Below are 57,947 nucleotides of genomic sequence, written 5' to 3'. Positions count from 1 at the left end.
AGGTGTTGCGAACTAGAGAGTAGATCAATGAGTGATCTAACTGTATACCGAGAGGTACGTCAGCGCCCTAGAGTTTTGGTGACTCATCGGTAACTTGTTGACCCTCTCAAACATCTACACTAAGCCCAACTACAAGACCAAGACTAAGAGCAACCACTACAAGCTCAAGAAAAATAATAATATTAAAGTGATTGCACATATGGTTGGAAGAAAGGATCAGGCGTGGAAACAACCCATTTGAGTGTCTAAAGAAATCATCACCAACATGAAGTGGCCCCGATCAAAGTCCACAAGTTAGCTCGGAAATTTAGAGATTTGGCTCACAAGATGAGGTGACAGTACAAGCAAAAAAACCAAATATACAAGATTGGACGCATTGATTAAAATCATGATCATCGTATACCCCTATCCAAAGGTAAACAAGGCAAATATACTAGATGTTAAATCCTATAAAATGAAGAATTCATTTGCCTTGTCTAGGACTGCATGCTCTCAATTCAATTTATTGCAATGTCTAGTGTAAGTTTTTATATGATAGTTTGTTTGTGTTTCTCTATTTTTTATTGTAGGTTCCTTACATGACATTAGTTTTATAATTGATATTATTTATGTGCCATAAACCAATCTATAGGGTACCCTCCTCGTTGTTATCAATAACAAGCGCATATCTCTCACAAGTATTCAAAACCTGTATGCACATATTTATAGAAGTATATCATATGAGTTGTGATTTTGAGATTAACATGTGTTTCAAGTAATATCTTCGTAGTCTTATGGAGTGATTAACAAGTCCTCGAATGTATGCAATGCTTAAAGACTTTAATTGGTATATTTGTGAGTTTATTTCTACATTTAAGCTATCTTCACGCATGATATGGCTTAAACTTTCTACCTCTACTTATTATCTAGTTGTGCATATATTTATTTCTCATTATATATATACACATATAGGAGGAGTTTAGATTATATCATGTGAGTTTCAGAAATTATGATCCTTATTTGTCTTTGTTAATTGATATCCATATCTCCTATACTTTTCAATTGGTTCAATTTCTCATAATTGTTCATAAGTAGTATCATTCATATTGGATCATGTTTTATAAAGATCTCTCCCAAATACTAAAATATTTTTCCTTAAGTTCAACATGTGCTTGTAACATTTTTGAGATTGTTAATAAAGGAGGAGAATTTTAAGTCCAAAGTAAGATGCAAGAGAAGCAAGCAAGATGCAAGAACTATCTTAGATTGATTGTTGACAAAAGAGGATGCATTTTGGGTTGACAAAGGTGAAAAACTCTTGCATGAGTCGATCAAGGGAGAAATTGATAATGGAGAAAAAGAAAAAACTATCTACATAGCAGCCACAACTAAAAGAGGGACATAATGTTGAGAGAGATATCATGTTGGTAAGAACATTTTTGTCCTTACAATTAGTATCATAATTTGTTCTTATCATGTATGCAAGCAAAGAGATATGATCTTATGAACTTTTAAAATCATATATTTTGTAATTAATATTATTTGTCTCTTGCTTTTATTGTGTTATCATCAATCACCCAAAAAGGGGGAGATTATAGCGAAAATGGCTTTATTAGATCATGATTGTAATTTTTGTGATTAATGATAATATAGTCATTAGGACTAACATGTTTGTCAAGAATATGTGTTAGTAGGTATAATGGAAGCAATACATGAAGAAGCTATCGAATCTGGGATAAAGTTTGGACCGAATTTGACAAGTCCCGTGAAAAATGATCTCACCGAATGGTTCGGTGCTCAGGACTCTCCACACATCGGAGTATTCCTCTCAGGTGTGTTATACTCACCGGATGGTCTGGTGATGCGAGCAAAAGCACACCGGAGTATTTAACAAAAGGGTTGATCTTCGAAGGAAATTGAAGTTAAGTACACCGGATGATTCGGTATTAGAAGAGCAAGTATACCGGAATATTTAAGAGAAGTTGTGAAAATGGTGAAAGAAAATATTTCAACACACCTGATAGTCTGGTGATGAAGAAGACAACACATCGGGGTGTTTTCCAAGAAAATATCAAAGCAGATGACGGTCAACACACTGAAAGGTATGATGAACAGAGAGTTTACACACCAGACTAATTGCACAGAGAAGAAGTGGCTCGGGTTGGCACAAGATAACTTATCGGATTATCCGGTGATGGAAGTGAAGGATACACCGGATAATCCAGTGTTCAGAATGTATTTGAGTGGGGTTCCAACAGCTAGTATCTACTAATGTACACACTGGATTGCCCGGTGCTTGTATTACTGTTGTCACCAGATCATCTGGTGTTCACAGTAAAGTTGAGATGTTGAAGCAATAGCTAGTTGGGGGGTTTGAGGCTATATATACCCACTCACTCGATCATTTGAAGGTGACGGAGTCCAGAGGAGTCTATATACACTTGAGAAGATATCCAAACCATCAAAATGCTAAAAATATTCATCTAAGGTGCTTAAACATACCATTAGAGAGTGATTAGTGCTTATAGGTTTAGAGAGAAGTGTTGCTAGGTGCTGCAACCTAGAGAGTGGATCAAGAAGTGATCCAACCGTGTACCAAGAGGTATATCGATGCCTTGGAGTCTTGGTGACTCACCGGTAACTTGTTGACCCTCTGACTTGGTGTCAAGCGGTGTTAAGAAGATTGTGCGGGGATGCAGAGGCTCTTGTCTTTATGACTAAAACTTCAAAGTGAAGATAACACATAAGTGATTGAAAGAGATATTAGTGGTTAGATCTCCCCTTGGTGATTTATCATGCTTGAGGCATTGTCTCGGTGACTTGGTATCTCATGAGCTGTGACCGGAAGAGACTTGACGATCAGAAGCATATCCTTTGTGGAGCAACAACATGGACTAGGGGTGGCTTGTATGCCACTAATACCATGGGATAAAAATCCATTATGCCGAGTTAATCTCTCTACTAGATTTATATTTTCGCATTTACATACTTGAAATTTACCTTGCTAGAATAGGTTGCGATCATCTTATATCAGTAGAGTAGACACACTAGATAAATCTAGAGCATATTTAGATAAAAATTAAGATAGATTTAACTTATGAAATTTTTTAGAGCTATTAGTTTCTAAGTGTCCTAATTCATCCCCCCTCTTAGGATGTCACCGTTCCTCATAGGCGTCCACCAATGGCCTCCCTCCACTTGCAAATGGCGGAGGGACCTACGTTGGAGTAACACAAAGTGGGGAAAAGTGTGAACGAGAGGAATGGGTGACACGGAGGGGGGGTGGGGGTGGCTAAGTTTCCCAACCCCGCTGTTACTGTCGACCGGCGTGGCAGCCGCTGGCCATCGTAGCCTTCTCCACTAGCGTCCTTCCATGGTCTCCTCTCCTCCTCTTACTAAGCTTTGCGCCAGGGGTTTGTCGCAAGAGGGAGCAACCAGTGGCCTCCGCTGCACTCTGGCGGCAGCCGCTGGCGCAGCTGGCCGTGCTCCTCGGGGTCCGGATCTGCCACTCCCTCTATCCATGTCAACTCCATCCACCACCTCGACCTCATCATCTCCATAGGCGGGTGTCACTGCGAACCCCTACCTCTTGAGCGCTGCTACCTAGATCACCACCTAGTGGTCTCCGTCGAAGCTAGATCCGCTAGATCTGCCCTAGGAGAACATCGCATCTACCAAATCTGTGCCAGCTCGGAGCTCATCGACGGCCTCCAAATTTGTGTGTCCCCATAACTCATTGGCGCCTCCAAAGCTCGGGTACATATCCGTCAGCTTCTACGACCTCCTCCACGCTGCTGGCCTGCCTCACGTTGACAACCTCCATGACTCGCATTGGCCTCGATGACCCCATCTTGTGACGATCCACACTTCAACAAGTTCCTTCCTGTCGATGATCTGTGCACAACCGATGGGGGTGCGCCTTCGTCTAGGCAAGGGGAGCAGTAGAAACAGTGTGCCTCTACCCATGAGCTGCGAGTTCTGCACCGGTGTTATGTAGGCAGCGAGGAAGGTCTCCTCCGTCGGATATCAATGCTGCTAGTCACAGTCCTGCCTCGGTTCTTTGGATCTTCATCAATGTTCTGCTCATTCATCACCTACCCTGCCTTGTAGCCAACATGTGAGGCGGGGTCATGATGCCTCCTCCGTCACTAGCCGTTGCTACTATGGGGGCCAGATGGACACTACGACTCACTCGTGCGAGGTGACATGGGTGTCAGTTGGCTCCACGGGCTGCCCTCATCATGGCCCGTCTTCACGCATCATCGAGAAACCATCATCAAAGTCGAAGCACGGCATGGGCTTCAAGAGGTGGGCTCATGGCAAGTGTTACCATTGCCTCGCACACGATCACCAAGTCAGCTCCTATCAAGATTCCTTCTGTTGTATCCGTTGTTGTCACCCTGGGCATCAGAAGCGACACTACCACCTTCGATCTCCATCTCCTACCCCGCTCTCTGTTCCCTCAACCTCACCATCCTCAGCAAGCACGAAGTTATGACATTGTGGCCATGTCTTTGTCCAGTGGTCATTGCTCTCCACTATCAACTTCGCCTAGCCCTATCGTCCTCAACTGCCACAACACAGGGCGGGGGGGGGGGGGGAAGCTATGTGCGGATGTCACTGCCAAACCTCTCTCAGGTCGGTCGCCATGGGCCATGAGTCTGTGCTTACACTGTTGATCGAATCTCTGCGTTCAGAGCTCCAACAAATGATCTTGACCCACTTGAAGGAAGTGTTGCACCCCTCAGGGATGAGGCCTCCACCATCAAACTGTGTCTGGCGCATATGGCTAACCACCTGAAGCACGCGAAGATGCCTAGTGAGGATCCCCTCATTGCCGATATGGTCAACCTCTTTGGCCCTTGTTCTCTAGTTCAGTGCTCACCAATCCCATCTTTACTCCCTTCACTTGCAGCTGCTTGCACGCCTTCCAAGGATCCCTTGCTGTGCGAGACAGTGGCCACGACTAATGTGGACACAGACGATCGAGTTTGTATCATCATCAATGAGGTGGATGCGGTGCCCCTAAGGACCCCTGCTGCACAAAAGTACCAGGAACCACTCTCAGAGTAGACGTTGCTGCAACGGAATATCCCTGTTGACCCTTGGTCACCACTGCAGATAGGGTTGCCTTGTCGAGTTCAGAGGAATTGTTAGGGCCCATGACTGACGTTGTGTTGCAGCCTCAAGCCCATACTTCTAGGGCGTAAGATGGGTTGTTTGAAACACCTATGGCTATTCCGTTGCTCCTTGCACTTGAGCTGGAGACTCTGGAATACTATTGTGACTACTCGAGGATTGACATTCATCAGTTGGAGGCAACGGCCATGATTTATGAGCAACCATCTGAAGCTTACCTTCTCTCGCTGGCGAACCACCCCACTGTGTTCGAGCCAAAGACTTTGGATTGCTACTTGGACTTTTCTGCTGCACCTATTCTAGACTCCTCTGAAGCGCCTAAAAGTTCACTTTTCATGAGGGTCGAGGCCCCTTTGCACTCCACTGGGATCCCTACCACCAGTGTCATCGATAACATACAAGCAAAGGACTTACGATAGATTGACGGTCTATCAAAGTACTCATCTTGCCTTGAAGTATCTGGCGAAGTTCGATGGATCATCACCCCTCCACCAGAAGTGCTCTCCCGGATCATTTTGGTCGTCGGCCTTTCAAGCCCACATGGGGCCTTGAGTCATTGATCTTGCTAGTTGCAAAGGGAGTGGCACAGTTGCATTTCTTCTGTTGCTTGTAGTTGATTTGATGTCGGCTATAGTTTCTAGTGTTGTTAACGCTATTGATGATGTTGTCTCTTTCTTTTTCTTCGTGTATGCAGCCTCCTAGGGTTACCTACTTGTATTTCCTCCTACTTTATTCAATGAAATTGGCACTGTCTCATGTTGGTTTGTTAAAAAAATAATTATCGATTTTTCCCGATGAATTAAGTCAAATGCAGCTCCCTCCCCACCCTGTGGCCGCATCCATGAGATACGCAGCCCAAGCCCAGCTCCAGTGTCCTTGGTGTCCTTGTTTGCCGGCATAGGTCGTTATGCAACCATCTGCAGCCTGTAGGTTGCGGCTTGCCTCATCGTTGACCTAACATCATGATATTTTGTGACGTAGTAACAAATCTATTGTATGATTTTTAAATTCCCTAACGAATCCTGTCAAATACAACTCCTCGTCCACTTACTGCCGCAACTGAGAGATGTGTCGCTAGCTTACGTGCCCTAACATGTCGACCCATGGTTTTTTGTCAATGCCCTATAGTCGTTGTTGGAGATCGTGGCTACACTGTTTGCAGGTTGTGGTCTGCACCTTACCTCGTCGCTTGTTTGACAATGCAACCTTGAGTGCTCATTCCAAGCTTGATATCTTCCCCTACCAATCTGATCATATGTCATGTCTTGCCAATCCATAGATTTGCTGATGTCCCTTTGTTACTACTAGATGTCATGATTTCTATCATCTGTAGCCTATGCGTTGTGCCTTGCCCTATTGTCTGCTTGACGCGATAACTTTGCGCTACGCGGTGCTTATGAATTCTTATAGAAATCATATTACTCACTTATTTATTTTTATTTTGATTTTTGCTAAGACTCTATTTGATGTAAACCCTTCTTTTTCCTATTTTAATCCCATTTTAATTATTATAAATTGTATTTTATATGAACTCTTTAATTAGATATTTTGCTTTCCAGTCCGTATAGAAATCAAACTAGTAATTTTTCATTATTTTTCATCCTGAATTTTAGCTATTGATAAATTGTATTTTATATAGACTGTTTATTTAGGTATTCTGCTTCTCAATTTGTGTAGAAATCAAACTACTGATTATTCCTAATATGTAATTCTAAATTTAGCTATTTATTAATTATATTGGATATGAACTGTTTGGTTTAATCAAGACTGTTACATTATCATAACAATCAATAGTGTACTCAGAAAGACTATGCTGAACAAGTCAATAGCTGTGTTTTAAGCGGTTTTGATAGTTTACGGTTAACTTTTGTGCGATTTTGGATTACAAGTTCAAGTTATAGCTGAATTGACTTTTTGGTATAAATTTTAGTTATGTTCTTTCTTCTCATAATGCAAGTCTGTATCTTTTCATCAAAGTCGTCAAATTAGTCCATTACATGCACCATTTATGTCATGGTAGGTAAGAGTCCATACTCACTACCAGAAGAATATATAATGCCCTCTACAATAGCCATAAAATTGGTTCGTTCAATTCGGAGCTAGCAAGAGTTCTTTCAAGTTGGGGGATTGGGGTTGCTGGAGGCATCATTAGTTTCCCTGACAAAGATCTGCAGGTCTAAGACCCAGCATCCCAGAATTAGAAACTTCTCTTCATTATGGCTCTACAGCTCGTTTGTGTTGCTTGTGCCAGTTGCTGCTCTCGTCAGCTTTTGATCTTGTTTGCTTTTGTCTCACCCCTGTCGTAGTAGTGGTGGTACCCCTTCAACTTCTGTTAACCTGCAGCTAGACTTGTACCCAGCTGAGCTGATAGCAACTGCTCTCTCTCTCTCTGTGTTGCTGTTGCAGCAGTTCAGGAACAGCACTCTTTGTGTGGCCACAGGGATGTTCCCCAATCCTCTCCCTGTCATACAAAACAAGAAACACTTGATGGCCTAACTGAAGTTTACACATGCTACCTTGCTGCATCACAGACATTCATTACATTCCCTCTCTCTGATGGAGAGCCGCTGCTGGGCAGACCTATGGAACAGGGATCGTATCCTCTCCAGTTGCTAGTGGTCACCAGGGTTCCGCTTACTGACCAGAGCTTGGTTATCGAGCTCCGACGGTAATCGAGTTATCGCGGTTACCATAGTTACCGGACGAAAATTCAAAAAAAAAATCGGATAAAATTAATTTGACAAAATTTGAAATTTAAGGAAAAAATCGTATTTTTGCCCGCTCGGTAAATCGAGCGGTTTGGTCGGTAACCGAGGGATCAAAAACCGTTCGAATTGATGCGATAACCGAACGATTTTGAGCTATACCGAGCGGTATGGACACATTATCAATAATTGTGTAGGAAAATCATAAGAAACAAAAAATTCACCAATAAATCAAGAAAAAAATAGTATAGTACTATAGTATGTTTTGTAATATCATATAAATTTTTGGCATGACCTTTGCTCTATTTTGGAAGTTTTGAAGGCAACAAACAGATAGTAATAGCAATTCGAGCAACGTTCGGCCGCTCTCGAGGCCAGCCGAACCACCCCTCCTTATTATATCTTAGGGACATCTCCCTCCCAGGAGTTTGGGGGATTTTTTTAGGTCTCTGGGCTCACTGTTTTGATATTTTACCTAAGCCCCATTGTATTATGAGAAATCATGTAACATGCATAAAAAAAAAACAGGCATTTCTTGGATCCGCGTTCACAGGGAGCCACGGGTTCAGGTTCAGGTTCAGGTCCGCAAACCTTGCGATTTCACGAGATCGCGGGTCGGTCCATGAGAAATGACGATTCTTGGTGCCGTTGTCACGAGCTGCCGCGGGTTGGTCCGGGTCCCCGAGGCCTGCGTAGGCCCGCCGGCTGCGCTGTATGCTGTATTTCACAGCCGAACTGCCATTTCTCACAGGTTTCGACCGACCACCATTCGGTCAGCCATCTAGGCCATGGATCGACCTTCCTTGCGCCGTTTTCATCCCTCTCGGATGCCCAGGACCCGCGCGGGCCCCTCTAGGCTGCTGGGTGGGCTCGTAGGTCCGTTTCGACGAGTCTTGGCCACGTCCGGGGCCGTCTCGAGGTCCCGGTGGCCTGGAGCTCATGTTTTTGGGACCCTTGCCACGCCCGGGCCGTGCCGGACGCCCAGTGGTGTTTTCGCACGTTCCGGTCGTACGGTGGCCTATAGCTCAAGTTTTGTAGCGTCCCCGCACGTTTTCATCTGTCTCGGCCTCCCGGAGCCGTTTTCGTCCGTCTTGGCCGTCCTGTGGCCTATAGCGCACGTTTTTGGTCGCCCTGCCATGCCTGAGCCGTTCGGTGGCCTCGGCCACACGTTTTCGGTCGTCCTCGCATGCCCAGACCCTTAATAAATATATATATCGAATTGTCCGTAGTAAAGTTAAAAACGCAATTACATCCCATCCTTTAGTACTTACGATGGTATCCACGTCACGTGCAACAGATAGCTCCAAACCGACGCATTCTTATCCACTGACCGTGGGCCGAAAACGGGCCGGTCTTTACTATACATTCGGCCCAATACACAAAACAGCCCATTTAAAGGATATCTGAACTTTGCCCGTCAATTTGGATGTCCAAACAAGATTTGTTTAAAATTTGGTTTTCACATATACTCTTAAAATTATCTCTAGTTTTTTATCAGATTTGTTTTTGGATTTGATTTTTTTTAATTCAAATTCGGTTACCGCTCACTTTTAAAACCGAACCGGACCGAGAAAATCGGTAACCACGATTGTTGTCAGTAATCGTTGCATTTTTGAACCCTGGTGGCCACTGCAGAGAGGTTATTGAGTTACACTCAAATGCATTAGACCCGATCGGAGTAGTTGATTTCATTATGGATATATCAGATCTAGGTTACAGTACTTTTACAGTACCAGAACACCTGCATAGTAAGCTTGCTACAGTGAACAATGCTCTAGTAATACATAGTACAGTGGCACTAAACTTATTTTACTGTACAAAATAATGATTCTCTCTATTAATTCATCATTACGTATAGGGGATACGGGTCCATGGAACAGGCCCTTAATAAGAAAGATCTAAGTTCTTTAGGGTCACGTACGGACAGGGAAGGAAGTGAAGAGAAGCACAAGTTTTTCTACAGAGCAATTATTCTCCTCGTTTTATTCTCTGGCTAGAGAGGGAGAGCAAAGTTGCATTATTGATAGGGATGGAAATTGATCTTTATATTGCTATTTATATTTTAATATAAATACATATTTTTATGGGTAGTTGTTTGATGTTATTGAGCTTAGTAACAAGTATATGATATTTCTTATTGCGTATATCCTTTGTACCAGCATTATTTTAATGAGACTATTCTAAATATCATGTGAATTGGTGAGAGAATAAATACGATTAAATGCATCAATATTTAAAAATAATAAAAGGATACTCTTTACCAATACATCTAATTACCTTTACTTGTTGGTGATATGAGGTCTCATCCCTTCCTCGATGACTCTCCAAATATCTAAACCCTTGGCTTGAAAAAAACAAGATATTAGAATTTTTCAATAAGAAAAATTTGTGACATCAAAAAGTGAAGTATTATGGTATCCATCCTAACCTCGAATGTCACAACTCTAAGATGTTAAACCTATAAAGAGCACAAGATTCTGATACCAATTATGAGAAAGGTGACGTTCTAAAAGAAGGGTGAATTAGAACACTTAGAAAACTAAAATAAATTGACTCCAAAAACTTTATAAGATAAACCTATATCAATATCTATCAAAATATGATCTAGGTTTATCAAGTGTGTCTACTCTACTGCTCAAGATGATTGTAACCTACTCTAGTAAGGTAAATTGCAAATATGTAAATGTAGAAAAGTAAATAAGTTAGAGAGACAAATATGGCACAAGTGATTTTTATCCCATTGTATCGATGACATGAATGTCATCCCTAATTTACGTTGGAGCTCCACAAATGATATACTCCCGGTCGTCAAGTCTCTTTCGATCACGACTCTTGAGCTACCAAGTCACCAAGACAAGTTCTCAAGCACAATGAGCCACCAAGACAGTAAGGCAAGGTCTCACCACTGCCTCTTTTTCAATCACTTATCGTCGTGATCACTTCGAAGCTTGAGCCACCAAGCTAAGGGTTTCTATATCCCCATACACGTGTCCTGCCACCGCTCCACACCAAGTTAGAGGGCTCAACAAGCTTGAGTCGCCAAGGTCCAAGATGCTGGTGAGTTACCAAGACTCCAAGACACCAACGTACCACTCGATACAAGATAGGATCACTACTTAATCCCTTCTTCAAGTTGCAGCACCTAGCTACAACTCACTTTAGGCCAATAAGCACTAAATACTATCTAATTTTGTGCTTAATTTCTTTAGATGATCACTTTAAGCATTTTGATGACTTATATGTCTTCTCAAATATATATGACCTTCCTCTAGACTCCAGCAGCATACCATATGTCAAATGACTAAGTGGAGGAGTATTTATAGCCTCAAACTCGTCAACTAGTTGTTTTCCCAACGGCTCAGAAAAGCTGTTAACATCGGATGATCCGGTGAGAACAGTAGTACTAACACTGAATTTTTTGATGAGTACTAGCTCAGAAACTAGACGTTGGACTTCAACTCAAAGTCTTTGTGAACACCGGACACTCTGATGTGCTTTCAAATCCATCACCGAATCTTCCGGTGAGTTATTTTGAGTCATCCGAGCCTTTGCAGTCTCTCTGTGTGAAATGCTACGGTGCATTCATCTCTGTGATCATCGGACTATCCGGTGAGTTAATCTTTATTCTTCAGCAATTGCAATCACCTCTGCAAGAAATGTTCCGGTGCTATACTCTGGTGTGCACAAATTAAACACCGGACCTTACGGTAGGTTGATTTTCAGTATTCTGCACTTGTATTTTCTCTGAAAAAATGCTCTGTTGTTACCTAGTGCAGATCACCGAACTATCCGGTGAGGTCATCGGCCTTCTCCCTCTTTGTCAAAAATACTCCGGTGACTTCAACACATAGAGCACTAAACTATCTGGTGAGGCTATTAGCTTCTATGCACAATGCTCCGACGATTACAAACTCCTCTACACGAACCTTTTGATAAGGTCAATTCTTTTAGAACTTCTCTAATTCAATCAAATTTTATCCTGATTACGGTGACTTCTTAATGTATTATATCTATGAGACCTACTAATATATATTCTTGATAAACATATTAGTCCTAATAAATATATTATCATTAATCATCAAAATCAGAATCATGATCTAATCGAGTTATTTTTACTACAATATAGATATTCATATTTATATTTTTATGAGTATAAATATCGGATAATTTAGATGTCTAATATATATTTTTCACCCCTAATTACTGAGAAGATATCACAAGAGGCCACCTGCACTGCATGTGTTCTATCTCCTGTGAGATGTAGCCACTGCAATGCATTTATCTATGAGTAAAATGCAATAACCGTCTTCAAACTTGTCTTACTGTATTATTCAGATTCATGAACTTTGAAAAAATATTTTATACCATTAACGGTTTAACATTAGTGTTGTCAAACCGTATCAGTCGTATCCATATCTTATACAGTGGATATATGCTATAAACAGATTAAATATCAGAAATTTTGCAAAATAATATGCACAACTTTTCAGAAATCCTCAGAAAAAATACCCCTTACTTTGATTTGAGTCTAGCTACCTGCATGCTTCTCTTGACTGACAAGATGTTTCCCATTCTGTTGAGGTTCTCCATTACATAGCAGCTAGTGTGACGTGGTGATATGCTCAAGGCTCAAGTTGGAGTTAAATGCTAGGTAACCTACCTACCTAGCTAGCTAGCTGATTGCTAGGGTTCTGGCGTGGTACTATGGGCGTACTGTGTGAAATGAATGATATCACTGTACAGGGGCGGCTCATATGCTGGCTACTTGCATAGGCAGGAAAAGGTTTATTCTGTGCAGTACTGGAGAGTAGTCCAAATTTTCATTGGAAACCCGCTCAAGCTCATTTGGATACTGCAAATTCTTGTGTTCGACACAAAGGCCTTTTGGATCATAGGAATTTGATAGAAAAAAAACATAGGATTCTCATTCCTATACAAGTTGGAACTGTAGCACTATTAGGAGCGTAGAATTGAGACATAAAAAAAGTGGAAATTTTTTATTTGCTGCCGATTTCACAAAAAACATAGGATGCATGCATCCGCTCCAACCTCATTTTTTTTGGCCAAGGCAAATCATCCTAATTGGCTATTGAAGATGAGAACAACTTATCCAAACAACTTTTTCAAAAAAAAGTATTTTTTAATCTTATGGTTTGCACATGCACTCCTATTCTATTTATTGTTTTTACTATTCTACGTTTTTACACCCTGCGTTCCAAAGGGGTCTAAGTCTTAGCACTTTAGCTCCGCTGAAACGCTGGAATTTTGTACGAATAAGTAGGAATCCCACAAGAATCATACGAAATTATCGTGTTCCAAACGGGGCTAAATCCGCTGGAAATGTCCATGAGATGATCACCAGTTTACCAAAATGATCAGGCTGCAGACACCCATTTCCCAGCAACAAGAAGGAGAAAGCGGGGAACCAAAACCCGATCATTACCTGAGAGCGAACCCAACAGTAACTTCTCCGGCGAGGCGATTTGCCCCTACCCCGGCGCCGGTAAGGATCTGTGCTCCTTGATGTCCATTGTGGTTGTAGGCGTAATGCCTATTGTTGTCCCCGTCGGTTTCCTCCTCGACAGGTGGTGCTCCCCCTCCTCTTCCTTCTCCAGTGCTCTAGATCTGGATTTGCCTCTAGCAGGATCTTCTTCACGTGCTGCCATGGCTGCGGATCATCTAGGCGAAGCTTGGGTTGATCTCCGGCTATTGCCGACGTCGATCCCTGGCTAAAGCCTTCTTCAACCTCCACTCCTTTGACCTAAGGAGGCCCCCTCGCTCCCTTTGCTTGAGGTCATCGATGCTGGAGATGGCGACCTTGCAGGTCAGAATCTTCTCGGGTGGAGCACAAGCGGCGGCTTGGAGTTCGTCAACATCATCGGTCTATATTGTAATTTCTAGTTTTATTCGAATCCTTTCTATCAATCTTAAAGGCCATCATATAATTTTATGTGTTCATAAGAACATTTAGACGTAGGGTTTGTTTGGTATAGTTTTAGGTCTAAAAAGTCTTGAGGTTAGGTATTTTTAGTTTTAAAAATTTATAAAGTTAAAGTATAGGTATATTGACTGTATTTAAGTGAGCTATTTTATTTCTGTTTTAATTTAAAAATAAAAAGTTAAATTATTTTACTTTAACCTATAAACTTGCTTGCACAGAAACTCTCGAGTTGATCTTGGATCGTACTAGTATGCCGCAGTGCACCGTACGACGCACGCATTGGTACTGAAAATGTGTGCCGCTGGCTAGCTCGCGGTTAGTTCAATGCGCGCGGAATGCTGGATGCATGCATGCTATTGCTACGGCGTGTGTACCTTCAAGTTCATTTGTCCATGAAGCAATCATGACAGGATATCCTCGTGTTCCCTAGGGAGTAAGATGGAAAAAGGGCTTGGAGTGAACATGCAGTTAATTTGACTAAAAATATGTTAGTGATTTTAACGAGCTACAAATCATTGATTTGAGATAAATGAATCAGATTTGATGATATAACGTTGCAAACAGTAAAAAAGTAGTTACAGTAACTGATAGATTCGCTACAGTTCTGTCACTACAGTATCACGCTATGTTGTTTGCCGTCAGAGCTACTGTTCATCCTCTCCCAAGATATTGTTACTCTCTGATTTGACCGAGGTGAAGTTAGATGAATCGGGTCCGCTCCCATCACTTCTTACACGATTAGTAGCATTATATTCCATTCGATTAAAAATACATGAAGTTTTTTTATTTTTTTAATTTTTTATAACTTTAACTAATATTTTTTATTAGAATATAATTATAATATCGAATAAAAAATTATATTATAAAAATAATTTTTAAGACAAATCCACATGTATGTTTTTTATATTTTCAAGCTAAATATTTTTTAAAACTATTAACGTTTAAAATTTTAAAAGTTTAATTAGATCTTGATCGAAATGTCAAGTATTAATGAGTTAGTGTTTGTGAACCGTTGATTCGTTCTTTGGGAAAAAGATCTAGCTCCGAACCCTTTTAATCGACTGCTGCTATAAGAGTATATATGAGAAAGAGGCGTGAAGGAGAGATTTAACTAGCATGATGACTTTGCACTTCTTCTCTAGCATTTTAGAGCATCAGATGTTAGCTATTTGTACAATGAACTCAGAGTTGCGCACCCTTGGTTGATGATTAATTCTAGGGTTCAAATGCTGTTGGAATGAGCTGAAATTTACCAAGTTTCACCCAATTTGGACTAGTAATTTACAGACATGAACTAACAATAACCGAAGTGGACATAAACAGCCCTTTTTTGTTTTAGCTGATTTTAGTCAAATCTTGTTAGCTCTTTTGAAGACTGGTAGCTAGTTCATAAATACCAAATTTGTAACTTGGTGCATGATGGATTTATGCTGCCGTTATGTGTTTCTAAAATGCTATAGAAGATTACCTATTGTTTAATGATAGTGAAAAGTTGGAGTGGGATGGTTGGTCCCGTGACTATTTACTTCTCACCTTGTACATGTCTTTTTCACGTGAATCATTGTGTCAAATTTATGCATGGTTACTATTTTTCTGTTGCATATCTACTAGCCAAAATTACTGTCATAGTTCACCATCACTTGGCGGTGGATAACTGATGGCACTTACTCAGCAAAGTCAGCTTATTTGGCACAATTCAAGGGCTCTGTTGCGCCTTTTGAATCAGATATTATCTGAAGGCAAAGTCAAAAGACAAGTGTAATTTTTTTACATGGACTCCCATTTAAAAAAAAAATCCTCACTGCAGATGAGGATGCCGTATCAACCATAGTGCTCTTTGTGTCAAATCCGTCCAGAGACGGTCTCTCACCTTATTCTTAAGTGTTGCATCACCATTCAAGGTTGGTCACAAGTGCTCTCCATGTACCATCTTCACTTGCCTCCACATGTCACATCTACAAAATACCGCATGCAGATAGCATAAGACTTCTTAGGCCATCTCCAACGGAGTCTCCAAATTTGAGGATTCCAGTGCTACAGTGTTTTGCGGTATAATGTAGCACTAGAAATCCATCTCCAACAGATCCTCTATCCAGTGATACAGTACTGCTACAGTGTTAGGGATAGAGGATGCTATAATAGTGATAGGGGATGCTGTAATAGTATTTTGAGGATGAAAATTTGAGGTAGCTGTTGGAGATGGTCTTAGAGCATCTCCAAAAACATCGCCGACACGCCTGCCATCCATCGACTGAAACGTTAAAAATGACCATTTTCCGTCTTCAACAGACTTGCCAACTCGTACGCTATTTTACCGGCCTCGCCATCCCGCTCCTCTCCAACGCCAAATCTGGCGTGCCTCTCTCCTCACACCACCTTCCGGAGCAGCTGGACGGGAAGGAGCCGCCCCGCTCCTCCCAGATCCCCACACCAGGATGTGCTTCTGGGACAGCACCCACCTCCACCCCTGCTTCCACAGCCCAAAATTTGCCATAGAAACCCACAAGAATTCGATCAAAATGCTCAATACATGGACCGCAAGAACCCCATCTCCCCCAATCGAATTCAAAAAATCCACCACAAAAAACAGCTCCCAAAAACCAATCCAACAGCACCAAGAACAGGGAGATGCGCCTCAACCAGCTCAAGACGGGAATCTGACACCTGGGGATGGATCTTGCGCCGGTGAATCGATGGGGAGGGTGGTAAAATAGAAGGGAATCTAAGTCTGAGCTTTGGCCCTGCTTCGCCCCGAGCGTCGGCGGCTCGATCCAGAGGGAGAGAGAAGGGCGCACACGGGGTTGCGTGCACGAACTCGTCGCCGCCCGGTTATGCGTGGAGGGCGGGGCGACCGTCGTCTGTCTGGCAGCTGGACTTGCAGGAGGTGAGACCAGACGCCTCGTCAGAGAAGAACCAGCTCACGGGCAGCGGCGGCGCAGCCTCGGCACCGCGAGTGATGGAGTCGACGATGGCGGCAAGGAGCGAGCCTGGGGCGGAGCCGTAGCGCGCCAGCCCCTGCCCCGGCGGAGGCATCGCCTCGTGCTGCGGCGTGCGAGTTTGCCGCTTGTGCCCGTGCGAGGAGCGTTGGACGAGAAGGAGAGGGCGAGACTGAAAGAGAGAATGATACGTGGGTCCACGAATATATTGTTAGTTATAGAATACTATTAAAAAATTAGAGAGAGAATATAGATGGTGAAATATAGATGTGCTGTTGGAGTAGTGGAGTAATATAGAGACGAAATATTTTTAGATGACAATCTATGTGAGAATATGAAAGGTAAAATATGAATGTGCTGTTGGAGTTGCTCTTAGGCTACGCCAAGAGCACGTCAAAGGGGTCTCACTGATTTTTTTATTTACATCATGTACAATGTTTAGAAAGAATGAAATAGACTCATTTTCCAGAACTCCACAAAACAACCGGAAGAGGTTGCAACCCTCAATTTAGAAGACATCAACTAGATGAGTCACACTTTTTTAGAGGGGTGAGGTATTGATATTGACGCATTGTCTGGCCACCTTGGGCCGTAGGATTTTCTGCTGCTGGGGGCGGCTCTGATTGTATTTCAGTTAACTATGATTCTCTTCTTAATTAATTGAGGCATAACTCCTGCCGTTTTTCCCGAAAAAAAATATTGTCACAGTTCATCACAGGATGAGTGGCTAATAACTTAGTTGCTTTGTTTGCCGTCCATCCCCGGCATGTTTGCCTCGCTTGTTTGATATGTCATTTATCCAAATCAATTCTTGAGCAGTCCATTTGGTGTTGTAACACAAGAATTTCAAGATCTTTGCAAACAAATAGAACAAATCCAAATGGTCTAGTACTTGGGGTTTTCATGGCAGAAGGAAGGAAATTTCCAGTCAATCTGACCAACAGGTCGGCATTATTGTTCAGTAGAAGCAGGCAAGATCCAAGGCGCGCGTATCAACTCTCACATCACAATTATGGTTTGCCCCGAACCCAGCTCGATCCATGCAGTATGGACACGGCTCAGCTTGTTCCTTTGCTATCAGAGAGAGAGAGAGAGAGAGAGAGAGAGAGAGAGAGAAGGGAACTGCAAGAGCAATGATTCACTAGCTAGCATGCTGCGCGGCTGCACCAGTGGTATGGCATGGTTGCATGGGTAGCCTTTGCACCGGCTGGAAGAGGCCTGGCCACCCAAGCTAGGTTGAGGAAGCAGTTGCCATTAGAGGAGCCTGGCCTTCTACACCCTCTGCATACTCCTCACATGCCCCTCCTCTCCATGCTCGGCATTCTCTCTCTCACTCTCTCTCTCTCTCTCTCTCACCCTCTTCCAACTGAAGCGGCCAATGCAAGCCCCCTCCCCTCGTGTGTCACTCGTCCCCGGTCCCTCTCCAAAAGATATCCCCATGATCCTCTCAGCCTCAACCTATATCACCCTACCACCATGCACCTAGCACCTACAATCCTACTGCATGCTAGCTCCTAGCCCCTAGATGCATCCTCCCTTCTTTACATACCATCCTCATGCCTCTCCTCCAAGCCCAGGCCAAACCCTTCTTCCTTCTTGACATAGATCACAGCCACACAGGCAAGCACAAGAACAATGCAGCAGCAGAGGCAAGTCAGTGGGGGAGGCGAAGGCATGACTGCCAATGTGGGCGGGTGGAGTGGTGGTGGTGGAGGAGGAGCGGGCTGTGGCGGCAGCGTGGCCGTGTGCCGGACGAGCGGGTCGCGGTGGACGCCGACGTCGGAGCAGCTCAAGATACTGAAGGAGCTCTATTACGGCTGCGGCATCCGGTCGCCCAACTCGGAGCAGATCCAGCGCATCACCACCATGCTGCGCCAGCACGGCAAGATCGAGGGCAAGAACGTCTTCTACTGGTTCCAGAACCACAAGGCGCGAGAGCGGCATAAGAGGCGACTCACCAACCTCGATGTCAACACCTCCGCCGCCGACGCCAGCCACCTCGGTGTCCTCTCGGTGTCGCCTTCAGGTACGCGCTGCTTTGATCTTCACGGTTCAGCCTTTGGCGTGCTCCAAACGTGATTGCAAATGGTGATGCATGGTCGCGTGCATGTGGGCATCATCAGGCGCGGCCATGGCGTCTCCCTCCTCCACCTTCGGCTTGTACACCGGCAATGGCGGCGCCTCGGCTATGCAGCTGGACACAAGTGCCGGTAGGGACAACACTGCCATGGCCACGGAGACATGCTTCCTGCAGGTAATTGGGCAGGCTTGTACGCAGTTACACACGTTCACACGTTAATTCCGGCGTATGTGTTACCACATTGTTCGGTGCGTGCAGGACTACATGGGCGTGAGGAGCACGGGTGGTCACCATGGCAGCACCGGCCCCACGTCGCAGTGGGAATGCTTCTCGCCGTCGGCGGCGACGACGCTGGCGCCCGAGACACTGCCGCTCTTCCCCACCGGCGACAACACCCACCCGCGCCCGCGGCACGGAGGCCCAAGCGAAGCCATCCGCGGCGGCAGCTACCTGCGCAACCTCCCGTACTGGGGTGACACTGCCACAACTGCCACTACCACTTCAGTTACAATCCAGCAGCACCACCAGCTGCTGCAGCTGCCAGAGCAGTACAGCTTTTACAGCAACAGCCAGTTGCCCACCGGCCAAGATGCATCAGCAGCAGCAAGGGTAGGGGCGTCCTTGGAGCTCAGCCTCAGCTCCTGGTGCTCCCCTTACCCTGCACCTGCAGGGACCATGTGAGAGAGCTAGCACTGCTCATTGGGAACAATGTGTCTGTGACTGACTTTATGTCTCTGATGATCAGAAGTAGTGGTAGTGTTGTCCTTGGATATGGATCAGCATGCAGGTGTGCAGCTGCAGAGGCATTAGCATGCATGTTGCCGGGCTCAAGTGTGGTCCTCAAGTGGTAGTAGTGCACTGCATGCATGCTAACAAGTAGGAGTACAACAGTGTGGTGCAGTGAGCCCGGGGGACTGGTTGTTGTTCTAATGTGTTTGGGGCAAGAGCACAGTTGTGTCCAACTTGTCTCTCCCTTTTGTGGCTTCCAGAAAAAGGAGTAGCTATCTTTCTGTCTGCCTGCTGCTTCCTTGGGTGCTGCTCACCTGTTGAGACTTCTCTCTCCTGTGTTGTGTCTTGTAGTTTCAGCAAGACTGCAGGAGTATAATTTCTGTATCACTGCTAGTTTTTCGTTTCAGCCTTTCAGGATTGAAGCCCTGTGACCACTTTTGTTGAACTTGTTAGCTAGCGTTCCCCTGGGAAATGCTCTTATTTTGTTCTATATGTTCATACGTTTGGTTTCGCTTCCTTGTGTTTGGTCTCACAAAAGTGTATGTTTATATCAATTGTTTATGCATTGCAGATTGTCGTACGTTGGTTAATTGATCTGAAAACTGAAATGTCTGAACCTCAGTCAGACATATGGCTCAATTAACAAGAGTCCTAGCCTAGCTGACTTACAAAATCAGACGGTTGAATTGAAATAGTGAAATATTGCAACACACTGTTTAGAGCAACTCCGAAATAAGAATACACGACATGCCCGCAAAACGTCGCTTGCATGAAATATGCTTCCTTTTTGTTGACATGGTTAAAGCTTGGAGGACCCTCCATATCTGAAGTGACCACACTGCTTCCTGTGGGAACATGATGATACTGATCACGCCTTGACACTGGCTTTAATGGTTTCTCTAGCTTCAAAATCATGAAGTGGGATCACAATTTCCTGCTTAGGCCATGGAAGAATCCTTCTTCTAGAGTGCTTTCGATGCACTCTGGACATGATGTGTGGTGAGAAACAGACCTGGACCAACAGAGCAGAGATGAGGTCAAATTCAAACAGCTAAAATCAAGTTGATATTTGGTTACTACCTAAGATAAGCAAGTGGAATACTCTTGTTGTAACTGACCACCTTATTTGGTCTTCGAGGAGTAAACACCAACATTTTATTAGAATTTGAGGGGTTTTTCTTTAAAATTCGAATTTGAGATTGAAGTCAAATTTGGATTCGAGTAAATTCCAAAAAAAAAAAGAAAGGCCTTGACCAGTGGGCCGCTTCCAGGCCCAAGTGGCCGAACAGCCCACCCGGCCCGGCTGTTTGCTCCATGCATCGAGCGAGCTCCCACGGGGAGCCGTCGCCGCCACTCAATGTGGGGGCCTCCACCCTATCCGGTGTTCCATTCCGCTCTGGCGGATTTGGAGGGGAAGTTCGTGCGCTCGTGCTTATAGATAAAGTCGAGTGGTTCCTCTCCTTCGGATCTAATCTCCTGGGGGTCTCTCCACCTCCTCCTCTCTGCTCTCATTTCCCTCTCTCCGCCGGTACTCTCTCGGTGTCGTGCCGTGTCCGCTCCAGCAAGGATGCTCCTGGCGTGTTGGTGCTCTTCCACCGGTCGAGTGCCCCGTCAGCTTGCCCTTATCGGTCTGTGCAGGCGCGGGCGTGGTGCTCTTGTGCGCTCGGTGCGCGGTGGAGTTGGGTCGCCGGGCTGTGCGTGGTCGTGTTGCTCGGCCGTGGCGGTGAAGGTGTTGTGGTGGTCTGTGACGTGCCTTCGTGCACGTGTTTCTGCAGGTGGAGGTTGCGCGTGTCATCTTTGGGCGCATGGTCTTCGCGTCGTGCGTGTTGCTTCTCTGTGTTAGAGCTGTTATGCAAGCATGCTTTGTCCGTGGTGATCACACTCCGGTGTTGATCATTTTGGATTGGTGTTTGGCTTCTCCTCCCTAGCCCGAAGCTAGACTCTTGCTGTTGCGGTGTTCTTTGCTCCTCGACTGCTGTCTGTAGTGTGCCCTGCAGACGGCATACCGGCATTGTTATCTCCAAGAACATTCTCCCCATCAACCTCAGCATAGAGGGGGAGTCTCTGTTTTCTAGGACAATGCTTTTGCGTGCCTTGTCATCCTCTTCCTCTCTAGACAGTAAGCCTATTCAATTCCTCCCTCTTGTTTACTGTCTAGCATGCATTGTTTTACTTTCACTGTCAATTTTAAGTTTGCATGCTAAAAGAGGTGATTGTGATGCTATGTGATGATACCAAGCTAAGTTTGATTAGTATGTCAATTGTGCACTTGAGCTAGGCTGTGATCACTAGTTCTGATCTTGTGATTGGTAGCTGTATCTAGCAATTGTTGTGTGCTCTAGTGGTGAGCACTTTGGCTCCCTGTTGCCTCTATTTAGTGTCTTTGCTCTACTGGGTGCTCTGTTTGAGAGCTTGGGCTCTGTTGGTGGGCATCTTGGCTCCCTGCTGCTTTGTGCCCTATAGCTTGGCCTTACTAGTCCTCTGGTTGGTCGTCTGGTACTGATCTGTTGAGCTTATTGAAGAGAAATTTGCTATTTATACCTGATCTTTAACTTAGTAGCTCGGCCTATCTCTAGTGGTGAATTTGTCACACTAATCAGTAAAACTTAACATGTGTTGGATGGCCGTTAATTCGGAAACCCGCATTGAGAACAATCCTTTTAGTTTAACACTTGTTACTTTAGTTCATGTGTTATTTCACCTCTTTATGTCAACTGCCATATATGTTCTTTTTTGAACATGAGTAGCATATGTTCAGTAATACTCGTTTTTGAAATGCTCATGTTAGTTCATATGATATATGTTGTTGGTTGTTATGTTCTTTTTCACATGTTTAAATTCGGAATCAATTTAATCGGAATGTTGCTAAAATGTACTTTGAAGCAACACATTTTCGTTAAAAATACATGCCAAAACTTTGTTATTCTTAATGGAAGAACTACCTTGGAGTTATTACGCCATAAGAAGAAAGTACAGAATTGTTATCTATCAACTTCTCATGATGATGTGTCAGGCAGTAGTTTTCCCAGACATGCTTCCGGGATCAAACAGAAATAATATGATAAAGGGGCACAAGAATCAATAAAACACAAAGTAGAGTTCAGAATTCTCATTGTCCTAAACAATCAGACAAATGGTTCCAAAAATGCTACGAACCAAAAGTATAATAGTCTCCTCATTGGAGAAAAGGATGAAAACACAGCGGTTTGCAGCCTAGAGATGAATTATAAACCTAACCAAGGATGCGTTACACGTTACCTCATGAACACAGCATAACTAAACTTCAGAACTACCAAGTACCACAATATCATGATGCTATATTATTAAAGATAAGAAGGTTTGGTAAGTACACCTTCAGAGGAGTGGTGGTGGTTCATTGTGACAAAAGGCCAATAGGCCATTTCATATTTTCATTCAGCCTAATTAAGATCATAAAGATACAATCCCCAATTAGTCCTATGGCTAGAGTTTTTAACAGAACATATAGACAGGGTTAAACCATATAGTTGCAAAAGCACAAACATATTATGGGGTTCTTAATTTTTCTGCTATATCTCTACATAAATAAAACAGTAGACCAATCCAAAAATATATAGTTTATCATAACAGCAATGCAATCCTCATACTTCAAAATAAGCTTACTCTAACAAATAGGTATCCCACTTTCTGTTATGTGGTACTAAATACTAATATCAGAAACCTTTTTCAGTGAGTACTACTGCACATATTGTTTGGTAAAAATGTTATCAGATATGAAGCTACATGGAAATCAAGGAAATTGGATCATACTTTGGAAGGCACCTGAAAAAGGCTTCAAGAAAAGCTTCAGGAAGCTAGAACCTATGGATATCATGTATTTAATTAGCAGACTGTAGAAAGTACTGGCTTGTGTACTTCTAAACAATTTTAAAACAAAATTTGATCAACAACTTCTTAGTTTATACAGTATGAGCTCAAACTAATTCTACAAAACAATGTTGGAAAATTATATTCTCCAAATTTTAAAAACTATGATACGAAGGGCTTGTAAATAAAATTTAGCAGGGCTTGTCTAGCTTTGTGTACAGTTGTACACGTGTTCAACCATTCAAGCCTAAACAGGTCAATCTCAGTGCAAAATCAAACCCAAAATCTAAAAAAACTTCAGCTTGGTTTCTTAATGTCCCTCATCAATATATACACTGCGGCACATCCAATGCAGTAGTACCCTAGGTTGGTCCATAAATTGCCTAAGTGTCCGTTATATGAGTTATTAAGTAGTGAAGATCCATTGGCAGCATTTCAATAGTTTTAGATAAGTAGACGCCAAAGAACCAAACATCACAACGAGTAATGCACAATATAAACCAATTAGAGGCATGCCATTGCCACACAAAAGGTTGTTTGCTCACCATGAGATATGACGATGGCCCATCTGTTCTTGTTCTATTTCATTTATCTTCCTCCTGATAGCCAGCTTCAGATCCTTGACCGTCGCATAGTTCAACATTGCAACATCTTCCACATGGAGAAAAGAAGCAGATGAATAAACTGAGGTGAATTACGACGTGATGCACGATTTGTGGATCTAATGGATGGAAATTTGATGAAAGATTGATAACAAAATGTGAGGTCTGAAGGGGGTCATGTGTACCGAAGGAGGTGTTGTCCAGCTTCACGCGGTCACCCTCATGGCACTGCCGAGCTCGAGGTTCATCAGCGTGTCGACGTCGACGAGGGAGGGTTTCCTGGGGACATCCACGAGTATGGGGTCGTCGAGGAGCGAAGAGAGCATGGACTGCAGCATCGCCTCCTTGGCCTCGCTTCTCTGATAGGCGGCGACCTCCTCGGGCTTGCTAGAGCCCGAATCCATCGCTCCCGCAGACGCAAAGAGCGATTTCCTCAGGCACTAACGCGCATCTCACCGGCGGAAGCCGCCCCACAACAGCGTCGACGGTGGCGCGTCGGCGAGGCGATGGCGAGCTCGGCCGGAACTAGGAGAAGGGCAAAAGGGTGGCGGATGATGAGATCTGAGAGGCCGACATGTGGGCCCTAGGCTCAGTGTCCCCAAAGGAGCGGTGCCGCACACGCGAGTTCACAGCCGTCCGATTGGAATGAATACCGGTTTGGACGGAGATCTCTGTGGTGGCATCTAAAAGGCTCTAGTAGCATCGGCCACCGCGACCGCAAGGCCTAGCCGCCGACCGCCGCCTTACTCGTCGCCGTCGTCTCGAGCTCCCGGGGCGACGCCTGCGAGGAGCTCGGAGCACCACCGCACAGGGCACATCCCCTACCCCTAGGAGGTACGTGAGCGCTAAACTAAAACTTCTCCGTGTTAGAGTTGATGCTTCTTCAGTAGGCGTTTCATCGATTAATCGGTAACAGGAGCGCTCCCGCCTGATCTTGCCTCCGGCGGCTGAGGGACTTGGGGGCTGCTGCTCCGCCAGTCGCCGTAGCTAAATCGCGTTTCTCCCAGCTGTTTTGTTCTGCAGTCCGCTCCAACTCAGTGGTCTGGGCTGGGTCGTGAGCTATGGCAGTTATGGGACGAGGGGGAAGGGGGAAAGCGTGAAAAGTAGGGTTCGTTTAGCTGCTTATTGGGATGCTTCTAATGGGGGTCGATGACTAATGTTCATGTTTCAATGTTGCGGTGACCACGGTGGGGGTGGGAAGCATAACCAATAATGGATAGATTCATTAGAATGCTGTATGGGTGTTTGTATACGATTTCGACCACAATTGTTTGTGTTATTAGGTGATCGGGCCAATCAGAAATGCGACAGCCTGAAGGCGACCTCCAACTTTAAAATTAGCATATGAAAGAATTGTTTCTCTTCAAACTTTATTTCAGCCCGACATACATGTTGTATTTTGGGGTGGCATTAGGGGCTACAGGTTTGCCTCCGCCATGACTAAATTTATATTTAGGCCACTGTGCTGTGAGGTTTTGTGCTATGCCGCGGATCGAGTAGAATCGTACATGCAGATGTCATGTCAGGTGTTTTTATGAGCCCATTCCTTTGTTCAAAAACTGGATTTCCCTGATCACGACTGAGATGTTGAGCCTGAAAGTCTGTTTGGACGATGTCCATGGAATCATGTTTGAAGATCAATTTTGATGTGTATCGCAATAGTTTTGGTGGAATTTGGACTCAGACTAGCAGTATTTAGGTCAATTTTGGTTTTAAGTTGTACTTGTATAGTTGTATTCGATAGTCTTTGCCTTCTATAAGGGAAAGTTATTCTTATTTAAATTAAATTGACAAACCTGTTTGACACCTGATGCAGTTCTAATTTCTAATAGAGATTTTAATGTTAATGATGAATGGTTGAAGTGCTATTTACTTCTCTTGGAGGTGCTACAATAAACTTGGTAGTGTTTGCAACAAATAAGTGAACACTTTGCTTCTCTCAGAGACACTGCATCTAAAGCTCCTAGAGTTATCAACATACATACGAATAATTGAGTTAGGATTTTGCTTTTCCTGTGTTGCATGATTCTTTTTTTTTTCGAACGGTGTGTTGCATGATTCTTATGTCATTGCATTATTCTTATCTTCCGTTTCACTGTGATTTCCCAGACTAGCATCTGACAGCTATGGCGAAGCATCATCCTGATCTCATCATGTGCCAGAAGCAGCCTGGCATTACGATCGGTCGCCTGTGTGAGAAATGCGATGGCAAGTGTGTCATCTGCGACTCGTACTTGTACGCTTGTCCAGGTCTGCGATGAGTGCAATTACGGCTCATTCCAGGGAAGGTGTGTTATCTGCGAAGGTGTTGGCATCTCAGATGCCTACTACTGCAAGGAGTGTACTCAGCAGGAAAAGGACCGAGATGGTTGTCCCAAGATCGTCAATCTTGGAAGCGCCAAGACTGATCTCTTCTACGAGCATAAGAAGTATGGTTTTAAGAAGAGATGATTGAGAAGATGGAGTTATCAGGTTCAATTGGGCGCTCGTTGTGTTCTGTTGCACTGATACTGAGAGTAGGTTGTTGAGGCAGCAGCTTTGTATTCGTGTTATGATTTGATACTGATATGAGAATACACCCCTGATATGCTCTGTAATAACTGTTTCAACTGTGTATGGTTTAAGACTAGTGACTGCTTATGCAATTTGCCTTCATATAATTGTTTGGGTTGTACTAACGACCTGTTATGGTTGTCATCTGAAACGAAAGATGTGTATGGTCTCATATTTGCATACAATTTTGATCATTCTTGGAGGGGCAGTTGCCGCTGCTCTTCGTCGTCCACGACTTCAAGTCAACATGAGACCCTGTGTCTCCTCCAATCTGGGTCCTAAAGAAGAATAAGAGGAAGGGGAGGTGAGAGGACAAAAGAACAGTTGAAGCTCCTTTCCCACAAATATGAAAGATTACCCCCCTCCCCCTCCCCATAAAATAATTTTTTCCCTCGATGGCTAATACGCGGCTCCATTTGATCACATTATATGCTCCTAGCTCATTTTTTTCTCCTAGCTCACTTTTTTCATGGATCTGACTTTATCGCTTGCTTCCATGCTCTATATCTTCAGAGAATGATAGAATAGGAAGAGTTCTAATTATACTAGGATTGTCAAGGTTATCGCTTAAATATCAGTTTTTACATTTTTTTGGCCAAAATGTGCCTTCTTATGTGTTATTGAAGAGCCAAATCGGCAGTTCTATTGTTGTAAAATAATTGCAATTGCAATCAACAAATTAATAAAATTTCACATCTCTGAAACCACAAGCTCTGAAGCTGACAAGTTTAGTCTCTACATTCCAATTAGGATCATAAGATGCGAACAACTCTCGTGTGTCATGTAGGACTCACACAGATCATCTTTCAGATGTTTATTTAATGGTATGGCCACAAATCGCATATAATTTGCATTTATTATTTTGTCCTCAAGGTATTTTCGGATTTTCCTTTGCATATAATTTTGAACATCCATGAAGATTTCATGGAATGAGAATGCAGAATATTATCCAAGGATACATCTTTACCAATACGACTCAAGGACCATTCAACTTGCGTGACCACATAGGCTCACACAAGAGGTACTCGTGTCAACTTTTTTCATACCCGGAACTACCCACTTGTGCATGCCTCAATGACACCGAGGTTACCATGAGCGTGTCCCAGACACCTCTAGCTCTCCGCTTCCTTACTTCTCCTATTCTTTTTCGTTTACGCGTCATACGGACACACGGCAAACACTAGCATGATGTATGATAATTTTCTTATCTTACCATTAGATCAACATGTTGTTAGTACGAAAAGTGTTAAAGCCAATGGGACCGACGGACGGTACTTAACCGATGCAAGCGGTCTATGCCATTCGGGTTCCTCTCTCGACCTACCCTTAGCACCGCTCACATCTCGCCTCATTCTTACCACTCATCAACCCATCATTGTTATTATCATTGTGAACAATAATTAAACATATAGCTCACAACGATAGAACTGTTTCGCGAAATCGAAACAAAGCTTTCGTGTTCGAATTGCAGTGTATTGTATAACTATATATATACCGTGGGCGTGCCATTATACTCAAAATATACGAAAGAACATGAGACAAACTATAATTGAAACACGTGACTTTATTCATTCAATGTTGAAATCATAAAGTATAGTTTCATAGTTTACAATTTGCTCACACACATATACAAACACACACGCTATCTGACTATTTCTTCGGCGATTGCTTCGTCCTGATTCCCGGGACCTCGTGAGGCCTCCGGTTAATTACCTCACCCTATTGGTGGCGGGGAAGTCAACGTGTTTCGACCGGAGACACACACAACCATACACGCACGAACTCAGCGGCAACAACACAAGGCCAGTTGGAGCAAAAATCACAGCACAGCTCGACGACCACACACAAAGGCCGGCCGGAGATCAATAACTCAACAGCAAACGACCAGAACACCTTCCCACACACCTCAACCATCACGGCTAGATGGCCAGCGGAAATAGCTCAGCACCACGGCATGAGCACTGGCTGACCCCCATCGCCGATCAGCAAAACCAATAGCAACCCGCGCGGCAACGACACACGCTTCCACGGCCACGGCGCATGCGCTGGCCGGGGTACATACGCACGCGCACGGCGGCAACTTAGATCGACAGCAAACACCACAAAAGCCAGCTGAGGAACATCACAAATTCAAAGCACTGAAGATGACCACCACCTCGACGACAACAACAAATGGCCGACTGGAACACAATAAAAAGCACAGCGGCACAGAGGTTGGACTCAACTCAACGCCGAGACGGCACACCTGCATCTCACGCGGTCGCGGCGCAAAGGCCGGCCGGGGCTCATCAAAAACCAAAAGAAACACTGGCCACCGACTCCAATAAAACACTTCTCGACGGTCGCGACAAGGTGAGGATGACGAGTAGGTCTCAGTCATGTCCACACCCGAGTTGCCTGTGGAGTGGCATGTCTTCGTACTGTTCCTACTGTGCTCTCTGATAACGTGGATTATGTTGATCGCAGGAATCCTTTTATGCATTTTTAGGACGGTGGATCTTTCTCACCACTCCCTGTGTTGTATGAATGTTATATCATTTGTTGTAAGACTCTTATTTACCAGCAATTGATCTAAGAACTGGTATAATAATAGTTTTAAGCACCAAGGGTAACCCGAGGCGCTTCACCAATCCAAGGAAAAAAGGGTTTTGTGCTACCACATAGGTTCTATACTTCATCCACCAACTCCACAACACGAGTTTTCCTAGCTCATACTCATCCGAACTCCTCTAATTAGCTCCAAACATCAAGAACACCAAAAATATCAAGAACAGCTCGAATCCTTCATGCTTGCTTGGAAGAATTAGATGGATGGGAAGATAATGAGCTAGGGAACGCCATGGTGTGACATACATACCTTGATTTGGTTTCTTGAAGTGGGATTTTGGAAGGAGAATGAGAGAGCTTGAAAGAGAGGGGGAGCATCAGCTTTTTTTCAGCTGGGAGAGAGGGTGAGGAGGCGTGGGGGAGGAGTGAGGGATGGGGCTGCAGCTAAGGGAGAGGGAGGGGTGGTTGGTTGGTCAACTCTAGTGAGCCTCATGCATCAGAAAAACAAGATATTTTAACTGTAAATTCTATTCTTTCTCTCCTATTTTATTTCTCTCTTTTTATTACCTAAATCGAGACACTCTAGTACTCCAAAAATAAAATTGCTCAAAATTAGATATGATGCTAATGCTGCATGATTATGCTTAAATACATGATTACGGGTTTTGGGACGTGACATATTTGCTGCAAAAAATATTTAAGAAAATTGGCAAAGTACAAGTTCAACAAGTTCAATATATGCTATAATAGCTTTAGAACTTTCTTTATCCATATCAAAATAGCACAGCATTCACTATGGTCATAGCTCTTCATGTACAGGTTGTGTACTACAACTAATTTTGCTTGATGCACTCTTTTTATTGCCATCGACAATTGATCCATGAATATGCTGACTTATTTTCTTATGAACATGCTTAGTTTAAAGGTTCCAATTATTATTTTTCCTAGAAAAAACCTATATTAGATATTCATAGCACGTTTAGTCTTAGGTGGTCATCATTGTCGTTGCCTATTGAATCAATGTCTTTGCCATCTCAGCCTCTCTCAACATAAATAAGATCTCACCACCATATATGTGTTTAAGCTTTACAAATCAATGTCTTTTCAATATATGATTTTTCTTTCTTTTTTTCTCTATCTAATCTATTTCTATGTTCGATTTTTGCCATGTGATTCATGATGTGAGATTGTTTCTCCTACAGCCAAAAGATTTTTCTATCAGTGAACTGATATAAATGTTTTTTGAACTATTGATCCTTTCCAACAAAAAAATTGGTCCTGGTTGGGTGCAGGAGCATGCGACAAAAGCCCTGGTCAGCTTTAAGCACAAGTTCCCTTTTTAGAGGCCGTGTTGTTGTATTTTCTTGCATTCTGAAAACTAGTTACGATTTTCCAAATGGGCAACGATAGTCCCATTGGCATGGTACCCTCCTAGAGGCGTTATCTAGCCTACTTTAGTTAGGTAGCTAGTTAGGTGATACGGTGTTATAGATCTAAGAGTATATCTAATCGGTTTCTTATTCGGCTCTCCATCGTCAAAAGTAGTACTGGTAGAAAAACATCTTCAATTGACTCTCCAACTGCCTAGCTATATTTGTGCGCTCAAAAGTAGTACTGGTAGAAAAACATCTTCAATTGACTCTCCAACTGCCTAGCTATATTTGTGCGCTCACTATCCGCTTTGTCTCGCTCGCCACGTCCAACAAGCGGGACAAACTCGCCATCTCCGTTCGCTACGAGATGATGACTTGTGGACCTATGTAAACGATACTAGATAGTCTAATTTCCTTTTCTATCTTCTATGTTCGAAACAATGCTTTTTTTTACTTTAAAAATACTAATTTTTTTTAGTAATCTATAATCTATGTGTAACCTATTTTAATTTTATTCATCTAAAAATCATATGTAAAATTTAAACTAAAATTCTCCAAAAGGTTACTTTTATAATTTCTAACAATTGTTAGGGCTTCAAATAAATTCCTAAAAATCTAGAAAAATTCATTAATATTCTTCTTATGTGATGGACTAATTTTTAAAATTATTTTCAGCCTTAATTCATATGGTGAAAAATGAGTTCCTTTGTAATGTTCTATTTAGATGCATTTTTATCATTTAATACAATATATTTTTTTAATTCAATTTGAATTCAAATAAAATTCGAACATATACAAAATATAGTCATTGAAAATATAGCTATTAAAAATATTTTTATTTATATGATACTAATAAAATATAGGTAAGTGAAATTTAAAGAGTGAGGTTTAGAAGTCGATTAGAGCGTGTAGAAAAATAGAAAGAATCTTTTAGATCTCTATACAAAGATATAAAAAATGAGATTTATGAGTCATTGAAGATGCTCTAATTTAACCAGATAGCCTATCCACTGTAGAATTTTGTACTCGTTTTTTCCTTCATTAACCTATGCGGTTATATGCATCTTCAATGCTATGCTGTTGTATGCGTGCTGTACTAGAGTTTTAAAAAAACACGCCATGATTGAGAAGAACCAGGCACATGACCTGCTTTCATACGAGAGGAAGGAGGGGTGGGGGTAACCTGGTAAATTAACTACGCATGCCGTGACCTGCTCTGTTTCTCTGTAGTAAAAGCCTCAGAAACCGCTAAATTAATCCAAACAACCAGCCGTCAGCCCACCATCCAATATCCTTAAAATCGGTGGAAATCGCGAAGAAAAAGGGGCAAATCAAATCAAATCCGCAAATTAACGCGAGAGAGGGCGAGAGGGGGAGAGAGAGAACAAGGGGGCAGGCTGGGCAGCCAGAGCCGCCGACGCCAGCACATCCCCCTCCTCACCACCACCTCCCGTCTCTTCCTTCCCCGTCCAAATCCCCACCCCCTCCGGCACCGCCTCCGCCGCCCTCCCGTGAGGTTGCGCGCAGTCCCGGGTCCCGGGAAGGGGGCGCGAGGGAGGAAACCCTAGATTACCCGATCCCGGGTCGGGGCGCGATAGCTCTCCCGTCCGTTCGCCCATTCGATCGCCGCCACGCCCTGCCTAGGGTTCCCGCGCCTGTAGATCGGTTTGTGGAGGAGCAGAGGGAGACGGGGGAGTAATGATGGGGTCTAGACGGTCGAAGCGCAGCGTTTCATGGGCCACCGGGGCCAATCTCTGCAAGGTATTTTGATAACATCCTCATCGTAATGAGTTTATCCGCCGCCACGGCGAGGAGAGCGATTCGCGCTTCCCCTTCCCAATCCTGCGAAGTTTGCGGCTTGCTCGCTATTGAAGATTTTTTCCGACGAATGCTATTGAAGATTTTTATTATTGATTTGATCTCTTGTTCTCCAACTCTGGGATATACGCAGGCGAAACGATCTAATTGTTATGTTTTGATTGCTCAATGTCTTCAACTTTCCTAAAACGAACATGCAATCTTGAATTGGGAGAGGAAGCGACTGAGATGGATTTCGCTCCAACTTACGCAAATGAAACAGCATTACTGGTGTTGCTTGCACCGATAGCAGGCAATTCAGTATCAATCTTGACAAATGACAGCATAAAAAAGAAGGAACGATCACTGCATGTATCAGTGTTGAACAATATCATATACTAGTCATGGGGGATTGAAGAAATTAATAAACTAAGGGAAACTTGAACTTAAGTAGTGAAATAAATGATGGCCGAAACAACTTAACAAAACAAAATATGAAGCATTACATTTCAGGAATTCCATGATACCGGTTGAGGATTTAGTTCCTGCATATAGCATCATATATGCTATGTTTCCGATGAAGCAAAGTTCAGCTCTTAAATCTTCACCGGGAAAGGATGCATAATTATGCTTTCACCAGGAAAAGAAATGGACAGTTACTTAAAATAGCATTGCTCAGATTTTATTCTGTGCCGTGTTTATGTTCCAATCCACCCATGTTTTTTATCCTCCCCGGCAGTGCGAACACATAATGCTAAATTTTGGTATCAGTCATCACAACAATACAATATTAATAATACTATGGCTTCATAAGCTTGACAAATGACAAGAGTCATGTTGGTATACTAAGGCATAAAATCTGTGATAAATGTCTAGGAAGTTGAATCTGTGGCCACATCATTGGTATCTGTGATAGGACATGGTTTCGAAAAAAAGAACTCATGATTCATTTTTTTAGTAGAAAAGATAATGAGGAGAAACAGCTCATGGCTCGTTACCCATGGACATGAATGGTTTCTCCTGGGAAACCTGTACGCATTATGTGTTGTATTGTATATTGCTACTTGTAAACAATTGTTTTTCAAGAGTTAGCAAAGCATCACAAGATACTTCCAGGCTTATGATACAATAGTAAGAAACGAGGATGAAAAATGCACATACCTTGAATGTGAAATATTTGGAGAAAACATTTTCTTTAGAGAAGTATCTTCCATATCAAACACTATTACACACTGGCATACAATATATTCTGCAAACATCCTACTGCAGTTTTCTCATTTTGAACGTAGTGATCAGCATTTCACATAGTGCATGCAGTTGAGGTGCATTGTGCTAAAGATTAATTTCCACTTCTGTTTGGAAATGACAAGATTGTTCTCTCACTACAATCCAATGGTTTGGATTAGATATAACTGCACTGGTGAGCTCATCGTGTGATGTCCTATTCCTAACCAATTGATTGCAATGAAGGAATGAACTAATGTAGCATAAGAGAATCCTGTTATTATGCTTATCTGTTGTAAAATAAGCATATCTTCCTAATGAAGTCTTGGCATTTCCTGCACAGACGAAACTTTCAGTTTCATGCCTAGGCAGGTGGCCATGCATATCCACAGCTCACATTGATGATTTGCATAGTACCAAAAGGACCCTAGGAATCAGCTATGTTATTAGCATTAGCTCTTACAGTCTTGCTTGAGCCTTCTGTACATCATAATTCATAAGATTGCACACTGCTTTGGCATGAAACATCACTATAGAATGGGAGACCAGCCAGCCTCTGATCAAAATATTAGAATATGTCTCATAGATTTGTATATCAATGTAAGTTTATGTCTATGTCAAGCATGTCGATATTACATTATCTATATATAATATTATGTACAGGGTAGCAGGTAGTTAGTCTGCATGAGATACAAAACCGCACAGGGTGACTACTGCAGTATAATACTTTGGAACTGTTTTGTGGCTTGCCACTCTTTGCCACAATTTTGTCCCAAAACTTTGTTTTTGCTTGGAGAACTGTGCTAGGTTTGGGTGTATGGCTAAGAAAATGGCAGGAAACTGCAAAAATGAACCAAACATTGGTCAAACTTGTGCCAAAGTTTGGGATTGAATGGAACACCTCCTTACTCCCAGTCGTCCACTGCAACAATTATCTTGCATGCTTTGTCTCTCATGCATGCTAGCTATCTGATATAACTGATATCATATAACTAATATTATATCCACATGTCTGATATAGACACAAAATATCATAGCTTATTTTTTTTTTCTGCGATTACAAGGTTGATGCACGCGCACACACATGATTAATATGTGTTCACCCATGCAGGATCGTGTAATCCGAGCCAATGGATTGTAGCGAGTTAACAGCCTTATGATTTCCGGAAATTTAAACCTCATAGTACAATGAACCTCAACTATGTGGTTTTTTGAAATGGTCATAACTGTATGTAAATGAGTAAATTGCAGTGCAAAACATTTGGAAGGATATGGCCTATGTGCTACTATATATTGTAGCATGCTTCTGTATTGCACTTAAGAATTGGACTACCACAGAGCAGGGGAATAGATATGGTGGTGTGTAGCCCATAATTAAAAGTGCTGGCAGTTTAATCAACCGCTCTTTTTTTTTTTTGCATTATTTCATGTCATTAATGAGTGCAATAAAGTTTGCATGGTTTAATTTAAGTCCATTGGAGAATCTAGTGATTCACTGGACACTAGTTCAGTTAATTTTTATGTAGCTCTTATTACTAAGCCTTTTTAGAACCTTTTGGTTCTTCATACATTCAACAATCATTTCAGTAAGACATAAGGTACTACAGATGAGCTGTTCATCGGTTCAGAATGACATATTAAAGCATCTTGATGAAAGGGCAAAGCCTTCATTAGCTGAAACCTACTGAACAATATATACAGTTTCCATGCATTTGTCTGTATTGTCAGAAATCATCTTGACGCTACTGCAGCTATGTGTCTGCATCATGGCAAATGGATATGTGGCATTCATGCTTGTCATGCCCAGATTTGTGTGCACGGATCATTCTATTCCATGTTTCTAAGCACTATCATGCTATATGTTTGGATTGTATTCGTTGTTGATTAGTTCACTCATGGATTCCAGTACCTCCTTTTTTTGTTCAATATCTTTCCGGTATGTGCATGCAAGGATAAAGGCAAATTTGTGCATCCGTGTTTTCTCATTTCAATACTACCATTTTTACTTATGCATTATGGACGATTATCTGTGTTTTTTTAGTGCTACCATGGTTTTGATTGTTTCAATAGATCAACTATGTTGAAAAAATATTTCTACTGCAAATCCAATTAACGATCAACTATGAGGTTGAACATAGATTTTTGTGGAGTTAGATCGCAAAACCATTCTGTGTCGGCGTCCTGAAATGAAGTTTGCTGGAGTGACCCACCGTATGTTCACCCATCGTGGAAGCTATGTGCCTATGTAATGAATAGATGTATGATTATTATGCAAACACTGGTAGTTTCCTGATTCTATTAATATTTTTATAGTTGGATACACACTTAATTGGGCTATGCTCCAATAGATATTCTGATGGGTAGTAAATACATAACTGAGCTTATCAACTCATCTTTTTATCCTGTATCATGTGCCATTCTGATGTGTCAATCCTGAATTAAACTAGATTTGGTATTTAGGTTCAAAGTAGCAATTATCTTATTGCTCATGCATCCTTGCAGAATCCATTGGGTTCCAATGTAGATTTGCTATATTTCATATACACTAAAAAATTATAAATTGTGCAATTGTAAATACTAAGCAACTATGTATCTTGTAAACCTGTCAGGTAAGGCTTTTTCTTTCAGAAGATTCCCCTTCTCAAGCTGGATTAAGACCGCAGGACAATCTCCAAGCAAAAGGCTCATGGTTAATGCATGCAGCTGGCCCAAGCTCAGATGATTCCCTGCCTCCTGGCTTCGAATCATTGCAGCCAACCAACGATCTCAAAATTGACATATCTCAAATCCCTCTTATTAGGTGGAGATGCCCACCACAGGTAATTAGGGCTCATAATTTTGAATGTTTGACTCTACTAATGCCAAGATAACTTTTAAGATAATTGAATTTCCCAACCTTGTGTTGGTTGCAGATATCGTATAATCCTGATTGGCTCGTCGCTGCTGGAGAAGAAAGTGAGGAGGCTGCCTTACAGAATGAGAGAATATTTGGAGCACTTGAGGCTATATATCCACGGCCATCGAATATTCCTCCAAAGTAAGCAAGCTACATTTAATTTACCATTCTTCAGAATTCACACTTCTCATTCCTTACACATGAACTCTTTGCGCAAATCCAGCCCATTTGTTTCTCCTGATGTGAAAGACTCCCATTATGATGATTCCCGAACCCAGTTGGTTCCTCTGATCCCTGTTGAAGAGGATGATGCATCTGATCAGTTGGAAGAACCGCCTGTTGATCCACCGAACAATTACCATCAGTCAAATAAGTATGACTCTGCAGTAGTCAGGGCCCCACAATTTTCAGATGCTCCAGTTATCACTGCACAACAGCAGCCCAGTGGTTCCATCGGTGCAGTAAGTGTTGGTCTCTCCACTGAGCCTGATGTATTGGCTGCTGCATCTGCTGCATACACTGCAATAATGCAAAGCAATCTGATGGGAAATATGATTGACCAAGATCTACTCATCAAAATACTGAGTGATCCTGCACAACTTGAGAGGTTAATGAAAGAATATGGCACAATTAAACATGCACAATCAACCACCAGTTCTGTTGTTGCCCCAATGCTACCAGGGCCACCGTCCCAAATGACAGTGAGTGCACCGGCCTCCTTTCCAGATCCTGTGGCACCATTTCACAACATGAACCCTACGCTTCTGCCTGCACCACCTGTGATGAATTGGCTACCTCCAGCTATTCCTTCAGTTCCCATGAATCCTCCAGCAAGTTCAAGTCAAGCAATTAACTTTTCAAGTGCCCCAGTTAGGGGTATCAACTATTACAAGACCCTCATCCATCAGCATGGAGGGGAGGTTCAGGAACCACTTGAACAGCATGGAATGCAGTTCGGAATGTATCACCAATCTGTTCCTACACAGACTAGCACTGTTGATGTGGTCAGTGGTGATACTGTACCAGGCAGAGATACTAAGGCAAGGCTTACGAAGCCCTGTGCTTACTACAACAGCGCCAGGGGATGTCGCAACGGCGCCAACTGCACATTTCTGCATGATGTGTCAGCGGTGAGGACGGAACAGCCAAAAGGAGCAAAAAGAGTAAAACTTGACAACAGAATAGCCGGGCGGTATTGAGCTGTTGCTGCTATTTGATTTTGACTGTTCTTTGGTTCAGTATCCTTTTCATTCAGATTCAGTAAATATTGCGCCTCAGCTCCTTGTTCCTTTCACTTACAATGCCCCTTTTTTTGACAAAAAAAAATTTAAAAGAAAGGAAAATTATTCCATGATTAATTGGAGCTCGGTCAATACTGGATCGGTTTAGTATATTGTCAATTGAAACACTTTTTATTGGTGGTAGATGTATCATGGACATTTGTGGCAAGTTTTGTTCTAGGTTCATGGTGACTGACGCGAACAGTTCTTGGTTTTGTCATACTGAGATGAGGTAGAAGTATGTGAAAACGATGCACAGGAAACAGACAGGCCCCTCCATTATCAAATCATGATTTCTACACCATGAAAAGCTAAAACCAAATATAGTTTTGTACTATTTTATTGTTGGTATTCACTAAATAGAAGTTGGATGTCCTTCTACGGGACAAATCGCTTTCGAGCTTTTAAGCTACAGTAAGCGACTAGGCATCGCAGTCGTACGTCAGATCTTGAAGAACACACCATTCAGTAGCTCTTCCCGTAGCGACCTGGCTCCATAGGCATACGTTTCACTTACACAAAGAAAGACGATCTCTTGTTGCCTTTGCAAAATTTTGCAATCCTAAAATGTGTCACCGACATGTGGGCCATGGACTCACTTGTCATTGATACATGGGGGATTCTTCAAAATTGCAATGCATGGGAAGATTTTGCCCAGAAAGAACGGATTACAAGTAGTTGTTCATTTCGAGCTATAGTCCTTAAAACTTCACACGTCGTAGCTTCCTGTGTTACGTAGCCTTTAATTGGTGGCATGCGATTTCAGTATTTGTGGCCCTGACAAGCGTTCAACGGTCCTATTGTAAAACAATTAGACAGTAAACAATAAGAAAGAAATGAAAGTGAATCTTGTTGCATTCATTCATGGTCTTGATGTACATATGTATATAATGAATGAGCATCCGTCCGTTGGGAAGGCATCCGTTTCTAATGGACGGAGAAACCGGCATGGGTGTTTCTTTGATTACATGGTTGTAATACTTCTCCTTGATCAAAGTCATCTTTTATATACATCCCGTTGAATATTCCTTTAAAAATTATATAAAAAAATATGAGGAGATATATATTTGTGATATGCTATAAAAAATTCTTAAAAATCCAGTAGAAAAAATTATGAGTAAAATGATATGGCATATGTTCTTGTATTGATATTATCTCATTGAAAATCTTATATGAGAAAATTTAATAGGAAAAATTCATAAAGGAAAAGAGTGTAATATTTATGATCTGATGATCATTAGTAGGTTATATATAAGGAGTTTACTCCTTCTGAACTTTGCAAATTTTGAAGTCTTCTCATACCAATTCCATGAATAAAATAAATATGCCGGTATAGACTTTGTGAAAAAATCTACTAAGATTATGATATTTTTTACAAAGTATCTATCTCCTCCTCATTTCTTTAATTCATGAGGATAAAATAATTTTGAGCAATATACTTTGTGATACTGCTTTCTATAACCAATACGTATTCAGTAATATAAGTAATATTATCTTTATAGTTAATGGTAGACAATTCTGACGAACCAATTCCATATGATTCTTGTATGTGGTTAATCATTCTATGAAGACATACACATTCACGTGATTTTTCATATAATTGTAATTATTTCAAAATGATTAGTAGAAGTAGCCAAAATAGTTTGATTTGATGACTTTCATGAAGAAGTTTATTCCACCATATAAGAATACAAAGTCTGCCTATGGTCGGACATTGTGGGGATCATATAAATAGCTAGTATCTCTATATCCAACTATAGTCATGTCTTAGTTTTTTTTATAGAATAAACTAAGAACCTTTGTACCTTGGAAATATCTGAGGATATTTTTTACTCCCACCCAACTACATTTGTTGAAGTTGCGCTATGTTTAGCTAGCAAATTATCCGTAAATGCAATATCAAGTCTGTTGCACTTTGTAAGATACATTAGCGCTATAAAGATACTGAAATACGGAACTTTATGTCCTGATATCTCTTCATCATCTCAATATATATATGAATCTTTATCCATTTTAAGGGATTGAATGGTCATATGTATTTGGATGATATATTCATATTGAATTTCTTCAATATCTTCTGGATATATGTAGGCTAGTTTACAAGTATTCCTGAGGAATAGGATTAAGCAAAATTTGGTTTTACCCAAATTTCATCTTAAGATGATTGTGTGTCTTGTGTATTTGCGATGATATTGATGTCATCTATATACACTGAGATAATACAAAATCCTTTTAAGGAATTCATTAAAAACATATATGAGCAATCATCATTATTTGACTAACACTTCTGTAGAAGGAACTCATTCGGTCAGATTGTACCATATTTTATCCAACTGTTTTAAGACGCGAAGTGACTTTACGCAATACATGTTATAATTTACTTTGAAATTCAAAATTTTAAGTCCTTCAGAGACTTTCGTATAGATTTCCGAATCAAGCGACCAGATTCTGCCAATTATATTAAATATCGAAACGTTATTCCACTTATAACTGGAGAGTATGTTTTATCGAAAATCGATATCAGGTCTCTGCGTGAACCATTATGTTACATACCTCGCTTTGTATTACCACCTCACTGTTTTCATTCCCTTTGTGGACGAAAACCAATTTGATCCCACATGGAGGATATTTTACGGATTACCTCTCTTTTATTGAGCGAGTGCAATTCTACCTCAACTGCTTTCTTCTATTTGGTCCAATCTGAGTGCTTGAGGCACTCTGCCATGACCATGGACTTCGGTTTAGATCCAATTGTAGATCTTTTATAGTTTTTGAGGAGAAATATTTGTCGATAATTGTAGTATTTCTATTGTATTGTGGATATATCATTTACCCCTTATAACTCCTTATGATTTCCCGCAACAAGGGAGTTAGGGTGTTTCGATGTTCCAGCACCTAAATTAATGCCCATATTTGTGCTAGATCGTGGATGTTAAGCATCATAGGCCTTGGATATTGAGCATCTATAGGGTGTCAATCAACTTCAAGTTAATTTGTATTTATTGTTTTGTTTATGCGGATGCTTATAAAAATATTATACCTTGTGACCACACTTTTTCCTCTCTTATTTGCATTTGGGAGTTGAGTAGTTTTATTAGGTACCTCCACTATTTCTGGCGTATTGAGTGCGGTGATATGATGTAGTGATACATTTATTGTCAATAAATACATATGATAGATTATTTGTAATGTGCTGCAAATTTATGAATCTTTAAACTTCTTGCTTAGAGTCTTTAATTTGTGGATGTATGTATTGAATGTTTATCTAAGGACTAAATGCATGTGGCATTCTAATTTATTTGATAGCATTTTTTGTGGTACTTTTGATCTCCCCCTAATATGTAAAAATTATCCTCATTAGCATATCGGGCTATGAATAAGTCTACTGTTAGAGGCTCAAGGTATTTATAACTGACGGAAAATATGCCTCATATAGATGCCCAATTTTCTGTGAGGGTCCATTGATGTACGTTACGGTGGTAATATCAGTACATATGCAATGTAGCCAAATTATCACGGATGGGAAATATTTATTTGATTTTCATGTACTTAACTGCAATGGAGAAGCCACATAATATGCAGTTGATCTTTATTGAAATTAGTCTGTGATATGTAAGACCTCATGACCTCCAACTTGAGGTTGGAAAATTGCAATTCTAGAATAATGGATGTGCAATTAATTTAATTATCTTGACGAGAGATTCAGTTGAACCATTTTGAGCATGTACACACAGGGTACTTAATATTCCAAATTAATGCCTAAGGCCATAATAATTGAAGGTACGTGAGTTGAATTCAGCGGCATTATCTATTGTAATGGGTTTTATCCTATGTTTAGGATAATGTGCTCATGATTTTGTCAATTGAGTTTTATGGAATAACACATGTGCTATATGCTTGAGAGTGAGTGAGGTTAGGTTCCATATGAAGATTGATAATAAACAGTAAAAACTAAGTTACTTGTGAAGATCAAGTAACTTAAGGTATAAAATTATCAATTTAGTTTTATGGACTAACACGTGTGCTTTATGCTTGAAAGTAAATTGAGGTTAGGTTCCATAAGAAGACATGAGTTGAATTAAAATATTCAATATGCCAAGTTAGAAATGTAAGATCAAGATTAGCTTAGTAGACAATGTATATGCTTGATGCTTGCGGTTCATGCCTTGGTGGTGAATCAAATAAAGATGATATGAAAAGAGAAGTCTTTCATTCTTGTTGCATGAGAAACAATCAAGTGAACTTCATAAAGCTTCCAGTGATCAAGTGAAGATCAAGATGGAAGTGAGGATGATCATCATCATCAAGACAAGAGGAATTGATGATGAGTCTTGAAGAGTTATGAGAAGTGTTAGAGCTTGGATAATGTGTTCGTCAAGTCCAATGGGATTGCTCAATGCAAAGGTACAACGAGAATATTTTCTAGTTTTGCTGATCTTAAGGAGTTTGGTGGGAGACAGGGTTATTGGATTAATAGCCATACTATCAAAAGGAGATGCTAAAAGAATTGCTCGATTGTTGTGTCGAATGTTCAAAATATGTGCTTAGTGCGGGATGAGTTTGTGTTGACAGTTCACTTTAGGAGTTCATGGTATCTAAAAGGTGTTTTAGATTTAACCTTTTGTGTTGTCGGCTTTAGTAGCAAAAAGTGGTTGTAGCTAAGCCTTAGTGGTGCTCGGTATGTTCTATGTGGTTCCTAGCTTAATCTTGGGGGATTAAACTTTGGAAAAATTGAGGAAGTGTCTAAATTGGTCTTCAGAGTGTTCATAGCTTTGATCCAATATGTTTGAGATCATGAATTTAGTAGGGATGTGTAGCCCTCTGAATAATCTTTCCATAGATTTCAAAATCATCAAAATCTGACATCTGGATAAAAAATTATCATGTTTTCATAGTGTCATCTGTGGTGAAATTGAAAGTTCCGATGATTAAAAGTTTCGATAGGTAGTCCAGAAGTTCAGAACTGTCAGAACATCCAATATTCATAAGAGTCGAGGTTCTTGGTTTGGAATTAGTTTTTAATCGAAAGTTCCAATGTTAGTCGGAAAATCCAATTTTTAGAAATCTAGTGCTCTTGGGTTCGGATGGTTTTTAATTGGAAATTCTGATATGGGGATCGGAGGTTCCGATGTGTGGTTTTTACCAGATCTAGGAGTGAGTTCTGCTCAGATTCGACCGTTGGGATTTTTGGGATCGAAAGTTCTGATATGTGCAGCCTGAGTCCAATGACTAGTTTTTCAGAGTGGGGTATTTATACCCCTTTGTCTCCTTGCGTGGAGGCAGAGCTTTGGAAGTGGTTTTGCTGCTTTTGTGGTGATTGTAAGAGATGTTAGAACTTGATATTCCACCTTTGAGTGCTCTCCTCCCCTCTCTATCAAGAATTTGTGAAAATCAAGTCTTTGTGACTTAGTGAGGATAGAGTGAGATGTGTAGAGCTTGTATGCTCGCACGTGTCGTATTAGTTGTGTGTGTTTGAGCATTTGGCGTTGATCGTGTGTGAGTTCGTGATTTTTTTACTCTTCGAGATCACCGTTTCCTAGACAGCTCAGTGGTAGATTGCTGGCAATCTCCTCAAGTGAAGATTGTGAGCAGTCCCAGAAGTGGTTCCAAAACTTATCATCTATGAAGTAGAGGAAGAGTTGGCTATAGTAGAGACGAGGAGTGCACGTGTCCAACCTCATGAGGAAAATAGTTGAAAAATACCTGGCTAAGTGTGACAGCGCTTCCTCAACTGAGACATAGGGTATCGGTGGATATCTGAACTTCAGTAACAAATTATTTGCCTTCATATTTTCTTACTCTTGTGCATTACCTTCATATACATTGCTTATTTGTATGTTCATTGAGTTAATTTTATGATATTCAAATATGTCATTTTGAACTGATCGGAAGTTTTGATGAACAATATTGGAAAATCATATCAACAATAAAATCAAAACATCCGATGAACACTGTTTTTAGAACTTTCAATTAGAGCTTTCTTGCTAGATTTGAATAGTATTTGTCACACATTAAGATGGTAACCTTCACACTTATTTAGGATGATTTTGCATTAGTTTAGTCTAGCATATTTAGTTTTTTTACTTATAAAAAATCCGACTTGGGTCATCCTCTTGACCTTCGAGACAATCTTTGTCATACCCGGAACTACCCACTTGCATATGCACTCATGTCACCAGAGTGACCACGATCGTGTTCCTGACACCTTCGACTTCCCGTCGCCTTGCTTGTCCTCATTCTTTTTCTATTACATGTCATAGGGCCACGAGTCAAGCGTTAGAATGACGTATGATAATCGATTCATTCGTATATTTATTGAATGTGGGGAAGTACAGAAAGTACTTAAGTCAACGGCAAACAACAGTCGGTGCTTAATCGATGCAAGCGGTCTATGACATTCGGGTTTCTCTCCCGACATACTCATAGCACCGCTCACATCTTGTCTAATCCTCATAACTCGTACATCCCAACACTATTTTCATTGTGAAATAATAGTTAAGCCCTATAGCTCACGAATGATAGTCGAACCACCGCTCGACTTCTACCGATAACCTATGTAATGCTAAACATCTCAGATAACTTTTAGGTTAGACAACAATATTTTTATACTCAGGTAACAAGGATAGGGATCATCAACATAGGTTCTACTCACAATTCCTGACATTGGCTCACTAATTTGCACAATATACCTAAAGCGATAATTTACCAAATTAGACATCATAAAATGCAAAGTATAAGGTGAAATATGCTTAGGTGCTTATCTTGTTGTTCTGGCGTTTCACTTGTGTACAAGTTTGGTTCAATTTCGGCCTCGATCGCTTGAACCATCGGCGTGTCACTCTCTAGTCAATTCAAGAATGCATCGAATAAATAAGCAAACGACGAAAATGTATGCTCCGGCGATGCCTTCGACCATAAAGAGTACCAAAGTACTTTATTCGAAGACTAGAAAAGTATTTCTTGGGAGATATGAGTAACATGCACGGGGCCAAAATCGATGACCATATGGATGAAGTTCATGGCTAGGGTTGAGTTCGGGTCTAAACAAAATGGGGACCGGTTAGAGCTCATGAACGATAGGGAAAATGTAGAGGAAGTCTCACCTTGGCGAGGGAAAGTTTTCTATTGGTTTAGCCAACTTCGGAGAAGCTTCAATTCGTTGATCGGTCTCCAGGGTAGTTATTGGCCTCGAGGTGGAAGAACTCGCGTGGAAGCATATCCAGCGAAGAAGATGATAGGAAGGAGCTCGGGGAAGTCTTCTGCATCGATCACCGGTCGTTGAGGTGATTCTCTCCCTCTCTATCTCTCAGTTGATGCTCTAAACGCTGGCAGTTAGACTGCGGGAGTTCCTGGTCAGACCGCGGGAAGTATCTTTTTCGCATTTCTTCCTTTTCTTTTCTTCTCCTTCTCAAATGACTTTAGGGTATTTCTGATTACCTCTAAACTATTTGCAGTCATAATAGAAATATACATACCTGGTTGAAACGCGCATCGATTAATAACGTATCATTTTTAAAATGGGTTTAACCCTTAAATTAAAATAAACCACATAAAACATGATATCATGATGATTATGCATGCTCAAAGACTAGATTAATATTTTGGGGTGCGATAAATGCATATATTAATTCATAATACTTAGTGTACTTTTGAGTATGGTATTGTTGCTGCAATACCCTATTATGCGGCAGAAAAGTAGACAATGTCTTCACAATCATATCCGCGTAGGAGATAGGCTGGCAGAAGCGCAACTTTGAGCAAATCTTATGAATAGCCAAATTGTATTCTGCCATATATTTGAAATTTTGAAATCGAATGTATGACCATTCGCAAGTCTCTTCAGGGAGGATCATAGCTTTTTGCTGATCATAACATTCTTTGGGAGATGTCCAAAGAGCTAGTGGATCTTCTTCCCTCGGATATTCATTTTTCAAATCCGGATGGTGCTGCCTTAAGAAATATAAGTTTCCATATTTGATTATGTCATGTATCGCTAAGGCATTAGAAAAAGGTTTAGTGATAGCTGAAAAGAAACCTAGAGATATCATAGAAATCTTGACATACATTGCCCATGTTACATAAGTGTGATCATCTAATGCAAGTCCTTGGAAATATTTGTTGATAATATGAGTCATTTCCTACATGAAAATACCATGAATTGAATTAATTTACTATGCAAGTAAATTAAATATCATGAAAATATTGTGATAATGCAAAAATAAATTCAATGTAAGCATTGAATTCTTATTGGTGTAGACCTTCATGACTTCGCTCCTAAAGTATTGGTCTCATTTTGAAAATAGGTGGCATGCAGTCACTGTCGAATACTTAGTCTATGTGCATGTAAATATTAGAAAACACATTGAACGTAATCACCATATGGTGTAGACCTCACAGAGTAGGCGAGTAACTCGCTATTATAACATGAACATCATCTAATTAATGTGGAAGACACTACAGTCGCAGCTATGTTATAGTCTCTAGTACCTTATGTTTATACCAATACAATAATAAGGTAATCACCTCAAAGTTTTGCATAATCATCTGCATATTATTTAAGCAGAGATTTAAATAAGTATTGAAAAATATAGAATATGTAAATATTGAATTGCAATTAAGAAATAAGCATTATATAAAAAATTGCAATCACATAAAATGATAAAGTATTATTGAGGTAATACTATAAGATTGCACTTATACACAATAATATGCAAGTCCTAAAGACCTAAGAGCCTGGATTGCAATTTTATATTACTAGTTAAATGCTCGTGCTTTGCAACATGAGCGAAAAATTTTCATTGAGATAATATAGTTGATCGAGTAAAATATATTCAAAATAACATAACACATGAAAAGAGTATTAATCTGACTCATCCAACAGCATGCAATGTCTTGAATCAAGATAATGAATAGAATTGTTGCTGCTACGAGAAGCCCATCGGTGGTTACACCACCATTGGTACCCTTTCGAACCCTCTGATTGAATTTATTGTTGAAAGCAACAACAAGATTATATGTTTGCTAATGGCTTGTGTAATTGAAAAAAGGTGTAATGATACCTTGAATGTTGTGATAATCCATGGCTCAGCTTTGCTAAGAATGCCGAGCTCAGAAGACCATGTATCACCATTACAGCAAGCATAATAACCGATGACACCACCGATAAGAACAGCTACAGGTGTCGACTCCAAACACACATATGTCCTCCAATGACTAATGCTATCAAAACTACTAAGATACTTGCAATGCCGCTATTTGACAAAACTTGCTTCCTGCCAAAAAAAGTGGGGTGCACCTGCATTAGAAAGATTAGAAAGCACAAAGACATCCATCTCGGTAATGGTGATGTCAACATTTTCCAAAATTAGAAAGCACAAATACAGGCACATTGGTTGCATCATTTACATCCACAACAAGAGCTTTATCAGAAATTGTCTCATTAAGTCTGAAAATTGGATAAATATGGATGGAAGATAATATTACAACAAAATAGAAACTATTTGTGTTTTATATTTACTTGTATTCTAGCAAAACTTTGTGTAAGACTGAACTTTATGTAATAATTAATATTATAGCTCCTGAGCTAAAGAAAGTAGGTGCAAACGGAAGGAGGGACTTACCATACAAACAAAGAGCCAGTTATAGAGATTGAGAGATTTATACTTCTGCATGGGGAACCATGCAGCAGTTTGAAAGAGATTAGAAAGCTACCAGCTGCCTTCTGTCACAAAGATGTTAAAAACAAGACAAGATAGTTCACAATCATTCGCTTAACATATGGACTTATAACGAATTACATCTATGACTATATACAATAATTCAATACATTCACCAGGACCAACTCAGATGGCAACAAAAATCATTCAGTTAGGAAAGAAAGTTTCGCATCGGTTTAACCTGAGAGCCCCATCCAATGACGTCGATCTGCTTGATCCCCTTGAATGCCTCCAGCAACAGCGGGAATAGATTCCTCTCACCCCTCACAATATACTGCATCACAGACCAACAAAAACCCACCAAATAAACGTAAGCTAGCACAAATCAATCACCGAATCGGGACCAGCGAAAGCAATAACACGGGCTACAGATCAGACCTCGTCGTGGTCAGCGAGGGACACATTCTCCTTCTTAAAAATGGAGGTCTCGAAGTCGAACAATGGCATAGCGGTGCCGATCGCCGGCGGCGATGAGACCTTCATTGCCGTGGCGGTAATCGGTGGAGGCGGCGAGGAGGCATGGGGGCGGGGTGGTGGAGAAGGAAACGGAGGCAGCGGCGACGCCTGGGATTTTGGGAGGGGCGGGGTTTAGGGTTTTGCGGGAGATGGCGAGTGAGGAAGCAGAGGAGGTGGTCACCGCCATTTGGAACAATATTGAACCCCTATGGAAGAGATGGGTGCGACCGAGCGGAACGGGGGAGGGAAGGAGAGCGGAGATGTGTTGCTGACGTCGTCGAGGACGAGCTCGCTGTCGGTTTGGAACGGGATCTGCGAGCGAAGGAGGTCCACTGCGGCCTGGCGGTATAGCCGAGGAGCATAGGACAATGGCTGGCGGCGAGCTTATCCTCCCGATGGCGAGCTGGGGGTGGCCGAGCGGATCCACGGCTGGGGGCAGTCGATTGGCGGTGTGTGCGGGCATGCACCTGGGGGCGGTGTGTGCGTGTGCGCCTGGGGGTGGCAGACTGCTGGGGGCTAAGGAGGTAGGGTTCGCACATGCGGTTGAGGTGGGTTAGCTGGCTGGGCCTTGGCCCAGGTCGGAGGGAGGAGAGGCAGGATGTCCTACCTAGTGCAAGAATCACTACGTACTTTTTAAGTAGTAGAGATGTGAACAGTACATAATGCAATAAACATTAAGTCTAAGGACTTAAACGTATAGAGAGCGGGTGCCACTGTCGTCGGCTAGTCATTGCCGTCTCGACGGGCTGGCCACCGTCGCGAGTTGGCTGTCGCCTCTTGTGGCTCTGCCCGATGGGCCACCACGGCGGGAGGAGCCACCACCATCTGTCGTCCTAGGGTTGTGCGCTCCCAAGAGGCGTCGCCTAGGTTGCCGCCGCCTTGTGTCGCCATCGCTGAAGACTGAGCGGTCAATCGGTCATCATCTTTAAAGTCGAGTGGCTCAAAGAGGTAAGATGGATCATAGATGTCATCATCTTACATTTGCTCCTTCTGTTCTTGCGGCCTACTACATGCTTCTATTTTGTTCATCCGTCAAATCATTGCACCGTCGGTCAGTACAGTGAAAGATGGTGACATCGTTATAGAGGGTTGCCGCTTAGGAGTAAGCGGTGCCAGAAATGGAGAGAGCCACCACCTCTATCGCGGTGATCCTTGTCCCATTCTATCCAGCGTTGCCAGTGAAGGAGTAATCGTTGTTTAGTGGATGCTGTGTGCAGAGCATGCATGTTTCATAATGTATTATAAAACAATTAGTCAGTAAACAATCAAGAGGGAAGTGAAAATGAACCTCGTTACATTCATTTATTTTCTTCATTTCGTTCCCTTCTCGATTTCTCTCTCCGTTCACATTCTCTTTCTTTTCTTTATGAAAGAAAATGAGAGAGAATTCCATCTCGAAAGGAATGACCTTAAAAATCTTTTCATGACGAAAACCGTAAAGAGAACCCGTTAAAATTGAAAGAACAAAAATCACTTCGTAAAAAGATCCTAAATCCTAACAATAATCAATTAAAAATAATCTCGCATCCGTTGGGAAGGCATCCATTCCCAACGAACGGGAGAAATCGACATGGGCGTTTCTTTAATCACATGGTTCGTAACAGTTCCAAGCCTCCGGCCTCGTCGTTCCTGGCCATGTGACGGCAGATCCCGCGAGTACGCACGCGTCCTCGTTTAGTCAAGGCGGCACCGTCGCGCGGCGCGCTAGCTGCTACGGCCTCCCGCACGTCGGCGTCTTCTTCTACCTACGAGGCAGGCGCGTCGCCCCGAGGCCTCCTCGTGCCTGCTGCTCTCCACAATTGCGTCAACCAGTGGGTGGCGCCGTGCTGGCGCGCAAGCAGCTCAACTGCCGGTCACGATTTCTAAGTCACGAGCGCGTCAGCTAATAAGTAGCAACTTTTAAACAGTCTCTCTCATCTTTTCATTTTTAAAAAATTTTCTTTCCGTAACTTTCTTTTTTAAAAAAGTTTTCCAATAACTTGTCCGTACAAGTTATCAGATAAATTATCCGAGCAAGTTAATGAGAATTTTTTTAAATAAAGTTTTGAGTAAAAATTAAAAAAAGGTTCATTAAAAAAAATTGAGAAAAAAATAAAAAAATAAAAATGGAAAATGGGCCTGTCAGGAGCACCGTGAGCAAGGAACTCGCGCGTGTGTGAAAAAGATCGCTGACGCAAGCACCGGCGTTAGGGGAACGGGCCCCGGACCACTCCTGCCCACACTGCGCAACATCAAGAGAGGCCCACCCGACAATCCAGCCGCGTAAATATGACCCCAGCAGCAAACTCAGAGGCTTCGCCGGCCCATGAAAAGGCCCAGACACGGTTCTCGGCCCGGGTTCTCCGGTCTCGCCCGCGGCACGGGTTCCCCGACCCCGTCCTGTCCATCTGCGGGTGTACAGGTGAACCGGTGCACGCCCCCTGTTCTGGAAACGCCAACCAAAGCCAGAAGTAGCCGATCGTGCCTGTCAGCCTGTGCCTCTGCACAACAACTGCAATGACTTGGTGCCTCGAGGGAGGATGAACGCGAGATCGCTTACGCAATCCAGCCGATGGTACGGAATGCAAGCGCCCGTACGCCCCTTCGATGTATCGGCTACTAAACCGTTTAAAATTTGGATTTTTCAGAGCAGCAAACACCCAAGTTCGCATGGCGTGTGAAGGGTAATTTCCCAGCAGCGTGTGAAGTTTGATTTTTGAGACCGAGTGCATTGGAGGTGCGTGTGCCACCATCCAGAGTACTGATTCGAGCTGAGATAATTTCAGTCATGCAAACATCGATCACGAACAAAAACTTCAATATTGCCAAATATAACAGGCCAATCCACACTCTTCAGGCCGCTGTTGCATTACTAGTCAAGGATGTACTATTACACACAGAAATCACTATCAAGTCAAATAACACGAAGCAATAAGAACCAACAAATGTACATATATCAAGCTGCTGCTGCTCTTCTCCCAACCGTACTCGGTATTCCAACAACCAAAGAAGAAAGGAAAAACACTGAGGGATTAGAGGGTGTGCGCAATCAGCAATGACAGTCTGAGAATTCATCTAGATATTTGATGGCACCTCGCCAATATACAGCTCCGCGTAGTCATCAAATATGCCATTTCTTGTCTGCACATAAGAAGGTTCCTTGAGAGATTAAAGTGAAAACAGAAAACCAATATGAAATGTCTTGACGAACTAAACTTCGAAACACAACTGGATAGCAGATATAAGGGCAGAGTACTAAAGTGATTGGCTAATGCATAAAAGCATATAAGAGAATAAAGCACTCACCAGATGAGTTGTGAGGAACAGTGCCAGTGCTTTTCACGTTTTGCTGAGCCTGGGACGATGATCGCTTCATGCGAGGAGATGAATCCTGCTTACTATTTGTCATGGGCAAAGAATGCCTTTTCTTCGGATTGTTGTCCTGTACTTCTGGGCTCATCTTTGGAGATAAGTTAGCAGATGCCTTTGCTCTTGCAGATTCTGTAAATTGCATATAACTTGGCAATGGGTTGCTGTTGCTTATGCGAGCTTCTTGATCAGCATGGTCAGATTTAGCAACCTTGCTCGAGTTCTCTCTCTTGGCATGCCTAGAATTCTTTGAGAAATTATCAGAGCTGCTCCGTCCTACAGAATCACTGCTTGGACTAGCCAGTGACCTCTTGCTTGCATGGGACCTGAGCCTTTTGCTCTTGCTCCTTTTGGTATTAACAGAGACCTCACTTGATGGTGTTCCATGAGATTCTGCAATGGTTGCTCGGCTCATCGGAGTTCCTTCAGGTGTGGCATAAGATTCTACAGGCTTTTCCAAATGGTCGTGCAAATCTGACTTTTCCGGTTCAACATGTGCCTCCTGAACAAGCTCAGGATCAGTGACAACATCAGGGTCAGTAACGTGGCTATTCTGTTGTACCTCCTTCTGCGGCTGGGCTTCTACTTCAGGAGTATTTTTCACTTCAGAATGCACAATATTGGTGTCTTTATCAGCTTTGTTGGTAGCATAGTTCCTATTTTCCAGAGCTCCAATCTCCAATACAATCTCCCCACCATCACCTTCTGATCTATCTGGTGAGTCCAGTGTAGAGGAAATTGAAATTTCAGTCCCACATTCTGAAGCAGCAACTACCATTTTAGTATCATGACTAACAGAGCTTACTGGAATACTTATGTCATTATCTTTCTTTGATGAGTAATCTTCTTGTGAACGAGGAGTATGTACCTTTGACTTGCTCCCCCCATCCAGATACGATGAACTGCTGGACCTGCTGACTGTCGAATTTGTACTCAGCTCTTCAAATTTCGACTGTGCAGCAGCAAACGCTGGATTGCATGACTTTCTTGCCACAACCCTTCTACCTTCCATCTCCAGTGTCTCCTCGGTATTACAAGCATCACTAGTGTCCTCATTGGATGATTCAGGTTTATCAGGAAGAGGGCTGGGCTCCCTTGACACATCAGCTTGGGTAGATTGTTGATCTGAGGGCTCCAAAGACTCGTCCACAACATTTTCTGTCTTTTGGTCAGTCACTTGTTCAGCATCCACATTAACATTTTCAATCAACTCTGATTCAGAATCAGATGTCTCTAGTGTCTCTTTCACAGCATCAGGCGCTAACTTGGGGAAAGATAGGTCTGAGTCCAAAGGAACAATCTTATCATCATGCTGAGCATCTTCTTTCACCTTTTCAACCACCAACCCTCTATTTTCTCTATGCTCTGCCAAGTGCCCCACATTGATTGGTGGAATTAAGGCTGTCCACCTCTCCATCCATTTCCATGTAACATCAGATTCTGAAGGATCACATTTTATGTGAATAGATTTTGAAGTAGACACGCTATCAATGAGCTGACAGAAGATACACCGTGTGAACATGAAGATATCAAAACTGGAGAAGATTAGATGAATTTTTACTATAAAAGGATCGTTAGGTCTTACCTTGAGAGCAAATCCATTACGAAGCAATTTCTCACTTGAAGAATGAAGGATGGTATCCTGCAGAGGAAAAAAGCATGTCAACTAATAGAATTAAGAAGCAAGACTCGTTGCAACTTGCAAGAATGTTCATACAAGGGTAACACTCAGCATTCTAACACAAAATATGATGATCCACTTACATGTTAGGTGCACAACAGGATGGTCACTTTATTGACTTATGCAAAGGTTTGAATTTCACAAGATACAAGACAAAGACAAGAAATAGATGTAGCAGGTCGATAAAACTGCACACAATCTGCACTGCTGCATATAGCAGTATAACACATTAGTAAATATTGACGTTGCTAAGCCTCACTCAGCTGATTCAGCATGACAGTTTCTGCTGTCTGAATCTGAACACCATCATCTCAAGGTAAAAATCCTAGCGATAAATGATAAATCATACTTGGTCTGATTGGACGACGTAAAATGCCATTCTGTTGACTAACATTGATCTCATGATGTTCTATCGACAATCCAATTGATGCTAAATTTTCATGAATAAGGGTGCCTTAAATAGAAATCATTTACTCACCTGAGACTCTCCTGCCGATTGTTGTGCTTGATGAGCCCTGACTAGCCCTTGGATTTTAACAATTGCAAGCAAGCATTGTAATGATTCCGCGGCCTGCTTTCTAACTAGATGCCCACGTACCATAGCTTGCAGTTTCACGAGATCCTTATGACTCGATAGTTCTTGACTTGCCTATGTCATGGAAATGGATAATATCATATAATGCTGAAAGGGAAATAACTTAGCATAACACTGAAGGAGAAATAACTTAGCATAACACTAGAAGGTAAATCATAGCAACATACAATGACTGTTTTGATGCCAGAGTGAATGACAATATCAGCAGACTCCAACTGATCTTCCTCAGGGTCTGCACTGCTTTCTTCAACAAGTGACGTGGTTTCCTCCTGCTTCAGCCCTGTCGATGAGACAGGAATACTTTCGTTTGATTTTTCAACCAGTTCCACAACAGCCTTTTCTGAAGTTTCTTCAATTGAATTTTCAGTTATCCTTTCAGCTGACTCCTCAGATGTTGTCTCTGTTACCTTTTCAGCTGGCTCTTCAATTGGTCTGCTGGTTATTTCTTCAGCTGGCTCTTCAGTTGTTTTTTCGGTTATCTTTTCAGCCGGCTGTTCAATTGACTTATCAATTATCTGGTCAGCCGGTTCTTGCATTGGTTTTTCAACAGGCTTTTCAATTGGTTTCTCCATCAGCTTTTCATCAGACTTCTCTTGATGCAGAGGCCTCTCCTCTGACTTCTCTTGATGCAGAATCTTTCTGTCTGGCTTGTCTTGGTGCAGAGGCTTCTCCGAGGTATAAGAGTATGTTGAAGAATAAATATTGTTGCTTGGTGTAATGTCAGACTTTGCTTTGCTCGAACTAAGAGTTTCAGGTTCAGAGATATCAGAGTTCTTCAAAACTCGATGCCTTGTAGACCTCCTACGAAAGCTCCATCTGCTTTTATCCGATATGGCCTTGTTCTGAAAACAGCCAACGTGTACATCAACCATTAGCACGAAGTCGTGTAACAGATACAGGGAACAGGAATTGGAAAACCCTTGCTGCTTTTCACACATATTATGAAAATAGAGAATAGTGCAGAAGTGAAATGTAGTAATGTCTATCCAAGCATACCCACAACACATGATATACAGGTCTCATTCAGCCTCTGTATGCACACGACGGTAAATTCAAATGGATATTCTTCATGAATCACCAGTCACCATCAATACACACACACATTGACTTTATCATGTATGTTTTATTTTGTTAATTCATATATTATTTCCTTATAAAAATCTTATCCAAAGGTTGGTAGTGGTAGGTCTATGCATCAATTTATTTCCAAAAATGGCGCAGTACTATGTGAGGAAAGTAAATTGATCTGGTTTAGGCAATATTTGGCAACAAAGTGAACCACCTAAAGTGCGCATGTGCTGACAGTAGGTGAAGACTATAAATCTCAAGCAAAATACCTACGATTCATTATTTCTACCAATGATCCATCAAAGTTAAACAAACTTTGTGTATTTTGTCAATTTAGATGAGGTAAGTTGTCCTACTTCAACAGGTACAGCAAAACAGCTTGTCCTGTCAAAAATCCAGACCCCAGTTCCACCACAGGTAAGTTGCCCTACTTCAACAGGTACAGAAAAACAGCTTGTCCTGTCAAAAATCCAGACCCCAGTTCCACCACATGTTCCGCATTCGCAAATCCACCAATCTAAATGGTGATTTTACCCCATCTTTAAGTTATCTGTGCAAGAAGACTTGCTCCGGAGTCAGGCAACACCACCCCTGTTTTGAACTCTTAGTAGGCGATGAAGTCATCAGTAGCCCACCGTTACAACCAAATTGTCAAATCAGGAGGAGACGAGGCTAGAAATAATCAACCCAGCAGAGGAGAACGACAGACGGATCGCAACCCAGCAGAGGAGAACGACAGAGGATAGCAACTTCAGCATCAGATGCCTCGTTGCCATCCTGCATCGGATCGAGACGGCAAAGCCAGCACCCCATGCCATATCAGAGATGGCACTGCCTGCAGCTAGACTGAGCCATGCAGCAAAAGGAAAAAACAAAGGAAATTTTTAGGTGAAGAATCATGCAGCATCATGCTTACGAAAAGATGAGCAATTTTCCACTTGTCAACCTTGCAAACAATTTCGAAACAAAATTAAGCCTGTTAGCTAAGCGACTGGAACGACAGGATCAGTGAAGAATCTCCCAATTCACCACTTGATTCCTGCTCCCTACGACGAATTAAACTCAGATCTACCCAAAATCACCTACACCCTGCCCCTGAATCCCTTGCATCCCACAGGGATCTACCGAAGCAAGCACACCACCCCGAAAAAGAAGCATCTTTGACGGACAAAACGTCGCGCAAGACCAAAAAAACGCCGCATTTCGCGACGGGAAAGTATGGGGCGTGGTACACAGCACAGTACCTCGTCGGGGTGCTCGTCAGCGTCGGCCTCGGAGCCGGCGGAGGGGTCGGATCCGGCGCCGGCGCAGGCGAGGATCTTGAGGCAGCCATTCTTCGACCGCGCCATAGGCGGATCGCTTCTACCGCGACCGCCGCCTCAGTCAGTCAGTGCTCTGCTGCGCCCGCAGCGCGCGTGCGTTTCTGGAGTCTGGAGCGGAACAGGACGCAGCGGACGGCGGCTGTGCTCTGCTCTGCGTTGGCTTGTTTGCTTGCGGATGCACCTGCACGACATTTTTATATTTTGGAGGCCTCCTCGGGCCCTCCTCTGCTTTTTCATATTTTACTCTAAAGCCCTTGCTCCTTTATTTTGCTTCACTATGATTTTTCATAGTTCTTTTTCACGTTCAGCAAATTAAATTAGTGGTTTGTTCAAATTGTTGGTGGCAATGTAAGGGTGCCAACCAGAACTATTTCATGTGAATTTCATACGTTTTGGGTTAAATTTTCTTTAGAAACAAAATCTTTTGCTTTTAGATAGTTTGCTCCATGTGGGCTTTTATACCAGCTAGCTTAGGTTAACGTAGTCACGCCACCTCCACGAAATTTTACAAATCCTTTAGAAGATAGGGGCTTGACGCTTGAGAGCTTGAGTCCTTTACCCCTGGGAACCATTGGAAGCCCCCAATACTTCTTATAAATTATGGGTATGAAAGAGGAAGAAAAAAAAAGAGTAAGAGAAAAAAGAGAAGAAGTAAGAAGAAAATATTAAGATTATATAATTTTTAGCTCTGAATCTGTCACTGACGGAATGGGATAAGCCGTCCTTGAGATGGAGACCATCAGCAAGCCGAATTGAATAGCTGTTCTCTTCACGGCACGGTAGCGTCTTGGCGCTGCAGTTTGGTTTTGGTTTGTTGTGATTTGAAGGTTACGGTAGGTCGGCTTTAAGATGCCAATAACACCAGCATAGCACACGACATGTACTTGCTGATGCGCATTTTTGGCTTGAGATTCTGTTGCCTGCTTCTTCTTTCCGAGGTCAGCACCAGTCCTGACTTCTTCACAGTGTACGCACTGTTACGATTCTCCCTCTCCAATCTACCGAGATTAGTACTGCCCAATAAGATGCTTGAACAGCGAGTGAGAAATTGACTAGCAAAGAATATTGCTCCCGTGCTTTGCCACCGTGTAAAGAGCAAAACGCTACTGCTCCTCTAGTAGCAGGACGGTGGCAAGTGCTAATGGCAGGATGCTGTAGGTCGTGTGGAGGAGGAGACGGTCGAGGGGCAGGCACGACGAGACCGACCAGGGGAAGATGTGCGGTGAGCACGAGGTAGCGTTGGTGTTGGTGTCGGGAGGAGATGCACGAGTCGAGGAACCGCACCGGCCTCGGCCTCAGCAATTTTTTTGTTAGAGTTGGGAGTTTTGTTAGTTTTCAGTTTTTACTCTGTGAGTGAAATTCGTGGGTGTAATTTTTTAAATAAATTAGACATTGTGAGTTTAAAAATAATTTTTTTTATTCACTTTCCGTATAAAATTATTTTCTCCATATATTTTATTTTAAAGAATAATAAACAATAATTTTTAACTACAAAATTACTTACTTCACAGAATTACTTTCCATAAAAAATTTAGATAAAAAAAACTCTACCAAACAAACCCTTACTCACGTGCCATATCATAGCGCAACGCTTCACAAAATTACTTTTCATAAAAAATTTAGATAAAAAAAACTCTACCAAACAAACCCTTACTCACGTGTCATATCATGACGCAACGCATGCATACTCTGTACTTGCCAGACGCTGCCACGGTCTCTTTCCCTTCTCTAGCGGTTGTTGGTTCTTTATCTGTGATGGAACAGGGCAAAATCGTTGCGATGAAGCTTCAGACGCAGCTCCTTTCTAGACTTTGACAGTGCCCCTGTGTTTGTTCAGAGAGGTGTTCAACTATGACCTCGATGGTAAAAATTTACTCGTGTCACTTTTGCCAAACTGTACATTTGGTCAAACTATACTGTGTGTTTGTCTCAAATGAAGTTACGAAGTACTATATAACTTCAGACCGAAGCATAGGAGATACGGTGGTGATGGCAAATGGTAGTAGAGTATAGAATACAATACATGTGAGACGGGACCGTTGGAGGGTATACAGTGGCGGACGCAAAATGAAATGCTATCGTAGCTTATCTCCTTCCTATCTCGCCCTCTTTTTCTTGATCTTATTTTTCTTCT

The 57,947-nt window shown here is 42.1% G+C and overlaps 3 protein-coding genes and 2 pseudogenes across 4 annotated transcripts; 3 read left to right on the top strand and 2 right to left on the bottom strand.

The window, feature by feature from the left end:
* Positions 1-18,374: 18,374 nt before the first annotated feature.
* Positions 18,375-19,461, top strand: LOC133925641 (WUSCHEL-related homeobox 1-like). The gene is made up of 3 exons (XM_062371498.1): positions 18,375-18,726; positions 18,824-18,954; positions 19,039-19,461. The coding sequence occupies exons 1-3, from the start codon at positions 18,375-18,377 to the stop codon at positions 19,459-19,461; spliced, it is 906 nt and encodes a 301-aa protein (XP_062227482.1).
* Positions 19,462-20,163: 702 nt separating this feature from the next.
* Positions 20,164-24,639, bottom strand: LOC133925181 (U11/U12 small nuclear ribonucleoprotein 25 kDa protein-like; annotated as a pseudogene).
* Positions 24,640-26,070: 1,431 nt separating this feature from the next.
* Positions 26,071-26,635, top strand: LOC133925182 (PHD finger-like domain-containing protein 5A; annotated as a pseudogene).
* Positions 26,636-31,747: 5,112 nt separating this feature from the next.
* Positions 31,748-37,780, top strand: LOC133925180 (zinc finger CCCH domain-containing protein 30-like). 2 transcript variants are annotated; one of them, XM_062371038.1, is made up of 4 exons: positions 31,748-32,191; positions 36,155-36,270; positions 36,364-36,488; positions 36,571-37,780. In XM_062371038.1, exons 1-4 carry the CDS (start codon positions 32,164-32,166, stop codon positions 37,544-37,546), a joined length of 1,245 nt encoding a protein of 414 aa, XP_062227022.1. In that variant the 5' UTR covers positions 31,748-32,163; the 3' UTR covers positions 37,547-37,780. The 2 variants fall into 2 exon arrangements, with proteins under 2 accessions (XP_062227022.1, XP_062227021.1); XM_062371037.1 differs by having other exon boundaries at positions 31,749-32,191; positions 36,061-36,270.
* Positions 37,781-50,577: 12,797 nt separating this feature from the next.
* Positions 50,578-55,992, bottom strand: LOC133925179 (protein IQ-DOMAIN 32-like). The gene is made up of 6 exons (XM_062371036.1): positions 55,736-55,992; positions 53,591-54,265; positions 53,307-53,477; positions 52,733-52,789; positions 51,085-52,642; positions 50,578-50,919 (listed from the first exon to the last, which is right to left on the bottom strand). The coding sequence occupies exons 1-6, from the start codon at positions 55,838-55,840 to the stop codon at positions 50,900-50,902; spliced, it is 2,586 nt and encodes an 861-aa protein (XP_062227020.1). The 5' UTR covers positions 55,841-55,992; the 3' UTR covers positions 50,578-50,899.
* Positions 55,993-57,947: the final 1,955 nt, after the last annotated feature.

The sequence above is a fragment of the Phragmites australis genome, chromosome 7 (genome assembly GCF_958298935.1).
Source record: "Phragmites australis chromosome 7, lpPhrAust1.1, whole genome shotgun sequence".
Lineage (NCBI taxonomy): Eukaryota > Viridiplantae > Streptophyta > Magnoliopsida > Poales > Poaceae > Phragmites > Phragmites australis.
The sequence above is the reverse complement of the archived record's forward strand: the minus strand, read 5'-3'. Positions and strand labels throughout refer to the sequence as shown.

Bases quoted from the DNA above. Each gene is read 5' to 3' on its own strand.
- LOC133925179 (XM_062371036.1), bottom strand. From the start codon at position 55,840: ATGGCGCGGTCGAAGAATGGCTGCCTCAAGATCCTCGCCTGCGCCGGC. The intron at 53,478-53,590 runs GTATGTTGCTAT...TCCATGACATAG, and splicing joins CTGGCATCAAAACAGTCATT to GCAAGTCAAGAACTATCGAG. The intron at 50,920-51,084 runs GTGAGTGCTTTA...TCTTATGTGCAG, and splicing joins TGTTCCTCACAACTCATCTG to ACAAGAAATGGCATATTTGA.
- LOC133925180 (XM_062371037.1), top strand. From the start codon at position 32,129: ATGATGGGGTCTAGACGGTCGAAGCGCAGCGTTTCATGGGCCACCGGG. The intron at 32,192-36,060 runs GTATTTTGATAA...TAAACCTGTCAG, and splicing joins CCGGGGCCAATCTCTGCAAG to GTAAGGCTTTTTCTTTCAGA. The intron at 36,271-36,363 runs GTAATTAGGGCT...TGTTGGTTGCAG, and splicing joins GGTGGAGATGCCCACCACAG to ATATCGTATAATCCTGATTG.
- LOC133925641 (XM_062371498.1), top strand. From the start codon at position 18,375: ATGACTGCCAATGTGGGCGGGTGGAGTGGTGGTGGTGGAGGAGGAGCG. The intron at 18,727-18,823 runs GTACGCGCTGCT...GGGCATCATCAG, and splicing joins CCTCTCGGTGTCGCCTTCAG to GCGCGGCCATGGCGTCTCCC. The intron at 18,955-19,038 runs GTAATTGGGCAG...CGGTGCGTGCAG, and splicing joins CGGAGACATGCTTCCTGCAG to GACTACATGGGCGTGAGGAG.